A 72,089-nucleotide genomic window follows, 5' to 3' on the forward strand; every position below is an offset into this window, starting at 1 on the left:
TCATTTTCATAATGATTTCTCGTAAATGGTTCGCGGCGTAAATCCTTTCGTATTTATTCTTTACGTTTTGAACTATCGTTCTTGGATATAAATCTGTAAGGTTTTAAATTCGTAATTATATTGTGATTCCCGTAATCCTCGATGGTTCATAAATACGGTCATTTTTCAAAGTTCGTTTTCTTCGAAAACTAATAGCGTTTACATACACTCATTTGGTACGTATAATCATGTTATCAACTCCGAAACTCAATTTCTCATGCACAACATAGTGCGGGCTAAAAAAATTTCCTCGTCTGCCAGGGATACTATTCATTAAACGTTTTTACAAAATCTCAAAAATTTGAAAATATTGAAATAATATTCCTCAACTTATTTGTGTTTAAGAAATTTAAAGTAACCTTTAATAATTGGTCGAGTTTTAAATGAATAATCGTTGGAGAATACTTCTCCTATAGTAAATTAATAACCGAAATAATATTCGTTATTCAAGTAAAATATAGTTCAGGGAATACGATCTTTGGAAATCATTTTAATAAAAGTTTGAGGTATTTAATATTTCGCAAGTGGACATCAAGTCCCTTGGAATAAAATAAGTACGGACTTTTAATGGTCCAAAACATCTCCGGGATGATTCCCGAGTTTATACTTTATAAAAACTGACCGACTCTCGGTCTTATAACTTATATATCACGCTCTATTATAGCGTTTGTATTCTTAAATAAAACACCTTCGGAATACTTCCGGGTTTTCATAAAATTATACTGACCGATCCTCGGTCTAAAATATACTCCTCATATATACAACGCTTCTCTCTAGCGTTATCGATTGAAATTCGGTAATATTCATATACCAAAATCATTATCATATCGTATGATATTATATAATATAATTCATAAAACATCGTAAATATAGCATCATGTATATATCGACATTATTTGAAAACAAACACAACACAACAGTTTCAAAAAGGTAGGGTTTGAAAACTTGCCTCGAGTCCAAGACACATTTCCCGACTTCCTCTTGTTCCTGGTTTTCTAATCAACAAACATCAGAATCTTAATCAGTATTCCTACTCTCATCACCAACTTATATTTCTAATAAGTTCAATACTTCATAACTTTCATCATTCGACCGACTCGAAATAAGTATCACTCCTTGGTCGAAACGGACGGTCAAAGTGGTCTTATAGATTTGGCTTTACAGAATATTACTATTACGCGACTCGCACTCTATCATTTTTAATAAATCGTAAAATTAATATTTAATACGAAACCACCTCGAGGAACCTTTTGAGTGCTTTTAATATTTATCCTAAAAGTTTCATTTTGATAAAATGAATTTAATTAGGTGAAAGCATTTCAAAAGTTCGGTCAACTACAGAGTTTTACTATTCAAACCGCTTTCACTAAAACATTGATATCTCTCAAACCGTTAACTCAATTGATGCACCGTTTTCGCTTACGCGATCTAGAAAAAATTTAGAACACATCATTTACAAATGGTTTTCTGGTAACAGTGGTAAAAATCCCGAAGTGGTAGTTTCCTAACAGGGGGTTGTTTTTGACATTCGTACTCCGCACGACCTCAGCTCCGACATTTTTAAAAAATTGAACAATCAACATTTTTACTTGAAATTTTTATGACAGCTAATAAACTCTATTTATTACTCTCTATAAAAATTTCATGATTTTTAAATATTTTTAAGTTGATTATTTATATTTATAAATTTTGTAATTTGTAGCAGTTTTGTCGCGTAAATCCCTTTTACTAAAACGGTCGTAATCTTTGATCCGTAAATCGGAATCAAGCGATTCAAGCACCTAAACGATCCTCATAAAATTTTCTATCATAATCAAGTCTCACTTTTCAGGAAACTACAGTTTATACATTCGGGAACTTCTACAGAAACTTAAGTTGTGTTTTGTTCGTTTTAATGAGGTTACGATTACGATCCGAGTTTTGTTTACGTCTTAAATCATTATACCACCATCAAAAACCATCAAATCATCATCTCAACACTAACTCCTCTCAAGAACATCATGTTCTTGAGGCAACAATCATCAACCTTAAAACTAATTAACTAAACATCAAGATAACAAAGTTTGGATAAATGTTTATACATTCCTTGAAGCTTTTTAATACTTAATAAAGTCCTAAGATCCTTGATTAAGCCTTGGTATAGCTTTAGGAGCCTAAAACTTTCATGAAAAATCAAGAAAACAAGTTAGTGATTTTCGGAGTTACTATTCACCCTCAACTTCAAACATTTTTATAAAATTGAGAACTTCATGGATGGGAATGAAATTTGGTGCGTGACTTACCCATGATATTATAGAGTTTGGTAAAAATTTGGTAATTTTTGAATGAGTAGAACATGAGATATTAAATTTTCTCTCCATGGTGTTCTTGAAAATCAGTATGGTGTTTTGTGAGAGAGAGAGAGAGAGAGAGAGTTTGTTGCTTCTTGAATGCTTCTCGAATGCTTCTCTTGGAAGATTGTATTATGTGACTTGTATATCTTCTAGTATATATCCTAGGAATAGATAATGTTGGCAAATCTTTGGACAATTCTAGCTAGCATTCCTAGGTTACAAGCTAACTAGTTGGCCTTTTAGGCTTTAGCTCACTATTCTTAGCCTTGGATGATCATTCCTACATCTCTAGCTTACTATTTGATAAAGTAACCATGGTTAATTTTTTACCATGGTTGGTTAGCGTGATACGTTTATTTATTCGTTTACGCTTTGTTCGGTCGCTTAATCATTTTCGTAATGATTTCTCGTAAATGGTTCGCGGCGTAAATCCTTTCGTATTTATTCTTTATATTTTGAAGTATCATTCTTGGATTTAAATCCATAAGATTTTAAATTCGTAATTATATTGTGATTCTCATAATCCTCGATGGTTCGTAAATACGGTCATTTTTTAAAGTTTATTTTCTTTGATAACTAATAGCGTTTACATACAGTCATTTGGTACGTATAATCATGTTATCAACTCCGAAACCCAATTTTTCATGCACAACATAGTGTGGGCTAAAAAGTTTTCCCCGTCTGCCAGGGTTACTATTCATTAAACATTTTTACAAAGTCTCAAAAATTCAAGTTATTACAACAATGCAACAATTTTTACAAGTCACAACTGCTGATGACGACCAATGTATTCTGGAGATGGAAGTTGGTGCTAAAGCAAGTCAATATCTTGAAACTCTGAAAGTGAAAGGCAGAAAGATAACTCTATTTTACAAGGATCCAAAGATTCAAGCATTTGATTCTGAGGTGAGTAGTAGAATCTTTGAAAGAGAAAATCCTGGAGTTGATCTAGAACAGTTAAGACAAATGGAGGAAGACTTCAAGAATTCCATGAAGATAGTAAATACTGAAACTATTGTTATCTCTCAAGTACTTTATGAAGATGATCCTTCTAACAGACCAACCAAAGGTGTAATCATAAAGGAGGTAAGTCAAGAAGAGGATGAAAGATCTCTCAGATCTCGAGCTATCTTAACTGCTGACAGGAAGCTTAAAGGAAAGAGAAGATATGAGAGAAGTCAAAGCTTTCAAAAAAGAGAAGATATGAGAGAAGTCAAAGCTTTCAAAGCATAAAGCCAAAGTTGTTGCAAATAAGAAATCAGTATCTAAAGCAACTAAATCACAAATACCGATAGATCCAATCTATACAGTTGCTCAATCTTTTGATACTGATAAAATTACCGAAGAAGAAGAAATCAACCAAGCTCACCAAAGAAAAAAGATTTGTAGAGCTGACTGGGCTGATAAATTGAAATTAACCCCTGATATTGCTCAATTTAAAGAAGAAGCTGTTATTAAACCAATCTCAACCTCTGATTTTACTCATGTTGTTGATTTCTTAAACCCAATTCAAGCAAATTTATCAAATCTTGATTCTAAAGACATAATCTCTGATAAGCCAGAACTTACTTTTGAAGAAAAGAAGAAGCTATTATGGGGAAGTAAGAAACCAGCACCTAGAAGAGATTCTTCTGAAACATTAAAGAAGATTTATAGTGGAAGTTCTCAATCTAGAAAATATGGAATCACAAGTGGTCTTGGAAGATTAAATGTTGATGATCCATTTGTAAGAGATATTTTGACTTTAAGAAAGCATTCTAATTTGACAGAAATTGGAGACAATGTAATGCTTGAAGACTTACAGAAGATCATATCAGTGCAAATTGTTATTGATCGTGCTGAAGAGAAAATAATTTATTTTCTGGAGTCTGGGAGAAGCTTAAGGTTGAATCAAGAATAGTTAAGAGATAAACCATGACATGAATTGGAACTTATTGCTATAATTCTCAAGGTAACTAATTTTGTAACTGTCGGGCGGTCTGCATTCATAAAGAACCTGGTATAGTTAAAGCAGAAATGAATGCCTTATAAATTGAACTATATTTCAAAGTACATTGATCAAACTGAATATTCTTTTGATATGCCTATTGGAGGAGCCAAGATAGAAATGTGTCTAGGGACTAAAGTTTTAACCTTTAATCCTGATGGAAAGAAAATTGGGTTTCTGGAGCTAGATGATCTATCTCTTGGAAATTCAAAGTTACATAATCTCAGGGCTGCCATCTATCAGAATGATAAATCAACATATGAACTAACGGAACATAAACAGAGGATGTAATGGTATTTGGATGTAATAGAAGAAAATCTGCTGAGAAAGTTTCTTGAAGATTTTCCAGACTGTATTAGAGTTCAGAATGAAGAGTAAAGTCTGATATTCACTGAATTAAGAAAGAATCTGCTTACTTGATTTTTGCATTTAGATAGTTTTGACATCATCAATTGGAACTTGTAAATATTACCATAATGCACAAGTTAGGGGAGATTGTTAGATATAATTGATGATATCAGCAGAAACTATCAGAAGTTCATATCAAGACTTATATCAGCATTTACTGAAGAGTGACGTTATCAGTACTTGATGATCAGCTAATGATGTCATCAAGATTTGTCACTTCAGTAGATATTCGATATGGAAAAGGAAAGAAGGAATTCAAAGCGATGAAAGACTTTATCTCAGAAGCAATCATACATGGATAGGTTTCCTTATTGTAGTATAATAGGATTCCTTATTTAATTGTGTAGATGTGCTCTATATAAGGCACATGTTAGGTTCATGCTATATGTATTGTGAACATTGTTATATAATTTGCATAACCTAGTAGCTCTCAAGGATATTTGTTCATCCTTTTGATTGAGTACGTTTGTAATCAGTTTTTATCTGTTAATATAAAAACTGTTGATTCTGTTGAAACTTTGTCGAATTGATTGTATAAACTATATCCACCCACCTCTACAGTTGATTACGGGCCTAACATATACTTATGGCTCAAGTTCAAACAATTTGATTACCAATCATAGAAATGATAAAATTAACATATTTTCTTACAAAATAAATCATGTATTTAACAACCACAGTGTGAATTTTATCATAAATTTTTTATATTAAGATCATTTGTTAACAAATAATCAACTGCATATCTAACTCGAGCCTCCAAGCTCATTATTATTTGTAGTAGAAGATGATAGAAAATGTAGCTAGTCATTCTAACAGGAAGTTGCTCTGTATCTTAACAACACAAAATAAATAACCATTCATTACACTATCTAGCAAATTCTACCCATTAACAACAGAACAATTACCAACAACTTATTTTTTACATTTTCAGAAGCTAATTCAATAATAAAACCTACAGCTAGGTTTTAAGGATCTTGGAAATACACTTATATATATAATATTAAAATTTGTTGTGCGGTGCGGTTTGAACTGCATTTCTGAAAATTAAAACCGCAATTCGCACCACATCGTGCGCTTTGTCAAAATTTCAGACTGCAACCGCACCTCGAAAATTAAAAACTATGTTTTGCGATGAAGAATGGTGCGGTGCGGGTGGTTTTTGCGGTTTGTGCGATTTTTTGCTCACCCCTAATATCTATACTAATATTAAAATAGCAACAACGGACATCATCAATTAACGCGTGTTAAATTCTCCATTTAATTGCTGACATCATCTTCTACTAACTCATTTTACTAATTTAATTTGCTTTCTCTATTAATTACAATCCTCCATTAATTTTCTCTCATTCTCATTTCTGATCATATCTTTCTTAATCTCTTCAATTAGAATCTCCACTAATTTTTTTAATCATCATTTCTCAATCTTACTTTGTATAATTTTATTTTCATAATGCTTATCAATTTACTTTACATTTAAAATTAAATAAATTATAATATCATAAATATCAAAATTTTAAAATTAGCATTCGTTAATTTTTCATTAATTTTTATTGAAAATTGTAATCGTACTTATATATGTTGTTAGGTCCAATTAGCACATATAGAGGGGTGAATGTGTGTTCTTCATTTTTAATCGACTACCACAACAGAATATATATAAAACGATTTAACACACACAATTCGAGGTAAATATTATTTTATTAAAAAGGATAAATACCCGAAGGATTTTGCTTACAACAAAGAATACATTATCCAATGTTTCCCATCACTCTAAGAAGATAAAACTCTTATCAAAGATAATCAATATAAGCTATAAGTGCTAGATTTAATGAGTGTTTACAAGAATGTAAGACTTTATGGTGTAACTAAAAATGGGCAGCACTTCTCTTCATTAAAATCAACAAATTGAATCAAACTATTCTCCAAGAATTGAATTCTACAAAGTTTAGTTAAGCTTGTGAAAATAAGTGGTTGCTTAGCTTCTTGATTTGATTATTATGTAAACCGTAGATCTGAGTAGTAGCTTGGAGGAAGAGGCATGTGATGGGGCACAATATAGTCCATGCATTTGAATTGCCAAGAGTTGTTAGAAGTTATATGTTGACCAAGAGGGTGACATCACTCTAGATGTCGACAAACCATGTCTACACATTGTTTTGTCTTAAATATAATAGCCATATGTCGACTAAAATATTTCTTGATAGCCTTGGGAGTCTACATGTCGACCAGGACATTGGGAGAGTCACATGTCAACTGAAATCAAGCTCTAAGATACCATATATCTTCAGATATCGACATGAAACTTTTTTGGAAGCTTAAATGTCGACCTTAATGACGTATGTTTTTTATGATCATACTTTCTCTTTATTTTTAGTCTATTTTGCATGTAATTGAATTGTTATTTTATTAGTTTTTATATTTTATTGTAGAAAAAAGGGAATCTTTATTATAGAAGGATTGTGGCAAAAATTAACAAAATTTGAAGTTATTTCTAGCAAAATTCAGATTTTCGGGACAACTTGTGCGGTGTTACCGTTTTGGCTATAACCGGAGCTCCCGATATCGAAATGAGGCGATTCAGGTGTCGTTGGAAAGATTACGAGAAGAAATATATTTCAAGTATGGTCTCAGGTTTTATTGACATTTTAAACTTCCCAAAAAGGCCAGAAGCATTCGGTTCAGATTTTTAATTTAAGAATTTTACTTTATGTAGGATACTTATTTGTATTGTTTGTAAATAATTAAAATACTATAATATTTAGATGTAGTGTAGTTAGTTTAGCATATATATACATCTTATAAATATTAAACACGTACATCTTGGGTAAAGAACAGTTACACATAACAGGAAAAAGAACGCACCCGAGGAAGAAAGAAGACAAGGGGAAAAACCATTGAATTGGAGAGAGGAATAATTCTAGAGTTTTATCTTCTCTTCTTTACTTTTATTTATAGTAAACTTGGTACTATGTCTTCCTTATTATATTCAATATTCTCTTTTGTGATTTTTAACTAAACTCTTTCTGGCCTTTGATGGATATTTGTGTTGATATATAAAATCACTTCAAGTTCTCTATTTTGGTATTTGTTACAATTTTTTATAGTATTTTATGTTCATTTATTTATAAGAAGTAATTAATCTTGAAATTGATTTGGTAATTTAGGTACACTTGGGAAAGGAAGCCTAAATCAAGACCTATTCACTATAAACTTGAGATTGGTGTTATGCTAACTAGTGGTTAGGATATGGATATACCTAAATACCCTAGGTAGTTATTATAAGGAAGTACTTATTACTTTTCAGATACTTAAATTATTCATAGGAATACGGGAATTTGTTAATGAATTAGTATCACTTGAGATTCGAAAGATCCTCGTGATGATTTAAAATCCTTAAACTAGTAACTGGAACACTTGAGTAGAGTATGTAAGAGTGACTTATCGAAAACACAAGTTGAAGTTAAAGGCCTAGTCTTATTTAAATTTAAAATTTAATTATGTAAGTTTATTCTTCGGTGGTATACATTTTATCTTTTGTATTGACTTGAATTTGAGGAATAATAATGTTGGGTAATTTACAGCTTAAAATTAGTCTATATGGGAACAAATTATTTATTCTACTTGTTACGACGTGTGCACTTGCATTGAGTTATAAAATCGCTAACAAGTTTTTGGCACCGCTGCCGGGGAATACTTTTAAGTATTTATTTGTTAATATCATTACATTGTTTAGTATTTTAAGCTCAATTTAGTTTATGTTCTTTTGTTCTATTTTGTAGGAGTTTAATGTTGAATGCGTAGACTTGGATCATCTTCACTTTTTCCACTTGATTTGGAGATTGAGAAAACTGCAAGAAGGATGTTAGGTCCCGTAAGAGGGCTATTTTAAGCTAGAAGGGGGTTGAATGGCTTAATTAACAATTTAAAATTTTTTATGGCGTTTTAAAATAATTTATCCCTTTTTAAAACTTTACCGAGTGGTTATGCAGTTTATATGTGCGGAAAAATAAAGTGCAAGAAAAGAAAATACCACACGGTGATTTTATCCTGGTTCGCGATGGCGCAACCTCTAATAGATTCGCTCACCCCTACTCCAGTCCCCGAGCTCCTCTCCCGGACTCGGGATTTTCCCTTATAATAAACTCGCTCCTTTAGTAGGCGGAGAAGCCTTTACACCCTTATAAGTATTTATCTTGGTGCATAACACAAGGGTCACCACCTCAAAATAAATATAATACCTACACAACTTATCTTAGACAATAACTCTCCGTTATTTCTTCAAAGTTGTTGTAGAGCCTTTGTGTGGACTTGGCTTCCTTAGCTTTTGTCGGTCTTGGATCTTAGTGATCCGGTCTTGGGTCTTTCCTCTTCTTCATGGTGCGAAGACTACTAACTCCTTGTTAGTACGTCTAGGACTTGGGTCTTAGAACGAGAATCACCTCACGTCACTTCACCTCACTACAAAACTAATAAGACAATCCATGAAACAAAACAAGTAGAGAAAGGTTGGTTTTGAACTAGTTTGTTACTGTACTAGCCCACAAGTAGTATAATATCCAAATAAGAATACTAAAACTAATTAGTTATACTTGACTTAGAATAATACAAGATGGTCAAGTATATTTATAATTACTCCTTTATAGATTTAATAAAGTTGTGGAGTAATATGAGAATTCTTTTTATTTTAAGCTCTTACGGCTTATGACTTCTTTAATATTCTTCTTCTTTCGATTAAGTGTTTATAGATCGAAGAATACTTTAATTACAACCTCGGAGTTGTAATTTACCTTTAAGTATATCAACTTAAGGTTTTAAGGTATACTTGTATATTGACTATTATAAGGTTAAAGTATACTATTTTAAATTCAAGCACGTTTATAAGATTTATGAGTCTTAGCCAAGATCCAAATAAGTTAAGTGCAAGTAATTGGCTTAAGATTGTGCTTTCGAAGTTTGGACGAATAATTACGAGTATTTTATAGATATCGTAGTATAACCCCACGGAATACTGAAAGATGTTAGAAGGGGCTTATACGATATGACTCGTAATTGTTTATATACATGATATACATGATATGTGTTACCCAATATCCAATTAAATAGCGTGAAATTAATTGGCTAACTCGTGGATTTGATTCGTCCTTAATTTTAACGGATGATTACGAAGTGTTTATTGATCGAGTTATAATCCCCCGGAACACTAAAGATGTTAGAAGGGATTAAAACTATGCTTCATAATAATTTATGTGCATGAAATATGTTAGCCAATATCCAATTAAATAAAGTGCAAGTAATTGGCTAACTCGTGAACTTAATTCGTTTTGATATTTGACAAATTACAAAGTGTTTATAGATCGAGTTATAATCCCCCGGAATACTAAAGATGTTAGAAGGGATTAAAACTTTACTTCATAATATTTTATGTGCACGAATAATGTTAGCCAAGATCCAATAATAAAAATAATTGGCTAAGTCATGAACTTGGGTCAAATATAATCTCCCCTTTGGAGATAAAGTACTTTTGTTTATAGATCTTCTTTTTGAGATGATTTATCTGAAGATCAAGTACTTATTTGAATTCCGAGTTCGAATCTTAGTTCTCTTGAGAACTTTGTTTATAAGAGATCTTGTATTAGAGCTTAAGATGAAGTAGAGAAATTAAGTACAAATCTCAAATAAAAAAGAACTCAAATAAGAAGCTAAAAGTTACCACTTTTGAAGAACGGTCGGAAAAGTTCGCCGGAGGTTTGGCCGGATTTTGGCACCTTGGTCGAACTTGGGCAGCCCTTTGGGAGGCCGGAAAGTGGTAGTGGATGAGCTCACTTGGTGGGATAAAGCTTGGTTGGGTGAAGCTAAGCTTGGGTTTCAAAAACCTTGTATATATGTAAGTATATAGAAGAGAGAGAAGGTTTTTGAGAAGAAGTGTGTGGATAGAATTTGAAAGAGATGAAGAGAAGAACTTCTTGAAAAAATCCCAGAAACTTTGTGACTCTTTAGCTTGAAGAAAATGGGTTGGGGTGGGAGTTTATTTATAGGAGGAGTTTGGTGGATTGAATGGTGAAGATTTGAGGAAAATGGATGGTGGATGGTGTATGTCACATGGATTGATGACTTGGCAAGTAGGTTGTATTTCTTTGACATAGCCATATAGACAAACAACTTTATGGGTTCAAAATCTCAACTGAGATATTTGAATATATATATATATATTTCCCTTTTCTTTTAATCATTGTTTAATCACTTAATTAAGGATTAAACACCATTAATTATGACCACCTTAAAAACTCCTAAATAAATACCATAAAAAAATATGATAATTACTTAAATAATATAAAATGATGTCCTGCAAGTTTTGGTCAACTGTGGGACCAACTGCCTCGATTTTTGTGCCCGGACAAAAATTCTCTAAATGCTACGAAATTTTTACCATACTTAGAAAATACCATTTAAATGATCCATACCAAATTTTAGGTCATTCTAGAATGTTGAAGTATTTTATCTAAAAATTAAACTGTTCTGTTAGCTTTTCTTCCGAGTAAAAATATCATTGGTCTTGAAATGAAGGAGATGGATCTTTTGACCAAAGTTTTGACTTGGATAAATACTTAAAATATATTTCCTAATATATAAAATATATTTGGATGATAGGAAATGTGTATTAGTATTTTTGAATAATTTTCTCCGAGAAATGCTGATTTTACGAACCGGAAGAAAATTACTATAAGTATACAGAAATGATTTGCGGAACTAGATATTAATATTCCAAACATAAATAATTTGAATAAAAACTCTTTTGATATATGTAGAGATATATTTTGGAGCGAAGGGTTAAATAATTTTGATATAGCACGAGATCTCTAAAGAATATTTCTGATATATTCCTTATTCGGGCTTGTTGTCATATTCCTGTTGCAACACAGATCTAAGAAATATCATATCTTGATGTTTCTTCTTTAATCACATTTCCTTAGAGATATTTTCCATAAAGATATAGTTTTGATATTTTGCAAGAATGGAATACCTCTTTTATCTGTTTAAAAGACATGATTTTGCTAATTTGACTTTATGACTTTGATTTGGATCAATTAAATTCATGTCCTAATGGAGAGGATCTATGTGTTCTTAATTTTATATTTAATCATACAAATACCAAAATAAATAATATATCGAAGATATTCTTTCAAAGGAATAGAAAGAAAGCTAAGGAATCAAAGAATTAGTCATCCACAATGGCTGCAAATACAAATAATCCTCTGGATCCTAATGGTGGAAGGCGACGGGTAAAGGAGTACATCATGCCTTAATTCGATGACATTTATTCTAGTATTACAAGGTCACCAACTACAATAAATAATTTTCATGTTGGCTCAGTAACAGTGGAAGCTATTAGGGAAAACATGTTAAATAGGCTTTCAGCTGAAGATCCTAATGCTCATTTGAGGAATTTTCTTGAGATCGTTGATAATTTCAAGGTAAATAGTGTTTCTGAAGAAGCCATCAGAATGAAGATCTTTTCTTCAATATATGCAGAAAACTGATGCTTTGATTCAGAGTCAAAGTGCATCCATGAAAGCTTTAGAGATGCAGGTAGGTCAATTGGCTAGTGCTATCAATAACCGTCCTCAAGATTCACTACCTAGTGACACGAAGCCAAATCCCAAAAATGACAAAAGGGAGCATTGCAAGGAAATCGCTTTAAGGAGTGGAAAAGAAATTGAAGGAAATATGAAAAAAATTGATGATGAGGTAACTAAAGAAGCTCATTTTAATGAAGATCCTAAGGAAGTGAATGAAGAATCTATTGCACTCTCAAATCCTCAAGTCGTTGCATCACCACCAAAGAACTCATTATATCTTCCACCTTCATTCCCTCAACATTTACAAAAGCAGAAGCAAGACAAGCAATTTCAGAAGTTTATGGAAGTTTTCAAGAAATTGCCCATTAATATCCTCTATCTGAAGCCTAGGAGCAAATGCCAAGTTATGTCAAGTTCATGAAGGACATTCTATCAAGGAAGAGAAGATTGGAATAATTTGAAATTATGGTTTAACCGAGGAGTGTAGTGCAATTCTACAGAAAAAGATCCCTCTAAAACTTAAAAATTTGAGAAGTTTCACTATTCTTTTCACTATTGGGACGCAATATTTTGGCAAAGCTTTATGATTTGGGGGCTGATATGACTTTGATGCCACTTTTAAATTTTTACAAAGTTGGGAGTTGGTAAAGTGAAGCCTACATCTATGAGATTGTAAATGGCAGATAGGTTTTTGGCATATCCAAGAGGTATTGTTGAAGATGTTCTTGTGAAGGTGGATAAATTTATTTTCAAGCCGACTTCATTGTGCTTGATATGAAAGTGGATTCAGAAATTCCTTTACTTCTTGGTAGACCATTTTTAGCCATGGGAAGGACTCTCATTGATGTTCAGAAAAGAGAGTTAACTATATATATGCAGAATGGACATGTGACATTTAATGTTTTTTCTGCCATGAAGCTTTTTAATGATGAGGAAAGTTGTTTTTCTTTGAGTGCTATTAAAGGTGATGATGATATGCAATTGATGAAGCATCATAATATGGATGATTTAGAGTTGTCTTTACAAGAATATGGTGATGGAAGTAGTAAAGAAATTGATGAATGTATTAAGGAACTTAATGTATTAAGGTCTACTTATAGAAGACCTTTTCAAAATTTTAATTCTTTTGAGATTCTTGAAAAATTTAAGGCACCTAAACCTTCTATTGAAAACCATCCTAAACTAGATGTAATAAACCAAATTTTAGGACTTTTTAAAATAATGAATGAACAGTAATCCCGACGATTGGGGGAAAACTTTTTAGCCCACACTATGTTATACATGAAAAATTTAGTTTTCGAATCAATATTTTGATAATACGTACCAAATAAATGTAAAAGCCATTAGTTTTCGAAAAAAACGAACTTTGTAAAATGACCTTATCATACTAACTATCAAAGAATACGGGAATCATATTATAACCACGAATCTATAATTCTATAAATTAAAACCCAAGTACAAGATTTCAAAGCATAAAAGACTTATAAGAAAAGGATTTACCCCACGAATCGTTTACGAAGATTTATCACGAAAATGAATAAGCGACCAAGTGAATACGTAAACGAATAAATAAATGTATCAATCCCATGCAACTTCCCATCATGAAAGCTATGAAAACTAATTAGTAAGAATGCAACAAAGAATTAGTAATCAAATAGTGATCAACCGAGGAGCATAGTAACCTAGCTAAGGTGAATAGTAACCAAGCATGTAGTTATAGTACTTAGCTATAGTTTAGGCTTTGAAAATTAGCCATGCTAAAAGATATATACTAATATTTGCATATCTAAGATTATATACACAAACAAACCAACATTTAAACACGAAGTAACCAAGCAAGCAAGCAACATTGCTCTCTTCTCTCTCCCTTGAAGCCATTCAGCTATTTTGAAGAAAAACAAGAAACCAAAACTCAAATTTCAACTTCTAGCCATGGATAAATGCTATAATTAATTCTCAATCTTCCTCAATATTAAACTAAGGTAAGATAAATTTTTTATTACATTTCATTAAGGTTTGGATGGTTGAATAAATTCATGAAAGTGATGATGAATAGTGCCAAACAGTGACTTTTCTTGATTTCTTGATTTTCATGGAAATGTATAAGATTTTTAAGCACATCCAAGCCTCACCAAGAATCATCCATCAAGGATAGAACCTAAAAAGCTACAAATAAAGTTATAAATCTTTACCCAAACTTTTTTTAAGGTTTAAGTTTCAAGAAAAGTATGGATCTTGGTTATAAACATAGTTTTGATGGTAGTTATGTTGGTTTCTTGAATGTTAGTTACTTAGATGCTAAGGTTGATGTTATGGCCTCAAGAAATTGATATTATTGAGAGTATTAAGTAGTGATATGATGGTATGATGATTATTAGTTAGTGATTAGTAGTTTAGAGCAAAAACAAAACTTAAATCGCGAGCGTAACATCGATAGAACGGTCGAATTATAACTTTAAGTTTTATGCAAAAGTACAGAAAATATAATTATTTATTAAAAAAATAGACTTGAAAATGGTAGATCTTATTTTAAGGATCATTTAGGCGCTTGGATCGCTTGATTTCGATTTACGGTTCAAAAGTTAGGGTCGTTTTAGTGAAAAAGATTTACGCGATAAAAAATGCTACAAATTACGAATTTTGGAAGTATAAATTATCGACTTAAAAGTATTCAAAAATTATGAAATTTTTACACAGAGTAATAAATAGAATATATTAATTTCCATAAAAATTTCAAGTGAAAACATGCATTTTTAAGTTTTATAAAAATGTCGGAGTCGGGGTCGCGCGAGTAGAAATCCTTAAGAATCGCGAGTGGAGCCGAGGGGCAAAAGTAAAAGAGATTTATGGACATGAAGGACCATGAAAAGAAAACTAAGATAACAAGTACTCGTACCTTATTAAAATGATGAGAGTAATGCGAGTCATGTAAATTGATTATAAGTATTGCGTATTTGTAGTACAAATGAATTTTAGCAATCAATTTCTAAAAATACGATTAGGCACCAGGTTTGTATCTTTCTCGATAGTTTTTTATTTCTTTCATTTTCCTTATTTTTGTTGAAAACTTTCCTCTTGTACGAACCCCGCCCCTTGATAAGTGGCATTTTATACCACTTAGAACGTCTTAAAATGGCTTAAATTGGTGTCTTGAAATCAAGTATTTTGTGTATTTGATGCGTTTTTCTAGTGTTTATGCATTTCAGGGTATTAGTTGCATTTTGGAGGAGGAATCATCAAGAATAAGCCTTGGCATGTGTTCACCATTGCGAGAGGAAAAGAACGGGCAGATTACGGCGAAGAAACGGAGCAAACCTGGATTTTTTCCAGTAGGGTCCTGCGCGGCCGCTCAGCATTGCTGAGCGGCCGCGCAGCAGCCTTGCGCGCCCGCGCAGAAATGCTGAGCGGCCGCGCAGGGTCGGGGAAAAGGATAAATTATTTTAGACTTCTACTTCTGTTTGGCTTCCAACTTCTATGTAATCTGAGTTTTATGGGACTATTATATAAGTAGATTTGAGACGTTTTCACAGAGAGAAAAAAGGAGATTATGTTTTAGATTGTGTTTTGTGCAAGAAGCGAAGGAGATAAGGAAGAAGACCGATTTAGCACACTGCAGCGAAGAGGAAGCATATTTTCTTGTGATTCTTGTTTCGTTGTAACGTTGGATGCTAGTTTTCTTGTTTTGACTTATTTACTCTTGTGACGTACTCTGTTTTAATATAATTAGTTTAGTTATTATTTTCTTGTGTTGTTTATTATGATTTCATATGAACCCATGATGGCGATAAGTTCTATTATGGGCTAATCGTGATCATGGGGTTGTAACGGATTTATTATGGAATTCTTTAGTTAATTGTTTAATACTTTAGTATGTGATGATTGCATGATATCTAGTATTGGTTGTGCGTATTCGTCTTATGTGCGTCGCGAACATATAAGATAGGGTGTTAATCTCTTGTGAAGCGACGGTGGATCTTGAGATTTAGAACTTGCCATGCTAGCATAGGTTCATGTACGTTGAGCATGATTAGTGGGTAATTCTAACAGTTTTATTTGCCCTATGTAATCAAAAGGAATAACTTGTGCTTAAATCGTTGTGTTGTCAATTTCTGTAGATATATAGGAACTCAACATAATTGATGACTATTCAACTTCTATCTTAATTGTGGATGTTTGGTAGAATGGTATTAGTACAATGAAAGTTGGCTTTTATCAGTTTCGTGTTATTCGATTAATGTCATCACTGTCACATGCTAAAGGTAATAACAATGGCTATAGAAGGAAGTAATAATGAAGTTGTGATCTCATGAGTGTTTTATTATTGATAAATTGAAGTGTTAGTTAAGTGGTTAATTAAGTAGTTAATTATAGTTAATATTTAATCAACAATTTTAAGTGTTATTATCTTAACATTGAGAAGTAGTCATACATTGGTGAGTGAGTTAAATTAGACAATAAATTAGTCTGAGTCTCTGAGGGAACGAACTAGAAAGTATTCTATATTACTTGTGAACGCGTATACTTGCGTGAATATTAGTGCGTGTTTTCGCCCTAACAAGTTTTTGGCGCCGCTGCCGGGAACTCGGCGTATTTGTTTAGTTTATGTACTTACCATCATTGGTCATTAGGACTCAGTGATTAGGACGTAGTAGTTAATTACTCTTTTCGGTTGTGTTTCAGGTACTTTAGCAAGCGTTTATGCAAACTCGTTCTCGTGCTCGCAAGAGGACCTTAGATACAGCTGAGGAGAAAGACGAAGTTCTTGATACTCCGGAGAAGTTAGATTTTGAGGATTCGGATTCAGAAACTGAGCAGAAAGAACCAGTAAACATGGGAGATCGTATTGTTCAAGCTGATCCAGCTCTTATGGATTTTTCTCGGCCTAAAATTGATGACATTCAGTCAAGCATCCTTCATCCGGCTATTCAAGCTAACACCTTTGAAATCAAGCCGGGCACTATTCAGATGGTGCAGAATTCTGTTTCTTTTGGAGGAGCGGCAACTGAAGACCCCAACATGCACATAAGGAATTTTGTCGAGATCTGCAGCACTTTTAAGTATAATGGCGTGACTGATGAGGCTATCAAGTTGAGGCTTTTCCCATTCTCACTGAGGGATAAGGCTAAAGACTGGTTACATTCTGAACCAGCTGGGTCCATCACTACGTGGCAAGATCTTGCGCAAAAGTTTCTGGTAAAGTTTTATCCAATGGCAAAGACTGCTGCTATGAGGAGTGCTCTTACTCAGTTTGCGCAGCAACCTACAGAATCTATGTGCGAGGCTTGGGAACGCTACAAGGAAATGTTGAGAAAATGTCCACATCATAGAATGCCGGATTGGATGGTAATCACTGGTTTTTATAATGGTTTGGGGGCCCAATCTCGGCCCATGCTCGATGCAGCAGCGGGAGGAGCCTTATGGGCTAAAAGCTATACTGAGGCGTATAATCTTATAGAGACAATGGCTGCAAACGAGCATCAAAACCCAACTCAGAGGATGACGTCAGGCAAGGTCGCAGGTATTCTGGAAGTTGATGCAGCCACCGCTATTGCAGCCCAGCTCCAAGCGCTATCAATGAAGGTTGATTCTCTGGCTACGTATGGAGTTAATCAAATAGCTATGGTTTGTGAGCTTTGTGCAGGTTCTCATGCTACGGATCAGTGTTCTCTTGTCAACGAATTTATTCAGTATGTGAATAATTATCAGTGACAACAGCAGCCTGTGCCAGCGACCTATCATCCTAACAACAGAAATCATCCAAATTTCAGCTGGGGAAATAATCAGAATGCTATTCAGCCACCATATCAGCAAGGAGTAAGTAAACAGTTTAACCCACCTGGATTCCAGCAACCACAGCAGTATGCTACAAGGCAATCATATCCTCAACAGGGAAGTGCAGCTGCACCTACTAGTGCTGATTTTGAGGAACTTAAGCTGGCTTGCAAGAGTCAGGCGGTTTCTATCAAGACCTTGGAAAATCAAATCGGTCAATTAGCCAATGCAGTGCTCAATCGTCAACCTGGCACTCTTCCCAGTGACACAGAAGTACCAGGCAGGAAGGAAGCTAAAGAGCAAGTCAAGGCTATTACCTTAAGGTCTGGAAAAGTAGCTTGATGCTGAAAAGGCAAAAGAAGTCGAAGCTGAAGTTAGAGATGAAGAATCTAAGCAAAAGGAGAAAGCGGCGGAACCAAGGAAGACTACTGTTGAACACACTCTGCCTGAGGCTAATACAGGGGAGAAACAGCTCTATCCTCCACCACCTTTTCCTAAGAGATTGCAGCAACAAAAGCTGGATAGACAGTTCGGGAAGTTTCTGGAGGTGTTCAAGAAACTTCACATCAATATACCTTTCGCTGAGGCTCTGGAACAAATGCCTAGTTATGTGAAGTTTATGAAGACTATTCTTTCAAGGAAGGTCAAACTGGATGACCTTGAAACCGTTGCTCTCACGGAAGAATGCAGCGCTGTTCTGCAGCAAAAGTTACCACCAAAACTAAAAGATCCAGGAAGCTTCACCATTCCTTGCACCATTGGCAATCTAACTTTTGACAAGTGCCTTTGTGATTTGGGAGCAAGCATTAATCTGATGCCGTTGTCGATCTTTAAAAAGCTGGATCTGCCTGATCCAAAACCCACATACATGTCGCTACAATTGGCTGACCGTTCCATTACTTACCCAAGGGGCATAGTTGAGGATGTGCTCGTCAAGATGGATAAGCTCTTCTTTCCTGCAGATTTTGTTATTCTGGATTTTGAGGAAGATAAGAAGATTCCCATAATCTTGGGGAGGCCTTTCTTGGCTACTGGCCGTACCTTGATAGATGTGCAAAAAGGGGAACTTACTATGCGGGTCCAAGTTCAGGATGTGACCTTCAACGTATTCAAGGCAATGAAATTCCCTACAGAAGATGAGGAGTGCTTAAAAGTGGATGTGATTGATTCTGCGGTTACTTCGGAACTCGATCACTTGCTAATGTCTGATGCATTGGAAAAGGCCTTAGTGGGGGATTTTGACAGCGATGATGAAGATAGCAACGAGCAATTACAATATCTGAACGCTTCTCCATGGAAGCGAAAGCTCGACATACCATTTGAATCTCTTGGTACTTCTGACCTTAAGAATGCTGAAGGGAAGCTCAAACCATCAATAGAGGAAGCACCTACCTTGGAGCTCAAACCATTACCTGAACACTTGAGGTATGCTTTTTTAGGTGATTCATCTACGTTACCTGTTATTATTTCAGCTGACCTTTCAAGTAGTGAGGAAGAAAAGCTCTTAAGGATTTTGAGAGAATTCAAATCGGCTATAGGATGGACCATAGCAGACATCAAGGGGATAAGTCCTTCATATTGTATGCATAAAATTCTGTTAGAGGAAGGTAGTAAGCCAACTGTGGAACAGCAGCGAAGACTGAACCTGATCATGAAGGAGGGGGTGAAGAAAGAAATTCTGAAATGGCTAGATGCAGGCATCATTTATCCTATTTCTGATAGCTCGTGGGTGAGCCCCGTGCAATGTGTACCTAAGAAAGGAGGTATCACTGTGGTCGCAAATGAAAAGAATGAGCTCATCCCTACTCGAACAGTTACAGGATGGAGAGTATGCATGGATTATAGAAAATTGAACAAAGCCACAAGGAAGGATCACTTCCCTCTCCCATTCATTGATCAAATGCTTGACAGATTGGCGGGACATGAGTATTTTTGTCTTCTGGATGGTTATTCTGGGTATAATCAGATTTGTATTGCACCAGAGGATCAGGAAAAGACTACCTTCACTTGTCCATTTGGCACATTTGCTTTTCGTAGAGTTTCGTTTGGGTTATGTGGCACCCCGGCCACCTTTCAGAGATGTATGATGGCTATATTCTCTGACATGATTGGAAATAACGTCGAAGTGTTCATGGATGACTTCTCCGTCTTTGGACACTCATATGATGAATGTTTGAATAATCTGCACGCCGTACTCAAAAGATGCGTGGAAACTAATTTGGTGCTTAATTGGGAGAAATGTCATTTTATGGTGCGTGAAGGCATTATCCTTGGGCATAAGGTCTCTAGCAAAGGTCTGGAGGTGGACAAGGCCAAGGTGGGAGTCATTGAAAATCTTCCCCCACCTAATTCGGTGAAAGGAATCCGTAGTTTTCTCGGTCATGCGGGTTTTTATCGGCGATTCATCAAGGACTTTTCAAAGATATCTAAGCCGTTGTGCAATTTACTTGAGAAAGATGTGCCTTTCAAATTTGATGATGAATGTTTGGCAGCATTCGAGACTCTCAAGGAGAGTTTGATCACGGCACCAGTTATTACAGCACCAGATTGGACAGAACCGTTTGAGATGATGTGTGATGCGAGTGACTATGCGGTAGGTGCAGTTCTGGGACAGCGCAAGAAAAATCTCTTCCATGTGGTCTACTATGCGAGTAAGACTTTAAATGGGGCCCAATTGAACTACACCACTACTGAGAAGGAGCTTTTGGCTATAGTCTTTGGCTTTGAGAAATTTCGATCTTATCTGCTTGGTACGAAAGTGACAGTATTCACTGATCATGCAGCTATTCGCTATCTGGTTTCTAAGAAGGATTCGAAGCCGAGACTCATTCGTTGGGTGCTTTTACTTCAAGAATTTGAGTTAGAGATCAAAGATAGAAAAGGTACTGAGAATCAAGTAGCTGACCATCTCTCTAGGTTGGAGAATCCCGATTCTACTTCACAAGATAGGACGTTAATCAATGAATCTTTTCCGGATGAGCAGTTGTTTGCAATTCAAGAGGAAGAACCATGGTTTGCAGATATTGTAAACTATCTTGTCAGCAATATAATGCCGCTTAATTTGACATCCGCTCAAAAGAAGAAGTTTCTGCATGAGGTGAAGTGGTATATGTGGGATGAACCATATTTGTTTAGACAGGGAGCTGACCAGATCATCAGGAGATGTATCCCGTTCTGTGAGACGGAGGGGATATTATGAGACTGCCATTCCACGGTTTATGGTGGACACTATGGAGGTGAGAAGACGGCAGCTCGTATTCTGTAAGCAGGTTTTTTCTGGCCTACTTTGTTCAAGGATGCTCATCAGTTTGTTTTAAGGTGTGATCGTTGCCAAAGAGTGGGAAATTTGTCAAGGAAGGATGAGATGCCATTAAATGTGATGCTTGAAGTCGAGGTCTTTGATGTATGGGGAATCGATTTCATGGGGCCTTTTATCTCGTCTTGCAATAATCAGTACATCTTGATGGCAGTCGATTATGTCTCAAAATGGGTCAAAGTTAAAGCTTTACCGACAAATGATGCAAAGGCAGTGCTAAATTTTCTTCATAAGCAAATTTTCATAAGGTTTGGAACGCCTCGGGTAATCATAAGTGATGAAGGATCGTATTTTTGCAACCGTAAGTTCACTTCTATGATGCAGCGTTATAATGTGAATCATCGAGTAGCTACTGCCTATCATCCGCAAATAAATGGTCAAGCGGAAGTGTCTAACAGAGAGATAAAGCGCATTCTAGAGAAGGTTGTTTGTCCGTCAAGGAAGGATTGGTCTTTAAAGCTCGATGAAGCTGTTTGGGCTTACAGAACAGCATACAAAACTCCACTTGGGATGTCACCGTTTCAGTTGGTGTACGGTAAGGGATGTCATCTACCGGCGGAGCTTGAGCATAAGGCCTACTGGGCATTGAAGAAATTGAACCTGGATTTAGATGCAGCTGGTAAGAAAAGAATGATTCAGCTTAATGAACTTGATGAATTTCGACTGCAAGCGTACGAGAATAACAAAATGTATAAGGAAAAGGTGAAGAGGTGGCACGATAGGAAGCTACATCCTAAGTTATTTGTGCCAGGGCAACAAGTTCTTTTATTCAACTCTCGGCTCCGACTTTTTCCTGGGAAGTTGAAATCAAGGTGGTCTGGACCTTTTATTGTCAAAACTGTGTTTCCACATGGAGCGGTGGAAATTTTTGAGAATGATTCGGACCAAGCATTCAAGGTTAACGGTCAGCGGTTGAAGCACTACTATGGGGACATGGCAAACCGAGAGGTGGTTAGTGCCATTTTGTTGACTACTTGAGAAAGGTACGGAACGTCAAGCTAATGACGAAAAAGAAGCGCTGCGTGGGAGGCAACCCATGAATTGTTGTTACAGGAACCCTTAGAAGTTAATAACCTATCCAAAAACACAAAAAAAATCAGAAAACAGGGGCTGAAAAAAATTTTCCAGAGACCCTCTGCGCGCCCGCGCAGAAATACTGAGCGGCCGCGCAGGGGTCGAGTTCCAGAAAATTTTTTGCAGTTCAGAAAAAAAAAAAAAAAAAAAAACAAAAACACAAAAAACCCATCACAGAACATAAACCAACGAATTCTTTTCCCATTACCCCATGATTTTATCCCTCAACACCACTCCTAATCTAATTTAACCTACTCCACACCCTATATATACATACACCTATCCTACATATCTCCCACAAACTTCCTACACTTAAACCCTCTCATAAACATCAAAAATCAGTTCTTACACACTTTTATTCACAAATCAATGGCACCCAAGAGAGCACGCACTATTGACAGCAGCAGCACAGTTCCTACTGCTGATTCATCAAGGGGTACTGCTGCAAGGCCTCGGTTAACTGACAGAGCTGCGGAGGAGGAGTACACTAGGCTGTTGGGGAAGCCGATTCTGAAGGAGAGGGGGTTTTTACCATCAGGGAGGGATGGTGAGTTGTTGCCCATGATTGCAGAGAAGGGGTGGATAGCTTTTTGTGAGTCACCCGAAGCAGTACCGATGAGTGTTGTTCGCGAGTTCTACGCGAACACGAAGGCTGAAAAGAATGGGTTTTCTGTAGTTCGTGGGCTGACGGTTGATTATCATCCTGCGGCGATTCGCCGTGTGATTGGACAGCGAGAGAGGAAGCCCGAGGAGGAGAACTGGAATGAAAAGACTGCTGAGGATTTTGACTTGGATTTGATTTGTGCGACTCTCTGTCGACCGGGCACAGTTTGGAACCGCAGTCCAGCCAATAATGAGTATCATCACTTTCCGGCGATCGTCATGAACAGGTATGCCCGTGCATGGAATGCATTTATATGTGCTGATATTTTGCCTTCTTCACATGCACACGAGGTCACAGTTGAGAGAGCACAGTTGTTGTGGGGAATTCTGAATGAGGAATACTATGTGGACCTTGGTGAGTTTATCTACCAAGGAATTCTGAAGTTTTTGAGGGGAGCAAAGCATATGAACATCCCTTATGCATCCACGGTTACGAAGCTATGCCGAGCAGTAGGAGTGAACTGGCCGGCTCATGAGCAGTTGCAGTTGCCAGCAGCTCCGATAGATTCTGGCACTCTGAATGGGATGCAGGAGTGGACCGGTGGTGAGCCTGAGGAGTATGGGCTGGGTTATCATCTTCCAGGAGGACGTCCAGCACGAGGTGCTACTATGGCTAGGCCAGGGCGTGGTGAGGCTGGTTCTTCGAGAGCTCAGGAGGGTGCTGGGATGGGTGATGCCCAGTATAGGAGGCTTTCACGGCGGATGGATGCCATGTATGAGACGCAGAGCAGGTTTGCTCAGGAGCTCACTCTTGCGTTAGGGACTGCTTTTCGAGGCCTTGGAGCTGATATCCAGTGGCCAGTTTTTGGTGAGGACTCTGCATACCTGCCGCCTGATACTCCACCCACTGAGGGTGATGATGATGATGACTCCGAGTAGGTATACCCTGTGTTCCTTTCTACTACCTTCACTGGGGACAGTGAAGATATTAAGTTTGGGGGTGGTAGTTAAGGAATATTTTGTGTGTGTCATATAGCTGCATATTCATGATAGTTAGTTCATATAGTTGCATAATTTTTGCCATATAGTTTTTTTTATATAGCTTTATTTGTTTGTCATATCATATAGCTCATGCATATACCATGATCCCTTTTGCAATGATTTATCGACTGAATTGTGATATTGATGCGAGTGTAGTGATAGCATTAAAGTGATATTAAGTTGTGTAGGTTGATATGCATGCTAGAAGCAGTTGTATTTTCACTAAGTCTTAGAGAATGCTTAAGGGCTAGATTGTTGTTATGATCTGATTATTTTCGAGGATAATCTATTTATTATGCTTAGAATTTGATAATAGGTTCTTAGTGGTAAAGGCATGAAAAAGAAAAAAAAAATAGAGTAAAAATGGAATTTATTGCTAGTTGTGGCTAGGCGTCAAATGGCTAGTAGCCGGCTCGCATGTTATGCGAGTAGTCTAGGGTTGAGCAAGATGGAGCGAAACGCACTTGCTCAGAGAAAAAAAAAAAAAATTTGCATAATTGATCAAGAGTGGGCTCTTTGGTATTCGAGTTATTAAGTTCTTAGGGGACTTTGTGCCTAGTGACCTAAGGCTTTTAGGGTCTGGGATCCACTAACCTAACGCTCGTTACATGGATACCATTGTATAAGTCTTTTATGAACCTCACTCATTGCACGGTCAAATAAGCATTTGAGTTGTAAATAAAAAGCACAATTCCGTAGTAAGCTCCAGAGTTCTTGTAGTGTTGTATATCACTTTGTGCCTAGAATTTTTATTCTTTGTATAATCGTAGGATTGCCTTGAAGATAGTCTAGTCATAGTAATTGGTCTAGTTCCGAAGCATATCTGTTAAGCATTTGCACACACCACGTTTCTGGCTGTATGTCCGTTTGCATGAGTTTATTGATCTTTAGTTGTCTAACTGCATTCGTTGAGATGTGACAATTTGGTTGGTTAATTATAGTAAGGGGGATCGTTGCATTTTCATATAGATTGCATTCATGCATAGTTTTATTTGTTTTGAGTCTGTGACGCTTGTGGACAAGCATCGATTTAAGTTTGGGGGTGTGATAAGTGGCATTTTATACCACTTAGAACGTCTTAAAATGGCTTAAATTGGTGTCTTGAAATCAAGTATTTTGTGTATTTGATGCGTTTTTCTAGTGTTTATGCATTTCAGGGTATTAATTGCATTTCGGAGGAGGAATCATCAAGAATAAGCCTTGGCATGTGTTCACCATTGTGAGAGGAAAAGAACGGGCAGATTACGGCGAAGAAACGGAGCAAACCTGGATTTTTTCCAGTAGGGTCCTGCGCGCCCGCGCAGCAATGCTGAGCGGCCGCGCAGCAATGCTGAGCGGCCGCGCAGCAGCCTTGCGCGCCCGCGCAGAAATGCTGAGCGGCCGCGCAGGGTCGGGGAAAAGGATAAATTATTTTAGACTTCTACTTCTGTTTGGCTTCCAACTTCTATGTAATCTGAGTTTTATGGGACTATTATATAAGTAGATTTGAGACGTTTTCACAGAGAGAAAAAAGGAGATTATGTTTTAGATTGTGTTTTGCGCAAGAAGCGAAGGAGATAAGGAAGAAGACCGATTTAGCACACTGCAGCGAAGAGGAAGCATATTTTCTTGTGATTCTTGTTTCGTTGTAACGTTGGATGCTAGTTTTCTTGTTTTGACTTATTTACTCTTGTGACGTACTCTGTTTTAATATAATTAGTTTAGTTATTATTTTCTTGTGTTGTTTATTATGATTTCATATGAACCCATGATGGCAATAAGTTCTATTATGGGCTAATCGTGATCATGGGGTTGCAACGGATTTATTATGGAATTCTTTAGTTAATTTTTTAATACTTTAGTGTGTGATGATTGCATGATATCTAGTATTGGTTGTGCGTATTCGTCTTATGTGCGTCGCGAACATATAAGATAGGGTGTTAATCTCTTGTGAAGCGACGGTGGATCTTGAGATTTAGAACTTGCCATGCTAGCATAGGTTCATGTACGTTGAGCATGATTAGTGGGTAATTCTAACAATTTTATTTGCCCTATGTAATCAAAAGGAATAACTTGTGCTTAAATCGTTGTGTTGTCAATTTCTGTAGACATATAGGAACTCAACATAATTGATGACTATTCAACTTCTATCTTAATTGTGGATGTTTGGTAGAATGGTATTAGTACAATGAAAGTTGGCTTTTATCAGTTTCGTGTTATTCGATTAATGTCATCACTGTCACATGCTAAAGGTAATAACAATGGCTATAGAAGGAAGTAATAATGAAGTTGTGATCTCATGAGTGTTTTATTATTGATAAATTGAAGTGTTAGTTAAGTGGTTAATTAAGTAGTTAATTATAGTTAATATTTAATCAACAATTTTAAGTGTTATTATCTTAACATTGAGAAGTAGTCATACATTGGTGAGTGAGTTAAATTAGACAATAAATTAGTCTGAGTCTGTGAGGGAACGAACTAGAAAGTATTCTATATTACTTGCGAACGCGTATACTTGCGTGAATATTAGTGCGTGTTTTCGCCCTAACACCCCTCCAACACACACACAAAATAATCGATTAATGACGAAATAATAAAGTTGCAATTTGTTATTTCAAGTACGAATATTATCATGATCACCATGATGTTTTGTTAATGATGTAATTGCTACTTTGATAAAATGCATAAGATAAATTTAAAGTTGTTTTTGTTAATTATGATTGCAAGTTGCATGCTAAGTTTTACATATGAAGTTGTATTAGGTTGATTGTGATTGCTTGTGAAGTTGAACCAATTAAAACCGGATCAATATAAAAAACACAAATGTTGTAACCTAAATCAACTTTATAAAAGATAAAATAAATGTCAGAGCAACTTCAACAGCTTAAGTATACAAGATCTTTACCTATAATTATAAGGATTCAATCAAAATTGGAACTCCAACATTCTAATAGTATCCTAAAAAGTTAAGATCCTTGAATTCTTTATTAAAGATAAGGGATACTTAGAGCAACTCCAACATTATCCTTGTGTGTTCCTTAAAAATAATATAAATTAATAGGATCTTACTTATTTAAGACATTATAAGGTAGCATACCTCCAACAACAATCTTTATTTTGATTCCTTACTATTATTATAATATTCAATTCAAATTCTATTCATATTTTTTAAAAAAAGAGTGAGAAAAAAGTGTGAAAAAGGAGAGAAATAAATATTTAATTAATAAAAGTAAGAGAGAGAATGCTTAAGAATCCTTATCTTTAAGGAATTAAATGAGGATCTTAATTTTTTTGGGAACTATTAGGATGCTGTTGGAGTTCCAATTTTGATTGAATACTTATAATTTTAGGCAAAAATCCTTTATAAGTAACCTGTTGGAGTTGCTCTTAATCATTCCCTATCTTATTTTTATTAATTAAATATCCATTTTCCTCCTTTTTTATACTTCTTCAAGGAACCAAAATAAGGATTGTTGTTAGAGTGTTACCATGAAGCGACTCCAATAGAGTGCTAGTTTATTCCTTATATTTAATATAAAATATTAGATTTTAGTAATTTACAACATTGATAAGGACTTTGAACTCTAACAATGTTCCTTATCTTGGTTCCTTATTTGATACTCCCTTCATTTCTTTTTAAGTGTCGTATTTTGACTGTGCACACTTATTACAAAGTGGAGTTATTAAGTTTACTATCATTAATTTATCTTTCATCTACATAATTTTTTTTAAGAGTTTCAATGACACCCTTTTCATTTTCATGTACATATAATTATATCACCATATACATCAACATTGAAATTTCATTCCCTCCAAATTTTCACAATGTACTAAACTTTTAAACTTTTAAATTTTTGGTTCACTCCCTCCAAATCAAATTCTATTTTGATTGATTCCCTCCAAAAAATGTCTATATAATGGAAGGTGTAGTCTAGATGAGTCTCCGCTGCCTAACTATGAATATATACACTTTTGATTTGAATGTTTCTTCTCATTGTGACAAAGAACCCACGTATGCACTTGGTGTACTCTTTCTTAGTTTTTCATTATATGTATAAATCAAACACTTTTTTTTGTTTATGTGAGTATATCAATAAAACATATCTTACTCATTTTTTATTTTATCATTTTGCATTTTTTAGGTGAAGATGACAATCAAAATGAGATATATGAAACATCTTACAAAAGTTATGCATGTATGGATTTAAATAGTACACCTTTATTCATTACTTTCTATTTTTATAGATTTAAGTTTAACATTTTCTAGAATTTTCAATCTTGTTATAAATTTTTAATATTTGTATTGTAGGTGATTTTAATTTTGTGAACATAAACATGTATGCTAATTTTTGAGATGATGAAAAAGGTTACTCCTTAATTTTTTCTTTTATAAGTACAAGTATATTTTTCTTAAATAATCTTGTATTCTAAATACATAAGGCTACATGTAGTATAAGTATCTCAGTAATATTCATTATAAATTTTATGTTCTACTTCAAAATTTTTGGTTTGTTATTTCTAATTCTTGTTTAATCATTAGGTGAAGATGGTGATTCAGATGATTTATCTCAAACATGACATCTAAGGAAAACTCTCCACCTTTGGATTTAAATATTAATTCTCTCTTTTAAATTTTTATGTGTTTGAAAGGTATAATATAGATTTTTAATTTTAATTTTAATTACTGTGCCATACGTGTTCTTGATTTTTTTACATGAATTTATAAATTAGGATGATCTTGGAGATGAACTATTTCTTTTAAAGTAAAGATTACTTGCACAATTTAAATCTTAGATCAAATATTTGTAAATTAATGTTTTAATGTGAGTATAGAATCAGTGTATTTTGTTTGTTAGTTATTATGTATTTTGTCATTTTTACAATTTATGTGCTTTATGTGCTTTTTGTTCATTTTATAAGAGTAATTATGCTGTAGGTAATTTTTTTTGCTCATTTTATTAATTATTTTGTAGTTGAGTTTCAATTTTCAGATGAAGAATACTTGCATCAATTTTCTACAAATGCAGATCTTTATACTTTAGACTTGAATAAATCTCCACCCCTGGACTTGAACGAGCCTCCCGAGTATGATGAGTGTGAGTCTTGTTAGGGCAGAAAACACGTGCTAATAATACACGCAACTATACGCGTTCGCAAGTAATATAGAATACTTTCTAGTTCATTCCCATAAAGACTCAGCCTAACTATGCTCAATTAACACTTACTCACCAATGTATGATTAGTTCTCAATGTTAAGACAATAACACATAAAATTAGTTATTAACTAGAATTAACTACGAGAATTAAACACTTAACATACACTTGAATTAACAATATTAAACACACATGAGATCATAACTTCATTACTACTTCCTTCAATAGTTATTGTTATTACCCTTAGCATGTAATGGTGATGATATTAATCGAACAACACTAAACTGATAAAAGTCAACTTTCGTTGTACCAATACCATTCTACCAAACATCCACAATTAAGATGGAAGTCAAATAGTCATCAATTATGTTGAGACCCTATATGTCTACAGAATTTGACAACATAATGATTTAAGCACAAGTTATTCCTTATGATTACACAGGGCAAGTAAAACGGTTAGAGTTACCCACTAATCATGCATACACATACATGAACCTATGCTAGCATGGCAAGTTCTAAATCTCAAGATCCACCATCGCTTCACAAGAGATTAACACCTTATCTTATATGTTCGCGACGCACATAAGACGAATAAGCAAAACCAATACTAGATATCATACAATCATCACACACTAAGGTATTAAACAACTAACTAAAGAATTCCATAGCAAATCCGTTATGACCCCATGATCACGATTAGCCCATGATTGAACTCATCGTCACCATGGGTTCATATGAAAACATTATAATAACACACGGCAATAATTAATAAAACTACTTATATTAAACCAGAGTACGTCACAAGAGTAAATAGGTTCACAGTAAAGAAAACTAGCATCCACTGTTACAACAAATAAAAGAATCATAAGAAAACTATGCTTCCTCTTCTTCGTTGCGATGTGCTAAAACGGTCTTCTTCCTTATCTCCTTGCTCGTCGATTGATACCATGATTCAACACCCGTGAAACGTCTCTGAAAACTACTTATATAGAAGCCCCACAATACCCAGCCATCCAAGAAGTCAGAAGTCCAGCAGAACAAGAACTCTAAAAATCATATTTTTAATTCGCGCCCCTGAGCGGCCGCCCAACAATCCTGAGCGGGCGCCCAGCTTCCTGAGCGGCCGCTCAGCCAGGCTGAGCGAGCGCCCAGAATCTTTCTGGAAAATTAATTATTTTGCTCTCGTTCTCTGCTGTATTATGCTCCTATCTTCCCACTCGCAATTCCAAACACATATTAAGGCTTATTCTTGATGAAATCTCCCCACTAATGCAAGTAATACCCTGAAATGCACAAACACTAGAAAAACGCATCAAATACACAAAATACTTGATTTCAAGACATCAATTCAAGCCATTATAAGACGTTCTAAGTGGTATAAAATGCCACTTATCACACCCCCAAACTTAAATCGATGTTTGTCCTCAAGCATCACAGACTCAAAAATAAAGCAAAAACATGCATGAATCCAGTCTATATGAAATGCAGTGATCCCCCTCACTATGACCAAACCAACCAACTTATGACATCTCAACAAATGCAATTAGGTGAATAAAGATCAATCAAATCATGCAAACTAACATACAACCAGAAACGTGGTGTGTGCTGATGCTTAACAGATATGCTTCGAAACTAGATCAATTATCATAACTCGACTATCCTCAAGGTAATCACATGATTATACGAAGAATAAATTCTAGGCACAAAATGACTTAAACACTTCAAGATTACTGGAGCTTATTACGGAATCATGCTTTTTATTCAACACAACAACAAATGCTTATTTGACCGTGCAATTAGTGAGGTCCACAAAAGACTTATACAATGGCATCCATTTAGCGAGCGTTAGGTTAGCGGATCCCAGACTATAAAAGCCTTAGGTCACTAGGCACAAAGTCCCCTAAGAACTTAATAACTCGAATACCAAAGAGCCCACTCGTGATCAATTATGGATTAACTCTTTTTTTCTTTCTTTTCTATTCTTTTTTCTCTTTCTTTTTTTTTTATTTTTTTTTTCAAATTTCTGAGCAAGTGTGTTTCGCTCCATCTTGCTCAACCCTAGACTACTCGCATAAAAATACGAGCTGGCTACTAGCCATTTGACGCCTAGCCATAATTAGCAATGAATTCCAATTTTTACTCCAAATTTTTTCTTTTCATGTCTTTTATCTTTAAGAACCTATTATAAATTCTAAGCATAATCAATAGATTAACCTCAAAAACCATCAAACCATGACAACAATCTAGTCCTTAAGCATTCTCTAAGACTTAGTGAAATTACAAGTGTTTCTAGCATGCATGTCATCCTACAATACTCAACATCACTCTAACGCTATCACCACACTCGCATCAATATCACAAATCAATTGGTAAAGCAACGCAAAAGAGATCATGGTACATGCATGAGCTAAATGACATGATAAATAAAGCTATAAAATAAAATAAAAAAAACTATATGGCAAAAATATGCAATTATATAAACTAACTATCATGTATATGCAACTATATGACACACACACAAAAATATTCCTTAACTACCACCCCCAAACTTAAAATCTTCACTGTCCCCGGTGAAGGTAGTAGAAAAGAACACAGGGTATACCTACTCGGAAAAATCATCATGATCACCCTCAGAGGGTGGTGTATCAGGAGGCGGATAAGCATAGTCCTCACCAAAAACGGGCCACTGGATGTCAGCTCCAAGGCCTCTGAAAGCAGTCCCAAGTGCAAGGGTGAGCTCCTGAGCAAACCTACTCTGCGTTTCGTACATAACATCCATCCTCCTCGACAGCCTTTTATACTGGGAATCAGCCATCCCAACACCCTCCTGAGCTCTAGAAGAGCCTGCCCCATCATGCCCCGGCCTAGCCATGGTAGCACAAGCTGCTGGACGTCCTCCTGGAAGACGATAACCCAACCCATGCTCCTCGGGCTCTCCACCCGTCCACTCCTGCATCGCATTCAGAGTCGCTGAATCAATAGGAGCGGTCGGCATCTGCAACTGCTTGTGAGAAGGCCAATGAACTCCCACTGCTCGGCATAGCTTCGTGACAGTAGATGCATAAGGGATGTTCATGTGCTTTGCTCCCCTCAAAAACTTCAAAATTCCTTGGTAGATGAACTCACCAAGGTCCACATAATACTCCTCATTCAAAATACCCCATAACAACCTTGCTCGCTCAACTGTAACCTCATGTGCATGTGAAGTAGGCAGAATATTAGCATAAATAAAGGCATTCCATGCACGAGCATACCTATTCATCGCAATCGCCGGAAAAGAACGATACTCATTAGATCCCGTCTTGAACTTCCAAACCGTGCCCGGATGACAGAGAGTAGCACAAATCAAATCCAAATCAAACTCCTCGGAGGGCTTCTCATTCCAATTCTCCTCCGTGGGCTTCCTCTGTCTCTGCCCAATCACATGTCGAATCGCCTCAGGATGATAATCCACCGCTAGCCCACGCACAACAGAAAACCCATTCTTTTCAGCCTTTGCGTTCGCATAGAACTCGCGAACCACGCTCATCGGAACCGCCTCCGGCGACTCACAAAAAGAAATTCAACCCTTTTCAGCAATTATCGGCAACAACTCACCATCCCTCCCCATGGTAAGAATCCCCTCTCCTTCAAAATCGGCTTACCCAGAAGCCTAGTATACTCCTCCTCAGCAGCCCTATCAAACAAACGAGGTCTCGCAGCAGTACCCCTCGAAGAATCAGCAGTAGGAACAGTGTTGCTGCTATCAATAGTCCTGGATCTCTTGGGTGCCATTGAAACTGAGAAAAAGTGATTAAAATTTGTGTTTTGGAATATGGGAGAGAGTTTTAAGGTTGAAAGTGTATGGGGGAGTATATGGAATAGTTTTATGTATATATAGGGTAAAGATTAGAGCTAAAATTTGATTAGGAGTGGGGTTGAGGGTTAAAAACGTGGGTTTATAGGAAAAGGATTCGTGGGTACTGGGCTGTATTTTTATTTTTTTGTTTTCTGATTTTTTTTATAAGGCTAAAAAAAATTCAGGAATTCGGGAGCTGAGCGGCCAAGCAGCAAAGCTGCGCAGACGCCCAGCAAAGCTGCACGGACGCCCAGCAAAGCTGCGCGGACGCCCAGCATCCTGAGCAGCCACTCAGCAAAGCTGAGCGGGCGCCTAGATGGTGATTGGAATTTTTTTTTCTTGCCCTTCTTTTCCGGTTTTTTTTTGTGTTTTTGATAGGTTACTGATTTCTAAGGGTTCCTATAACAACAAATCTTGGGTTGCCTCCCAAAAAGCGCTTCTTTTACGTCATTAGCTTGACGTAGCGTACCTTGCTCAAGTTGACAATAAAACGGTACTAACCACTTCCTGGTTTGCCGTGTCCCCATAGTAATGCTTTAAACGCTGAACATTAACCTTGAATGCTTGTCCCGGATCATTCTCAAAAATCTCCACCGCTCCATGTGGAAACACAGTTTTGACAATAAAAGGTCCAAACCACCTTGATTTCAACTTTCCAGGAAAAAGTCGGAGACGAGAGTTGAATAAAAGAACTTGCTGCCCCGACACAATTGACTTAGGATATAGCTTCCTGTCGTGCCACCTTTTCACTTTTTCCTTGTACATTTTATTGTTCTCGTACGCTTGGAGTCGAAATTCATCAAGTTCATCTAACTGAAGCATTCGCTTCTTCCCAGCTGCATCTAGATCAAGATTCAACTTCTTCAACTCCCAATAAGCCTTATGCTCAAGCTCCGCAGGTAAATGACATCACTTACCATAAACAAGTTGAAACGGGGACATCCCTAGTGGAGTCTTGTATGCTGTTCTATAAGCCCAAACAACTTCATCGAGCTTTAAAGACCAATCCTTCCTTGACGGGCAAACAACTTTCTCTGGAATGTGCTTGATCTCTCTATTAGACACTTCCGCTTGACCATTCATTTTTGGATGATAGGCAGTAGCAACACGATGATTCACATTGTAGCGCTACATCATAGAAGTGAACTTACGGTTGCAGAAATGCGACCCCTCATCACTTATGATTACTCGTGGCGTTCCAAACCTTGTGAAAATTTGCTTATAAAAAAAATTCAACACTACCTTTGCATCATTCGTCGGTAGAGCCTTGACTCCACCCATTTTGAGACATAATCGACTGCCATCAAGATGTACTGATTATTACAGGATGAGACAAATGGTCCCATGAAATCGATTCCCCAAACATCAAAGACCTCAACTTCAAGCATCACATTTAACGGCATCTCATCCTTCCTCGTAAGATTCCCCACTCTTTGGCAAAGATCACACCTTAAAACGAACTGATGTGCATCCTTAAATAAAGTAGGCTAGAAAAAACCTGCTTGCAGAATACGAGCTCCTGTCTTTTCACCACCATAATGTCCACCATAAACTGTGGAGTGGCAGTCTTGTAATATCCCCTTCGTCTCACAGAATGGGATACATCTCCTGATGATCTGGTCAGCTTCTTGTCTAAACAAATACAGTTCATCTCACATGTACCACTTCACCTCATGCAGAAACTTCTTCTTTTGAGCTGTATTCATATTAGGAGGTATTATATTGCTGACAAGATAGTTCACAATATCTGCAAACCATGGTTCTTCCTCCTGAACTGCGAACAACTGCTCATCCGGAAAAGATTCGTTGATCAATGTCTTATCATGTGAAGTAGAATCGGGATTCTCCAATCTAGAGAGATGGTCAGCTACTTGATTCTCAGTACCTTTTCAATCCTTGATCTCTAACTCAAATTCTTGTAGCAAGAGCACCCAACGAATAAGTCTAGGCTTCGAATCCTTCTTGGTGACCAAATAGCGAATGGCAGCATGATCAGTGAATACTGTCACCTTTGTCCCAAGCAGATAAGATCGAAATTTTTCGAAACCAAAGACTATAGCCAAGAGCTCCTTCTCAGTAGTGGTGTAGTTCATTTGAGCTCCATTTAGAGTCTTACTAGCATAGTAGACCACATGAAAAAGATTATTCTTGCGCTGCCCAAGAACTGCTCCCACCGCATAATCACCCGCATCACACATCATCTCAAAAGGCTATGTCCAATCAAGTGCCTTAATAACTGGTGCAGTTATCAAACTCTTCTTGAGAGTCTCGAATGCCGCCAAGCATTCATCATCAAATTTGAAAGGCACATCCTTCTCGAGCAAGTTGCACAACGGCTTGGATATCTTCGAGAAATCCTTGATGAAATGCCGATAAAAACCCGCATGACCAAGAAAACTACGGATTCCTTTCACTGAAATAGGGGGTGGAAGATTTTCAATGACTCCCACCTTGGCTTTGTCCACCTCAAAACCCTTTCTAGAGACCTTATGCCCAAGAATAATGCCTTCACGCACCATAAAATGACATTTTTCCCAATTGAGGACTAAATTAGTTTCCACACACCTTTTGAGAACCGAACGAAGATTATTCAAACATTCATCATACGAATGTCCAAAGACTGAGAAGTCATCCATGAACACTTCGACATTATTCCCAATCATATCAGAGAATATAGCCATCATACATCTCTGAAAAGTGGCAGGTGCGCCACATAAGCCAAACGAAACTCTGTGAAAAGCGAATTTGCCAAATGGACAAGTGAAGGTAGTCTTTTCCTGATCTTCTGGTGCAATGCAAATCTGATTATACCCCGAATAGCCATCCAGAAGACAATAATACTCATGACCGGCCAACCTGTCAAGCATCTGATTAATAAATGGAAGAGGGAAGTGATCCTTTCTCGTGGCCTTGTTCAACTTTCTGTAATCCATGCATACCCTCCATCCTGTGACTGTTCGAGTGGGGATGAGCTCGTTCTTCTCATTTGCTACCACAGTAATACCCCATTTCTTAGGTACACATTGCACGGGGCTCACCCAAGAACTGTCAAAAATAGGATATATGATTCCTGCATCCAGCCACTTCAGAATCTCTTTCTTCACCACTTCTTTCATGATAGGATTAAGTCGTCACTGTTGCTCAACAGTTGGCTTACTACCTTCTTCTAGCAGAATTTTATGCATGCAATATGAAGGGCTGATCACCTTGATATCTGCTATAATCCATCCAATAGCCGATTTGAATTCTCTCAAAATCCTCAGGAGCTTGTCCTCCTCACTACCTGAAAGGTCAGATGCAATAATAACAGGTAAAGTAGATGCATCACCTAAAAATGTATACCTCAAGTGTTCAGGCAATGTTTAAGCTCCAAAGTAGGTGCTTCCTCAATAGATGGTTTGAGCTTTCCTTCAGCATTTTTGAGGTCAGAAGTACCAAAAGATTCAAATGGCATGTCTAGCTTTCGTCTCCAAGGAGAATCATTTAGATATTGTAGTTGCTCATTGTTATCCTCCTCATCACTGTCAAACTCCCCTACTAAGGCTTTTTCTAATGCGTCAGACATTAGCAAATGATCAAGTTCTGAAGTTACCGCAGACTCAATCAAATCCATCTTTAAGCACTCCTCGTCTTATGTAGGGAATTTCATCGCTTTGAATACATTGAATGTCACATCCTGATCCTGCACCCTCATAGTAAGTTCACCTTTCTGCACATCTATCAAGCTACGTCCTGTAGCCAGGAAAGGTCTTCCCAAGATTATGGGGATCTTCTTATCTTCCTCGAAATCCAAAATGACAAAGTCTGCAGGGAAGAAGAGCTTATCCACCTTTACTAACACGTCATCCACTATGCCTCGTGGATATGTAATAGAACGATCAACCAATTGTAAAGACATGTAGGTGGGCTTTGGATCAGGAAAATTCAACTTTTTGAAGATAGACAACGGCATCAGATTGATGCTTGCTCCCAAATCGTACATGCATTTATCAAAAGACAACTTGCCAATGGTGCAAGGAATGGTGAAGCTACCAGGATCCTTAAGCTTTGGAGGTAATTTCTGTTGCAGCACAACACTGCACTCTTCCGTTAGAGCAACGGTCTCAAGGTCATCCAGTTTCACCTTCCTTGAAAGAATACTCTTCATGAATTTCGCATAACTGGGCATTTGCTCCAAAGCCTCATCGAAAGGTATGTTGATGTGAAGTTTCTTGAACACCTCCAGAAACTTACCGAACTGCTTATCCAGTTTTTGTTGTTGCAATCTCTTAGGGAAAGGTGGTGGATGATAGAGATGTTTCTCCCCTATATTACCCTCAGGCAGAGTGTGTTCAACAGTAGTCTTCCTTGGTTCCTCCGCTTTCTCCTTTTGCTTCTCTTCATCACCAACTTCAGCTTCTCCGTCTTTTGCTTTTTCAGCATCAACAACTTTTCCAGACCTTAAGGTAATAGCCTTAACTTGCTCTTTAGCTTCCTTCCTGCCTGGCACTTCAGTATCACTGGGAAGTGTGCCAGGTTGACGATTGAGCACTGCACTGGCTATTTGTCCGATTTGATTTTCCAAGGTCTTGATAGAAATAGCCTGACTTTTGCACAACAACTTGAGTTCCTCGAAATCAGCACTAGAAGGTGGAGCAGCACCTCCTTGTTGAGGATATGATTGCCTTTGAGCATAATGTTGTGGTTGTTGGAATCTAGGTGGATTAAAATGTTTACTTACGCCTTGCTGATATGGTTGCTGAATAGCATTCTGAGTATTGCTCCAGCTGAAATTGGGATGATTTATGTTGTTAGGATGATAAGTAGCTGGCACAGGCTGTTGCGGTCGCTGATAATTGTTCACATACTGAACAGATTCATTAACAAGAGAACACCGATCCGTAGCATGAGAATCTGTATAAAGCTCACAGACCATAGCTATCTGATTGACTCCATAGGTGGCTAAAGAATCGACCTTCATAGACAGCGCTTGGAGCTGCGCTGCAATAGCTGTAGCTGCATCAACTTCCAGAATACCTGCTACCTTCCTAGGCATCATCCTTTGAGTTGAGTTTTGATGCTCATTTGCAGCCATAGTTTGAATAAGATTATAAGCCTCAGTATAGCTTTTGGCCCACAAAGCGCCTCCAGCTGCTGCATCGAGCATGGGCCGAGATTGGGCCCCCAAACCATTATAGAAACCAGTGATCACCATCCAGTCAGGCATACCATGATGTGGACACTTTCTCAACATCTCCCTGTAGCGTTCCCAAGCTTCGCACATAGATTCTGTTGGTTGCTGCGCAAACTGAGTAAGAGCACTCCTCATAGCTGCAGTCTTTGCCATTGGATAGAACTTTACAAGAAACTTTTGCGCAAGATCTTGCCAAGTAGTGATGGACCCAGCTGGTTCAGAATATAACCAGTCCTTAGCTTTATGCCTCAGAGAGAATGGGAAAAGCCTCATCTTGATAGCCTCATCAGTCACACCATTATATTTGAAAGTACTACAGATCTCGACAAAATTCCTGATGTGCATGTTGGGGTCTTCAGTTGCAGCACCTCTGAAAGAAACAAAATTCTGCACCATCTGAATAGTGCCTGGCTTGATTTCAAAAGTGTTAGCCTGAATAGTCGGATGAAGGATGCTTGACTGAATGTCATCAATTTTAGGCCGAGAAAAGTCCATAAGAGCTGGATTTGCCGGAACTTTACGATCACCCATGATTACCGGTTCTTTCTGCTCACTCTCTTTATCCGAATCTTCAAAATCTATCTTCTCCAAGATATCAAGAACTGAGTCTATTTCCTCAGTCGTATCTAAAGTCCTCTTGCGAGTACAAGAACGTGTTTGCATAAACACTCGCTAAAGTACCTGAAACACAACCGGAAACGATAAGTAACACGTCTTAATCAATGAGTCCTAATGACCACTGATGGTAAATGCATAAACTAAACAAATACGCCGAGTCCCCGGCAGCGGCGCCAAAAACATGTTAGGGCGGAAAATACGCGCTAATAATACACGCAAGTATACGCGTTCGCAAGTAATATATAATACTTTCTAGTTCGTTCCCACAGAGACTCAGACTAATTATGCTCAATTAACACTTACTCACCAATGTATGATTACTTCTCAATGTTAAGACAATAACACATAGAATTGATTAACTAATTATTAACTAGAATTAACTACGAGAATTAAACACTTAACATACACTTGAATTAACAATATTAAACACACATGAGATCATAACTTCATTACTACTTCCTTCAATAGTTATTGTTATTACCCTTAGCATGTAATGGTGATGATATTAATCGAACAACACTAAACTGATTAAAGCCAACTTTCATTGTACCAATACCATTCTACCAAACATCCACAATTAAGATAGAAGTCAAATAGTCATCAATTATATCGAGACCCTATATGTCTACAGAAATTGACAACATAACGATTTAAGCACAAGTTATTCCTTATGATTACACAGGGCAAGTAAAATGGTTAGAGTTACCCACTAATCATGCATACACATACATGAACCTATGCTAGCATGGCAAGTTCTAAATCTCAAGATCCACCGTCGCTTCACAAGGGATTAACACCCTATCTTATATGTTCGCGACGCACATAAGACGAATAAGCACAACCAATACTAGATATCATACAATCATCACACACTAAGGTATTAAACAACTAACTAAAGAATTCCATAGCAAATCCGTTACGACCCCATGATCACGATTAGCCCATAATTGAACTTATCGTCATCATGGGTTCATATGAAAACATTATAATAACACACGACAATAATTAATAAAACTACTTATATTAAACCAGAGTACGTCACAAGAGTAAATAGGTTCAAAGTAAAGAAAACTAGCATCCACTGTTACAACGAATAAAAGAATCACAAGAAAACTATGCTTCCTCTTCTTCGTTGCGATGTGCTAAAACAGTATTCTTCCTTATCTCCTTGCTCCTTGATTGATACCACGATTCAACACCCGTGAAACGTCTCTGAAAACTACTTATATAGAAGCCCCACAATACCCAGCCATCCAAGAAGTCAGAAGTCCAGCAAAACAAGAACTCTAAAAATCATATTTTTAATTCGCGCCCATGAGCGGCCGCCCAGCAATCCTGAGCGGGCGCCCAGCTTCCTGAGCGGCCGCTCAGCCAAGCTGAGCGGGCGCCAAGGACCTTTCTGGAAAATTAATTATTTTGCTCCCGTTCTCTGCTGCATTCTGCTCCTATCTTCCCACTCGCAATGCCAAACACGTACTAAGGCTTATTCTTGATGAAATCTCCCCACAAATGCAAGTAATACCCTGAAATGCACAAACACTAGAAAAACGCATCAAATACACAAAATACTTGATTTCAAGACATCAATTCAAGCCATTATAAGACGTTTTAAGTGGTATAAAATGCCACTTATCAAGTCTCATTTTAATGATTTTGAGCGTCCTCCAACTAAAAAGTAAATTTTACTTTTTATTTTAGTATTGTCACTCATGATTGTATTTAGTTTAGCATTTGTTGATCTTTTGATTTTTAATAAAGAAAAATCTGTAGGTGAAAGTGGGACGTATAACACCATTGCATGAAGGTTACAAATTTTATCAAATGACCAACGTCGTGCCATTTATCTTGCTCTATTGAAAAAAGTGCAAATGAAAGACTAAAATGGGGTACAACAAAGGCTGGTGCGGCAAGATTTTTTTGTAAATATACATTTTATTGAACGTATTTGGAAACGTGCAAAAGAGTCTTCAAGTCAGGGTCAAGTTGATGTGTCACATCGTAAGACAAAAAATTGTGGTCGGAATAGAGTACAATTTGATGTAGAAAAATTTCAAAATATACCTCTATCTCAACGGACAGCTCTCCAATATACTGCATATGCAATGGAACTTTCCACCACAACTTTGTTCACACACTTTAAAGATTATGAAACTATAAAGAGACACTCTAATTCCATCAAACCTCTTTTAACAGATAAAAATAAGAAAAGTCGAGTTGAATTTTTCTTGTCAATGTTGGACGGAGATAGTCCTCCAAATAATTCTCGCTTTGCTGCAATGGATGATATCATACATATTGATGAGAAATGGTTTTATTTGATAAAAAAATCTGAAAGCTATTATCTTCTAAAGGATGAAGAAGAGCCTCAACGTACTTGTAAAAGTAAAATTTTTGTTTTAAAAGTGATGTTTTTGGCTGCTATAGCACGGCCACGATTTGAACAAGGAAATGTTAGTTTTTCCGGAAAGATTGGGATATACCCTTTTGTAACCAAAGAGCCTGCTAAGAGAAGCAGTGCAAATCGATTGGCTGGAATACTAGAAACAAAGGTAATGACTTCAGACGGGAGACATGTTATAAGGTCTTTCTTGAATGAGAAAGTCTTTCCAGATATCCGAGCAAAATGGCCAGATGGAAATTCTAGTATCATTTGGATACAACAAGATAACGCAAGAACACATGTTAATCCAAATGACTTAGAATTTCGGTAAGCTGCCTTACAAGATGGGATTGATATTCACTTAATGTGTCAGCCAACAAATTCTCCAGATTTAAATATTTTGGATCTTGGCTTTTTTAATGCAATTCAATCCTTACGTTATAAGGAGTTTCCGAAAACCATAGATGATCTTATCTGTTGAAAGATCGTTTGAAGCTTTTTTTTGCCAAAATCATCAAATAGAATTTTTTGTACTTTGCAGCAGTGTATGGTGGAAATTCTCAAAGGGAGGGGTTCCAATAAGTATGATATACCCCGTATTAGAAAATCTATTTTAAAGAGACAAGGTAAACTTCCTCTTCAGTTTAATTGTGATGCAAGACTAGTAGAAGATGCAAAAAATTGGTTAAATTCTGGTTAGTGAATTTTGCTAGATTATGCACTTTTTGTATATGTTAGTGTAAACCTTTAATACTATTGTTCAAATTTTTTTCCTTAATTTTGCTTGTCAATGTATAATATATTTTTATATCTCTACTTTTTTTCAAAGAAAGAGTTTGTTCTAATTTTTTTAGTGGGTTTTAAAGTTGCAAAGTTGTTAAAGTTAAAAATTAAGGATAACTAATTTTAATCAAAACTAAGTTTGCTAGTTAGTTGTATATTTCTAATAACTTATTATTGATGTCTCATCTTAATAAAATTAATCAATAAAATTTTTGTCAATTCATCTTATTTGAAAACATGCTTTCAATTTTTTTTAAATACTTTGAGTACATACATTCAATCTTGAAGAAAAAGTTAGAAGTTAAGCATTCATCTTAATTTTATGTTATAAAAAAATTCTATCTCTAATTTTTTTATGTAAAGATCTCTAAATTAATTGTGAAAACACTTTGAGTAAAATAATTTTCATTTTAGTACAAATTTTATTCGATGTACAAAAATATTTTTAAATGCTTTTAAAATTGTTAAAGTAGGTTCAATTTAAATAACTAAATCTATGCTAATTAAATTTTAGTGAGTTAATAACAAAAGGCGTAGTAATATTTTGACAAACATTATAATAACTAAAATTTTTAAATGACATTAGAATAATAAAAAAAATTAACAGAATCAAGGCATGAACGACATTTTATAAAAAATATGATTGAGAATACATATTCAACATTTTTAAAATTTAAACTCATAAGGCAAAAAACAAACTCATAACATATCATGCTATTTTAATTTGAAATAAAAATATTCATAACATTCTAATCTTAAAATAAATAGAAACTTAAAAAGATTAATTCCTGAGACAACATATGAATTTGGGAAAATAAATTTTCCACATCATGTGAACAACCCGGTGACTAACATCTTGTGAGAAAGCCTCTTCTTGGTCATCTGGATATTCATTCAAATCAAAATCATGGTGAGTTTTACTGACATTGTTCATGACTAGTCGTTGTTTTTGGATTCATCAACTTCTTTTTTAACTTCATCCATCTCTTTGGCTGGAATTTTTTTTAATAGTAAAACAAATAAGTAAAATAAAATGAGTGAAATATGATGAAGATGAGTGATTTATGTATGTATGCTTAAATAGTGAAGATGAAAAAAATGAGTAGGTAAAATAAATAATAATATTACTTGAAAATAGAGTAAATTGAATGTTACATGTGGAAGGGGTCTTGAAAATATAAGCACGTGTCTTGAAAATAGAAAAACGACACTTAAAAATGGAATTCAAAGTTAGTCAAAATACGACACTTAAAAAGAAATGGAGCGAGTATTATATTATTAAGAGTTTGTCTAGTGTGGGCACATGCTAAGAAAGTGTAATTGTTGAGTTGTAAAAATTTTATTGGTGGAGATTTTTGTTCATGTAGGGGTCCATTATTATTAATGAACTCTCCACCAATATTTTGTGGACACCTCATCAAACACTAATTTTAGCATATGCCCATGAGTACACACGAGAAAAACTGTATTATTAAATGTATTTTTCATACACTACATAATATAGAGAGAAAAAAGTGCTCTAATATTATATTATTATATAAAAGTTAGAAATTGCTAAGAAGAAAGAATATGTTAGTTATTTATAGGCAATGGAAGAAGGATATTAGTGAAATAAAGACTCACTAAGATTCTGTTGGAGCACATTCTTTAACCTCATTCCTTAAATTACACCTTAGAAGTTAGAATAACAAATAGCGAATCTCTTGGAATTGCTCTCGGGGCATCTCCAAGGGCAATAGTTAAAATTGTAAGCTAAAACATGGTTAGGTAAAATTTTGTTGAACCGGTAAACAATTATACTCCGCTGGAATTAGTTATAATTATTAGCTATATTCAAAATCTCATTTTTTTATTAATTCTAAATATATATATATATATTAGAGAAACTAAAATAATATTATTTAATTAAAAGAAATTTAATAATAATGTTATAATATTTTTATATTTTATCAATATTTTAAACTAAAAATTATAAAAATATAAATAAATAATTTATATGATTAACGAAAAGTATGATAAGATATTTAAAAATAAATTAAATAAATAGATTAACAAACATTACTTACATATTAAATAAAATATATAACTAAAAACATAACTTATATTAGAATTTTTATAAAGTTAGTTAACAATAAAATAATATTTTTACACTTAACATTATATTAAACACTTTAAGTTAAATATTGGTAAAAAAATAATCTAATGCAATATGCTCATATTACAATTAAATAACATAATTACGAATGGGTTAAAATTAGGGTTATAGCTCACGGGATAATTATAGATGATGACAAATGATACAACAGATGTAGTGTGCATGTTTTTCGTTATCTAAAATTATACGTAACACGACTTAGCGTTAGAGTGATACACATTTTACATATCTATACTATATGCTATAATAACCGGAATGAGGTATAATTTGTAGTTTGGTTAACCCTCATTTTGGTTATCCCTTTCTATCACGACCGTCAGATATGTTTCATCAAATAATCAGAGTCGTTAGATTCAAATACTAAAAAAATACACTTCACAAGTTCTCATGTTCGAATCCCGTCAACAACAAACATTTATATTATTATTTATAAAGATACATATAAATTAAAGTTATAAAAAAATAAAAATAAAAATATATAAATATTAATCAAGATCCGTGCATCGCACGAGCCGTAAGCTAGTTAGGTATAATAGACTTAACACGTGGTTAGCGTGGTAGATGCTCTTATAATATTTTAAATAACTAGGATCTTATTAAATTTTTTTTATCTAATGGAACCCGCAGTGACTACCCTTCAGGTGTGCACATGACAAAACTCACGGGTTCACGCAATAGCCTGAAAATCATGTGAACCAAGATAAACCCGCATTTAAACGAGAAATCCGTAAGCTAGTTAGGTATAATAGACTTAACACGTGGTTAGCGTGGTAGATGCTCTTATAATATTTTAAATAACTAGGATCTTATTAATTTTTTTTTATCTAATGGAACCCGCAGTGACTACCATTCGGGTGTGCACATGACAAACCTCACGGGTTCACGCAATAGCCTGAAAATCATGTGAACGAAGATAAATCGCATTTAAATGACAAATTCTGGCTCAGGCTTAATCATAAATTCTCCTCCCGTGGGATTCGAACCTGTGATCAAGAAAATAGTTATCTTTTTAAGCAACTGAGCCAACCCTTACAGAACCTATTAATTTATATTAATTTTAAGGAACATAGAATGATACTGCAACTATACTCTAACATTTATTTTATATTTTATAAAGTTTATAAAATTGATTTAGATTACATTTTAGTTTATTAAGTAGTAGAGCATACTTCTAAAGATAAATTTTTTAAAAATCACAATTTTATAAATTATTTAAAAAGAACCATACATATATATTTTTTAAAATTATTGTGAAACAGGTATATTTTGAAAAAAAATCTTTAATTATAATTAATTTTTTACTTCTCCGGGGCTTAATAATTTAATTATAATTAAAATAAAATAGTTAAATAAAAAGTACAAAAACAGTAATAATAGTTCGTATGTGTGTAGAGAAATACAAAACAGAGGGAGTAATCAAGTGATAGATAGATACAGGAGGCATACAGGGGGGATAGATATATATGACGTAGCAATTTCAATTGGCGCCGCCGGACGACCTAAATACTCAAAAATACAGTGAAAGTAACAAGCGATTCACGCCGGAGATACAACAATCGTCACCTCAGGTACTATATATACATATATCTCCATACTCTCTTGTCTTATCGATCCATACCAACACTTAATTGCTCTCTCTCTCTCAGACTCAGATAATCTGAGTCTGAGAGATGCGTGTCTAAGAGAGATTGTGTGGGCGAGAGAGAGAGAGAGAGTGCGTGCTAATCATAGTTTAAATTTGTGTTTATTTGCAATTTGTTCTGATTTATATTAGGAGTTAACACAGAAGTAGAAAACAAGTTTTTGCTTTGTTTGCTTTTCGATATACTGAGCCGAGGGTTCGATTGAGTTTCTTTAAACACTTACAACTGGGGATTTGTGCTAGTTGATTAGACAATGTCGAATTACTAATCAAATCTTTGTAATGAACTTTTTTCCTATAGGTTATTTTTTCAAAAATGGCAGAGCCTTCGAAAGTCATCCATGTACGCAATGTGGGCCATGAGATTTCAGAGGTATATTTTCCAGTTTAGTTAAGTGTATCTTCTGTTTGTATTATAAATTTTACAAGTAGTTTGAAGTTACATTTTTTAAAGTTTGTATCTTTGTGTTTGCTGTTGAAAAATCGTTAAGAAAATTTTCTCAATTATGATTAAAGTGAATGTCTAGTACAGTAGTGGTTCATGTTCAGTCGACTTTGGGAGGTAAGTAACATGGTTATCACGGCACCAAGTTGAGCCTCGAGACGAGTACCTTCAAGAAGAATTGTCGTAAAAAGTCGATAAATTGTTACATCTACTTACTAATATTTAATATATAATATAACTAAACATATTAGTTTCAGAATTTAAATCAGAAGTACTACAATAATAAGTTCAAAATAAACATAGGTACCACATAATAACATCAATATTCAAATTATCAAATATATCCAAGCAAATAGAAACATAATTATGATGAATATCAAGCCAAGTCGTCTATTTTAATATCGTTTTCATCTCCATCTTTTTCTTGTGTACTGTCATTTGGTTCATGGTACAGCACAATTATGGTTATGAAGGCCCCAAGTTGGGCTTCGAGACTCTCGGAGAACCTTCACATCTACTAGTCGATGACAAGTTGGGCTTTGAGTCTCTTGGCGCCGGAGTACCTTCGCGTCGACTAGTTGCTGACTAGTCGTCGACTAGTCAATGGTCAGTAATTGTATGAAGTTTTTTTTTTGTCACCACTAATGTGTTGGATTTACCGATTTAGTAAAAGAATCGAGCGACAATCAAATCAAACTCCTTGGAGCTGTACCAACTCCTCTTCAACAAGTAGTATTCTAAGCGTTTTGACATCCGGCGATTGGAAGTATGATAAACAATCACATTTACATGTTACCATACAGTGTGTTTACCTGCATTTCCAGGATCATTTTAATACCTATAGTGGCGTGCCCATAGATATTTGGGACTTGCTCTTTCGATCCACCGTAAATTCCGTGTCTTATATTTTTCTTCTTCTTCTTCGTCTTCTCTCTGTTAATAAATACTCGTATCAGAATAAGAAAGAAGTTATATAATCACAGGGAGGTGGGTTTGCCGAAATTGGATTGGCTAGCAAAAAAGTGGCCTGAATGTGGCAATATTATCTCATGATTCCGTAGTATAATTTCTACTAATAAACAAAGATTTAATAACAAATAAGAGAGAGATACATAAATTTGGAGCATATTTGAACGTGTGATATACGTAAGCCTGCCATATAACGTAAGTATAATATTGTTTCTGACATAAGTTTTTTCTTCCTCAAACAAATGGCCAATTGAGTTGTTTTTCTTTATTGCGTTTCTTTTACTTGAAAAGAATAGCAACTTATAGTGGTAACTGCAGTGAAGAAAACTATAAGTCAACAAGTATCACTTTTTAGTTACTGAACAATATCGTAGACAGAAAGAAGATGGTACAGGCGGCACTTCCGTCTAAGTTGCTAAGTGTTGCGTGTTTGAGCTTAGTAGTGTTGAAGTGTTTTTTGTCGGACACTGTTATCCACTTAGTATGTTACATTGGTTTTGCAGAATGATTTGCTTCAGCTATTTCAGCCTTTTGGAGTTATTACCAAACTGGTGATGCTTCGTGCAAAAAATCAGGTATGTTCTCTGCTGCTATATGAAAGGAGCTTCATTTAACAAGGGCTAGGTAGGTTTTAGCAATGCACTTATCTACGAACTTGGTTGCAGGCTCTTCTCCAAATGCAGGATGTGACTACAGCCGTGAATGCATTACAGTTCTACACAAATGTTCAGCCAAGCATAAGGTATGATTTTATTTATATATGAATAAATTTTCGTAAAATAACACTTGCATTATCCACTTCGCATGCATATCTGTTATCTTACCATGTCTTTTTTCATTTGGAATCTCTTGAGTGGTTGCTCAATGTCTGACTGTTACATCCAGGGGAAGGAATGTTTACATTCAGTTTTCGTCACACCAAGAACTCACTACTGTCGAACAAAATGCACAAGGACGGGGAGATGAGGTTAGTATTCTGTATTGGCAGATGAGCCCTTTATATGCATGTATGTTGAAATAGCTCCTGGTTGAAGTATTTGATAGTGTTTTTGGTAATGACGCCTTACGAGAAGGATAAACAAAAACATACTTCTACTTGAATACTGTGTTTTGTGTCGTGAAATGTGTATATAAAACCTCAATTTTCCCTTGATCTGCCAAAAAATGTGTGATTTGTAGTTGGGCATTTAAGTTTTTAACCTAGTATATTACAAATTAATTTAAAGCTAGTTTATGGGAATAGTTAATTAATTAAGCATTTGTAGACTGCAATCTTTATCCACATTGCACCACTAATGATAACATCCATGTAGAACGATTGTCTCCAAAATTTGTGATCGGAAATTGTAGATCATTAGAAGTCCTTACTATTGTTATTATTTAAAAAAAATTACCGGTATATCTGCGATGTAAGTTTTCCTCTTGCCATAAACATAGGTTAGGTTTTTCCATATTAAACAGTTGTTGCCAGTGTCTCCACATGTATGTTCGTGGATGTGTAAATCCCTTGTTCAGTGTTGTTCCCTAAAGACCGTATATTCAGTCATCACCACATAGTTTCACCTCTATCCACGTGTTTATGCGTACAGCTAAGGATTGTGGGAGGTAGAATGTTGACAACCTAGTTTCGAATCCCATGTAAAGGAGTTGAATTATGCATGAAAAACAAATAAAACTACAATTTTAAATATTCGAGGACCATACCTTGATTCTACTAGATCAGACCTTCTACAAAGAGCAGTCAAACATAATTCACTTTTTTTAGTTGCTTTTAAAACTCTAAATTCGCTGGGCCTGAGTGCATTCTTTTAAACACTTGTTCACCCTGTTTGAAAGAATATTTTGATGGAGATAGTAGTTCATACTTGTTATATACTCAGACACTGTTTTGAAATATATTTACTTTGAAGTAGAAAGAAATTTTCTCTTTCCTTATCTACTACATTCCACAATAAAAATCCTAGTTTTTCCCCACACTTTGATGTGCATAAAGAGATGCTTGTAGAATCCCCCCCCCCCTTCATGTTTATGTTCTTTCATTAACAAAAAGGAAAAAAAATATTGTTTTAGGACGTTTATCATGAGAGGAAGGAAGTATTTTGTATTAAATCTTCAAGCAAGTAATTATATTTCAGAATCTGATGTGGAGGATCATAAATGGGATTGGCAATTATTTTCACCAAGTTTTCAGGCTATATAACATATTGACATGTTTGCTCCCACTTCTTGTGAAGTTGTCTTGATCTGGTTATTTGCCTTCTGTGCTAACCAATTGCAAGGATGCTTTAAGCTTTTGTTATGGACAAGGGAGGCGATCTCGTGTTTGCTTTTTTATGAATACGTTTTCTTGCCTTCTATAATAACGATAGTATAGCTATGTCTTGGATGATGTCTGAGATCTTTCGAAGCTCGACGTCCTACTGATTCCTCTTTTTTTAATGCTAAACCGAAGCAATTACAACAATACTGGATGATTACCAATTAAAGTACTTTTAGTGGCTCTTTTACTGTTACCATTTTTCCTATTCCTTGCTAAACTGAACTCGTTTTCCTCTTATAGATGGTTTTTAATGTTGAATGTACTGGTTTGTGAACATGAACATATTTACATTTGCCCATATATGCTTTTGCGACTAATCTTAATGCTATATGCACTTGTGGTCAAAGTACTTCCCATTTCTCTTAGTCATGAATGTAGTGTCGTATGTAATATGTTAGTTTATTTACATCAGTCTCCATTTCTATCTATTCTTCTCTATTCATTCTCCTCTCTTCTCTCTCTTCTCTCTATATGTTGGTATGCTGTCGGACGACTTGGGATACACAGCCTAATCGAATACTCTTAGTTACAATCCATCACATGCTATACCCTATAACCGTGGAAGTGCTGCATCAAGTGTTTTCTCCTCATGGATTTGTGGAGAAGATCGTCACTTTTCAGAAGTCAGCTGGTCAGCCTTCTTCAAGTTTTCTCCTTTTTTCGTCTCTCTTTCTCATAATTTCTTGTTCAAGTTGTTTAACATATAAAAAGCTGGATATGTCAACATTTATTTTTGTCAAGTAAAGTAAATAAAATTTACATCTATGTTTTGAGATGTGGAATGTCCATGTGTCCCTTAACCCATGATCATTTGTTGGAGCTGTTTCAATTTATGTCCAAAGAACTATTAACAACCTTATCAATGTGCTTCTACTAACATTTTTTTACTTAATCTGTCGCATAGGTTTTCAAGCTTTAATTCAGTTTCAACTGAAGCAGAGTGCTGTTACTGCTAGAAACTCTCTTCAAGTATGTAATTTGTGTTGTGTTTTATATACTATAATGAACGAGACTATGAAGTTCTATATTGCTCTTTAGAAGACATTTTGACACTTCTTTTCCTTCTTAGGGCCGTAATATATATGATGGTTGCTGTCAGCTGGACATCCAGTTCTCAAAGTAGGTTTCGAGCCTTTTAGCAATTATGTTTATGTGTGTGCATGCAGCATCTGTAGTCTATATGTTTATATATATATATCCATCTCGCTCATATTTTGATGTCATCATTTACAATTCATACATCTTATTGTCCCAGCCTTGATGAATTACAAGTGAACTATAATAATGAGAGATCAAGGTAAGTCTTTTGGCCTACTAATTTAAATTTCCGGGTGGGTTAATGTATCAAGTCATTGACATGCTGTTCTTCATATATGATCAGGGATTTTACAAATCCATCTCTTCCTTCAGAACAGAGAGGCAGATCCTCGCAAGTAAGTTTATTCCCTAATTCAGTATCATATATATTTGGGGGCCCCATTATGCACTAAACATTTGAATTCTTTTTTCTTTGCATTAGCCTGGTTATGGTGATGCAGGTGGTGTGTATGGCTTTCAACCTCCTGGAGTCAGGCCAGGTACTAAGTTTTCTGGTTGCACTGTTTTTGTTTCTCTTTTAATCTACTCTAGCTATGTTCTAACTTTTTTTATTTGCCTCTTGTCCCAGTTGGATTCCCGCAGGTGGGTATTGCTCGGATCATGTTTTAAGACCTTTGTGAGATGTTTATATCAGAGCCTGGGAGTTGCTGTTAGACTTAACTATACACTCTTTTTACTAGTACACAGTGCAGGACATTTGAAGAACACTATATAGAGGGGATATACACCTGATATATACTTCTTAACTGAGAATTGGTATAACCACAATAAATAGACAGATGTATTCTCAATATACCCGAAATACTTGAGTATATAAGTAAAAGTAATACCACTTGTTTAGGAGAAGAAGCTTAAAACTAAAAGAAGTATTTTTTAATAATGTGAAAACTACATTTACCCATTATTTACTTACAACTAGGCTCCTCCCACGAACAAGTGGAAAAAAAACTCGTGTAATTACTCTACTATGTAATCTAAAATATTTCTAATAATCTTTTCATCCATTATAGTCAAACTTGACAGGTAATATACAGTAGGTAATATACAGTGATCTTTATCTGTAAATGATTAACTTTTTATTTGAAGCAATGGAGTCATGATGATGAATGTAAGGCCTTGATCTTCCTTAAGTGGATAAGTAACATTCTTTCTTACGAAACATTCTTGAAACTTACTTCATACACATACAACTATACAAGCCTCCTGTAATTTAATTAGAACTTGCTTTGCAAGTTTATTTAGTATTTACCCAAGCTATGTTATGGTAACTGCTAAGTCGGACATAAGTCTAAGACTTCTTTCTTTTCCTTTCAGGTCATAATTTTCTTAGTTATATTTATATTTGCCAAGAATACGGCGTTTGTCAGGAAGGTCATATAAGCAGTAGTAGTATAAGTACTATTAGTATATGGCAGTAGTAGTATAAGTACTATTAGTAGAAGGGCATTTCAGTCTTTTACTCTTGTATTAGTATAAGCAGACTACTGCTAGTATAAATAGACTATCAAACTTTGTAATTGAGTATGTATGATCAAATATTCAGAAAATGGAAATCAATTTTCCACCAATCTCTTTCTCTCTCTAGAATTCTGTTATTCTCTCTCTCTGTCTAACTGTTTCTTTCTCTAGGTTACTTCTCTCTCTAGAAATCTCTCATTCTGTGCTTGTTTCACTGTTGTCTACCTTATAAACCCTAGAAAATCACAAAACATACAAAAACTAGAAAATTACTTGTCAAGGCATGACAAATTGGTATCAGAGCTGTTGTTTTCGATCCACTGTTGCTTTCACTGTGTTGTGCACATTCAGGCGACTTGTGCGAGCTTGAAACCACAACAATCGCATTTGTAATCTCAGAGATCTGCTCAGAATCAGTTCAGGTGCTCTGTTCTTATGTTTTCTCTTACATCTGTTGTTTTACTGCAATTAATAGTTAGTATTGAAGCTGTTTAAGTAGATCTGTGTTCGTCTGCTTGTTTTAAGAAGATTACGGTTGAGTTTATTGAGGAAACATACAAAAATAGAGATTAGAGTACTGTTTGATTGTTGTCTGTACTATATAATCTATTTGAGGTGTGTATACTGATTTGATTGGAGTAAAGGAGATACAGTGCTGGTAGTTATAGTGCTGTTGGTATATTGTTGATTCTATATAATCTATTTGAGGTGTGTATACTGATTTGATTGGAGAAAAGGAGATACAGTGCTGGTAGTTATAGTGCTGTTGGTATATTGTTGATTGTTTTGAAGTTTTGGTTGTGTGTGGTGAGTGGAGGAGTTGTAGAATTGATTTTGGAGTTGGTGTCTACTAGGTGTTTGACTAATTGTGGAGGAGAGATGAATTACTATTGGAGTGGTGAAATACCTCAGAGTTCTACCCAAGGAACTTTGGACATGTTTCAGCAAGAGTTTCAGAGTCAATTGGCTGGAACTGATGAGAAACTCAGTAGGCTGCAGGAGCAGTTTGAGAAATTAGTGGTAGGATTGAACATGAATAAAGGAAAAATGCATAGGGAAACTGTTTATACCAGTAATGAGGAGGATGACTGTAAGGAGAACATTGCTCCTAAGTCTCAGGGTAAAGGCTTGTTCAAGGATCCTGTCCATGTAGTTACTGAAAGACAGAGGCTGTTTCATGATAACTACAAGCTGGAGGATGAGTTGAAGATGACATGAGTGCATAGAGAGCATTATACTGATAATCAGAGTCTGAAGCATCTCAAGTTATCATTTCCAGTATATAAGGAGGGGTCTGACTCTATGGAATGGCTAAGAGACTGTGAGGAATACTTCAGCATCTATGAAGTGAGGAGAGCTGCCATAGCAGCAATGCATCTCTCAGGAGTACCTAGATCATGGTACAAGTCCTTTATGATAGGAAGAGATGGAGTGAGTTGGTTGGAATTCTTAGAAGCCTTTATCTCAAGATTTGAAGAGATTGACACTGACTTGGTGTTTGAGAAGTTCAAAAAGTTACAAAAAACCAAGTCTGTTGAAGAATATTATGATGAGTTTGAGAAATGCAGGGGTCAATTACTGAAGAAGATTCCTAGTTTGACTTCTGAATATTTCTTAAAGAACTTTGTTGGTGGACTGCAAGGAGATATTAAAGGTATGATAAGATTGTTGGAGCCCAATTCCCTACCTTAGGCACTTAAACTAGCAAGGTATTTAACTCTTAATGCTCAGCCAAAGAGGTATAACTACTCTGAAATTAGCTATAAACCTAGTACAGGGAATTATTTGGCTGGGAAAACAGGAGCTACCGTTGGTAGTGGAGGAAACAGTGGTCAAGCTCCATTGTTGATTCAAAACAAGACTCCAGAAGTAGTAGCTTCTAAACCAAAACCACTAACTTACACTCAAAGTGAGGAAAGAAGGCAGAAAGGATTATGTTAATACTGTGATGAGAAGTTCAGCAAGGGACATGAATGTAAAAAACCTCAGAACTTCTTCTTGATGGTGGCTGAAGGTAATGGGGAGAACATAGATTATACTGAGGAACCCAAATATGATGTGTATCCTGAAGATGAGGATGAAGCACTTCTGGAAGAGGTTGCTGTGTTGTCATCCCTGGTGATGAAGTCAAATATAAACCTCCCCTGCAGTTCAAAGGGATGTTTAAGGGAAGAACAGTTAAGTTGTTGGTAGACAGTGGAAGTACTTTCAACTTAATTAGTCAAAAGTCGAGTAGGGAGATGGAATTACAGGAACAAGAACAGAAGCCAATACACATGAATTTGCCAAATGGGGGAGTGTTGGAGTGTGTGAAGGGGTATGAAGGCTTTTGTTGGCAACTGAATTCAAGGGAGTTTAAGGCTGATGTGTTTATTATGGATTTGGCAGAATGGGATATTATCTTGGGAGTTCCATGGTTGTCTCAATTTGGAGATGTTATTTGTAACTTGGAGAAACAAGCCTTACAAATATGGATGGAAAATGAGCTAGTTGAGTTGTCAGCAGAATCTCAACTGCAATTGGAGGGAAGTTGTCACCAGTTTACAAGTATAGTACCTACCTGGAAGGAGCAGATCATAGATAGCTATACAGATGATAAGGAGGTACAAAACATCATTGCTACAACTACTGTTGACAGGACTGGTCCACAACAATACTACTTGGTTGAAGGTTTATGGCAATATCAAGGAAAGTGGGTAGTTGGAAGTCAGGGAAGCTTGAGGAAGCATATTTTTGGGGAACTCCATAGTAATGGCATTGGAGGCCATTCTGGCATTAAGGTTACTATTAGAAGAGTTGCACACTATTTCTATTGGGCCACTATTAAGTAAGATATTGGAAGATGGGTTAGAGAGTGTGCAGTATGCCAAGAAACTAAAGGAGAAAATTGAAAGAAACCAGGTCTGCTACAACCTCTGTCAATTCCCCAAGAGCCTTAGAAGGAGATTGCAATGGATTTCATTACAGGACTTCCTAAATCATAAGGGTTTGAAGTCATTTGGGTGGTAGTAGATAGGTTTAGTAGGTATCCTCACTTTGTGGCACTTCGATCTTAGAGGGACTAGGGGCAGTTTCTGCAACATCCTATTTCAGCTAAAAGCTTGGCTCAATCCTTCTTTGATAACATCTATAGGCTACATGGATTACCAGAGTCCATTGTAAGTGACAGAGATAGCTTATTCCTGAGTGATTGTTTAAAATTTGTGGGACTAGGTTGTGTATGAGCACTGCATACCACCCTCAGTCTGATGGCTGTACTGAGAGGGTAAATCAATGCTTAGAGCACTACTTAAGGGGAATGACTGGTCAGGTTCCAAAGAATTGGGCAGGATGGTTAACTGCTGCAGAGTGGTGGTACAACACCTTTCACAACACTTTACAAACCACACCTTTTCAGGTTGTCTATGGAGTTAAACCAAGGCATTTACCTGGCCTTAAAAGAATGCACACTAATATATCTTCCCTGGAAGCAATGTTGGCTGAAAAAAACAACAGTGGACATCATTAAGGGAAATTCTAGAGGCAGTTCAAAGCAGAATGAAGAATTTAGCTGACAAGCACAGGACAGACAGAGAATTTTCTGTAGGAGATTGGGTTTATCTCAAACTACAGCCTTACAGGCAAATTACAGTTGCTATTAGGAAAAACTTGAAATTGTCAGCAAAGTTTTTTGGGCCTTATGAGGTGCTAGAAAGGATTGGCAGTGTGGCTTACAAGCTAGCTCTACCTAACACATCCAGAGTGCATCAAGTTTTTCATGTGTCTCAGTTAAAAAGAGCTGTTGGTCAGGCTAGGGTGCATAGACAGTTGCCTCATGTTAATGCACAAGGAATCTTTGAGCTTAGCCCACTCAGGAAACTGGATAGCAGGAACATTATAAAGGATCATAAAGTGATTTATCAGGCATTAATTCAATGGAAAGGGTGCAGTGTAGATGAAGCAACTGGGGAGGATGAGGAGCTACTCAAGTTAAATGTTCCAGATTTTACTATTTCTCCATGAGGTCATGAAGAATTTGAAGGGGGAAGGATTGTCAGGAAGGTCATATAAGCAGTAGTAGTATAAGTACTATTAGTATATGGCAGTAGTAGTAGTAGTAGTATAAGTACTATTAGTAGAAGGGCATTTCAGTCTTTTACTCTTGTATTAGTATAAGCAGACTACTGCTAGTATAAATAGACTATCAAACTTTGTAATTGAGTATGTATGATCAAATATTCAGAAAATGGAAATCAGTTTTCCACCAATCTCTTTCTCTCTCTAGAATTCTGTTATTCTCTCTCTGTCTAACTGTTTCTCTCTCTAGGTTACTTCTCTCTTTGGAAATCTCTCATTTCTGTGCTTGTTTCTCATCTAATCTCTGCTATTCTAGCCTCTATCTCTCTGTTTTCTTACTTGTTTCACTGTTATCGACCTTATAAACCCTAGAAAATCACAAAAACTAGAAAATTACTTGTCAAGGCATGACAACGTTATTGCTTAGTAAAATAGAAAATTCATAATGAAAAGTGTTCCCTATATGATATCTCAGAGCCAGATACTTAGTATACTGGTGCTAGTTGACACACGTACTTGAAGGCATTGTTTGTTAACAAGTTTTTATCTAAAACACAGTCTATAGCTAATCATCTGTCTGCCTCTTACCCTACGATGGCGGACAAGAAGATTAATGGATTGGGGATGTGGGTGGTGGGGGGGATGGTAATTTTTTAATTCAATAATTATATGTATGTGTTTGTATGTATGTATATATATATTTTATGTATATGTTTATATATATTAAGTTAGTTGTAAAAAAAATATATCTGTTTTTATTGAACCAGAGGATTTTAATATAAAATTAAATATTATTTAAGAATTTAGCAAATAGAAAGAACTAATAACCAACAAGTGTAAAAATAAAAAATACAATAAATTTATACTAATAATGATAATGTTAAAGCAATTTAATTACAAAACTAAATTCCATAATGACTTATTAGTATTATGTGTGAAAAAAACAGTACATAAATTGATATAATTCATAACTAGGGAAAGTGTTATAAAATATAGGTAGATGGATTCACATAAATAATATATTTGGTCTGTGAAGTGTTTGCAATGTGCTTGCCCTGGGGTACATGTGTATTATGAATCAGGGATTGTCTAACTGAATATCTCTGGTTCATCCTACGTGTAGATGGATAATGCTGCTGCAATTGCAGCTGCCTTTGGAGGTGGTCTGCCCCCTGGTATAACTGGGACAAATGACAGGTGCACCATTCTGGCGTCTAATCTAAATACTGATGTAAGTTTTCTCCTCTACAAAGATTCATTTATCTATTTTTTTAAAGGTTTTCTGGTCTGAATTACCATTTTTGAAGGTTTATTCACAACATTAATCCCATTGACTTTTTGCTGATAGAAAATTGACGAGAACAAATTATTTAACTTGTTCTCACTTTATGGGAACATTGTGAGAATCAAACTTTTAAGGAATAAACCTGATCATGCATTAGTTCAGATGGGAGATGGATTTCAGGCTGAGTTAGCAGTGCATTTTTTGAAGGTATGATGCCTCTATATTCAACAGCTCCTTTAATGTAACGTAAAGTTATTATTAATGCTTAATTTACTGGAATGATTTCAGTACTTTGTAAAAAAGAGAATCGCACTTTGCACCCTTTAAATTTAGCTAAAACTCAATTTTGTATACCTACTTCCAGAAATTGCAGTTCGCATCCCCATACTTTGAAATCCAATTCAATATGCACCTTTTTTCCTTAATTATTTAGCCCGAAATGTTGTCTCCTACAATATTTCTTATCTTTTCTCTTCAAGAATAGATCAAATATGTTGTTGAAGACAAGAATTTGGGCTAAAAACTTGACAAAAATTGGTAAAAAGATGCAATTTGAATCATATTTCAAAGAAGGGGGATGCAAACTACAATATCTGAAAGTAGATATACAAAATTGATTTTTGGCCAAATTTAATGGGTGCAAAATGTAGTTCTCTCTTTTTAAAATCATATTTAGTTGTTGTTAAGCGTATGCTTGATCAATGATCATGTATGATGAAACTGCCCCCTTCTTTTTATTCTTTATTCTTGTGGCTATATTTTTGTATTCAAGCAAATTTCTCAATATGTAGGACATATTAGTCAGACTGACTGGGCGAAACTGAAAGATTTTCTATCATGAGTAGCTATTGATTATTGAAATTTGGCTTCTACATTTTGCTGAATTAAACCAATGGTTTTAATTGGTATACAATATCATATTTAATTATTTAATGATATATTGATTATGTTCAACAAATTTACAAATACTTCTATAATCTATTATTATCATCTGATTACTGGTCATTGAAACCTATAGTAAATTAGAATCCTTTAGCTTGTATCATCTCTGTCCCAAGTACAGATTTTTCTTTCCAGTGCAAATATAAAATTTTTTGGACTTTATCTTTCCTTTACATTCACGTGTTCTACCGACACAGTGTGATTGGGAAGATGGGAATTTACTTGAACTTCGTTGTGAATCGGAAGTGTTGTTTGTTCTTCATGATATGCTCATGACCACTCTAACGATTCAGTTTCAGTGATATGGCCATGAGAACTGATAGTAAAGGATGGGGGTGGGTAGCCTTTAGACTTTCTTATCTGACTTGTGGATATGCACTTGGGTCAAGCTAATGTCGAAACTAGACATGCACAATCCACAATGTTGCAAACCAATTACAAATTCAACACAATATAAGAATCTATCAGAATTTGTCCGCGACAGAATTTGTTTTAAAAAGAAAAAGGAAAATGAAGCTCAACATACATTTAGAAAGACCTGTTAGGTGGTGAGCCGGCATTTTTCAGGCTTTTGCAAGGATAGATTGAACGGGATTTTTGGGATAATGTTTTCTTGTGCATATCTAGTTGAAACTGCATGATGGGTGTTGGTTCACTTGGCTTTTGTACATGACTTAACATTGAGCAGTTCCTAGATTGTTGTGACAAATGCTCTTTAATCTGATTGTTACCTGATGACCTTTCTGCATAATAATGCAGGGAGCAACTCTATTTGAGAAACGTTTGGAGGTAAATTTTTCAAAGCATCCAAACATTACAACTAGTGCTGAGACACATGAATATTCTAATTCAAATCTCAATCGCTTTAACCGTAATGCTGCAAAGAATTACCGTTACTGCTGTTCACCAACTAAGATGATACATTTATCCACCCTTCCGCAAGATGTAACCGAGGAGGAGATTGTTACCCACCTAGAAGAGCACGGAACAATTGCTAACACTAAAGTCTTTGATATGAATGGAAAGAAACAGGCCCTTGTGATGTTCGAAACTGAGGAGCAAGCTACCGAGGCCCTAGTTTGCAAGCATGCTACATCCCTCGGTGGTCAAATGATCAGGATTTCTTTTTCGCAGTTGCAGAATATATGATGATGTGCCATGTGAAACACAGTTAGGTATTCTTATTGGCTATGAACTGAAGGCATTTTCCGGCACAAGGACATGTTCTTAAAAATTGTGTCTTTTGTTGTATCTTTAGCTCTACTGTGATGCTGTAGTGGATATCTTTGCTCCTGACTTTGTATGATGATTCCCCTCATCCTTCTAGGTTAGGAGTTGTTTGCTATACAGGGCATCCAAGTTTTTTAGGAACGAAAACAATTGGAAGTAGAGAGAGATGAAATGAGGTTATGTTACTTGCACCAACTCCTGAGTTTGTAATGACAAAATGAGAGGAAGAACAGAGATGGATGAAATCAAAATGATAAATAAAAAGTATTCTTTTCCTCCTACCTAAAACAAGCCATTATAGTGAAATTTACTTATTTTAACCTGTACCGTTTGCCCGTCTACCACCCTTCTCTTTTAAAATTAGGTCTGGGAACTGGATCTTCGCCATTGTATTTGTTTTGAGCAGACTTGGTTCAGGCATTTGCACTATTAACAAGTGTATATCTCTGTGTGTTTGCAAGATAATAGCTACTTAGAAGTGTAATATTTTGGAATGCTTTTCTTAAATTGGCTTTCTTTATAGAGTGTTACTATGTTTTTCAGTCACACTGGCCCTAAAATCCAAATCCCACTTTCCATGGCTAAAAATTTCTATATGCGGGGCATGGTGAATATAGGTAGAATCATATTTTTCGGGTTAAGAGGCTATTTTATGTGCCTGATAACTTTCATTACTATAAAAAAATCTTAAAAAATCTGAAAAATTTAAAAAATCTGGAAAAACTGAAAATGTTAAAATTAAAAATATTCGAAAAACCTGAAAACTAAAATATGACAAATTTAAATACTAAAATATAATATCAAAATTCACTAGTAAATGTAGCCATAATATTAAAATAAAAGCATTGTTAATATTTTATATAAGCTGAGATTGTATAATATTTAAATTTAATTAATTGAGATTATATACATTTTATATAAGTAAATAATGCATAATATTTCAAAATTGATAAAAATGTTGGAGTATAATAACTTTACTTAATTCAATGTATTTGATAAATTCAAATCCTACTAGAATTTTGGTATCATAATGATTCGAATTCATTAGATTTTCAAAATTTTGAAACTTTTTAATGTATAAAAAATGATAACTAACTTTTTTTATAGATTTTTGGATAGACAGTTTGAAAGTTTATTAATTTGTTAATGATAGTTTAAAAACTTTTTTACTCACTAGACTATTTGAAAATTATTCATAATTATTCATAGCTACACTCAGTTTGTAAACTATATAATATTATTGTTTTTTGTTGTTATTCTCACAAAATTATTCACAACTATATTCCAACAAAATTTCCTTTTAACTGGCTTCACCTGGAAAGAAATAAAAATTCCATGACATTTCTGAAGGACATGACTAAAAGGAGGAAGGAATAAGCATTCATTTTTAAAATTAAAATTATAATAATATTTTATATTAATTAAGTTTAATAATTTGAAAATACTTAAATAAAGTATATTTGTTTCACTATTCAACCAAACACACCCCATTCCATTAAACATACAAGATATATACATATCACCAAAACCCAATTTCTTATTCTAATTTCGTACCGGTTTATAAACCAAAAGACCCTTAGATATTATAGGTTTGCAATAAGAAATCCTTAGGACATATTGAATTGGATTTTGGTAGGGTGTTAGAATAGTTTGTTTTAATATTTAAATAAACATATTTGTGAAATAAATTTGTTAAGTTAATATTTCTTATTTAAAATTTTGTAAGTATATATTCTTGATATTTTCAATATTTTTATAAATGTAATTATCTTTTAATAAAAGATAATACTCATATCATACGTCAAATGAATAAATAAATTTATTATTAATGAGAATAAATTTGTGTTTAAATTAGTAAGTATAAGAATTATATTTCTACATTTTTTAAGGCAAGCAATGAAATATATATATATATATATAATTCTAGTTAAGAGAGAATTTTTTAGGGATTTTTTGAAAATTACCTAAGTGTAAAAGTATTTTTGCAAAAATACTGTTATTTTTTTTAAAAATTTTGCAAAAATACTTTTTAATTTGCAAAAATACTATTTTTCAAAAACATTTGAAAAAATACGATTTTTTGGCAACTGAAATCAACTGCATACAACCTTTGACGAGTTTCACTCAAATCAACAAAAAAACTTTATTCAACTAGTTGCATATCTGGTTGATATTGGTTTATTCCGTATTTTTGCAAAAACATACGGAAAATAGCAAAATCGCAAAAAAATTTAGAAAAGTTAATATTATTGGTAAATTTTCAATTTTTTATATAGAGAACTAGAGATAACCATAATATGAACCATCCATTTATTTGTCCTTTTTTTAAAGGTCATGATTATATTGAATCTACCAGTGGTATTATTATAAGGGTTTTTTAATGTGTGCCCTAGGCACAAAATAAGTAATAACTCCCATGAGTTCGGCGCATTTTGATTGGTCCTCTAATCATAACAAGAATTCCATGAATCAAAATGCACTAAACTCATAAAATTTAGTGCTTATTGTGTGCCCGGTAAAGACCGTTATTATAATTAAAATCAAAATTAAGTCCTTTTACACAACGCACGCGGGCATTCTAAAAAAGAGCTTAACGACTACACACAGAAAGTACACAAACATGTACTGCGGAGAGAGAGATCCGCTGGAGAGAGAGAGCGAGAGAGAAATCGAGCTAAAAACATCATCAAATCGGCAATTACAGTTTCAGAATTGAAGATTTCATGTTTAAAAGGTTCAAAATCTTCGTTATTCAGTCAAGTTTGATCTCATTACGCTTTAATTCGTATATTTGGATTTTGAGATGAAAAATTATACGTCTTAATAAGATCTAGATTCGTTTTACTATGTAATTCATTTTTTCAGGTCAACTTCAAATTCATATTGCATGAGCATGATGTTCCGCGAAATCGGTATGAAATACTTTTGTGTTTTATAGTATATTTTAAGATTCTATAGTAGAATGTTAATTTAATACTTGCCAAATCGCGTTTGTTCTTTTTCATAGCTCCACAGTATAATTTTTTATACTCTGTAATGGTCCTATAAAAGAAAATATCTAATTTTGTGCATTTTTTATGTGTTCTATATTCTATAGTATAATTAATATTTTTTTTATGTTTATGGTATTTTTTGTTGCATGTTCTACAGTAGAAGCATAATTTATAAGTTGTGATAGGGTATAAGAGACCCGACTAGAACTCAACCTGGACCTAAAGGATACCAGGCTCGATCGATGGGCCGAGGCCCCCCTCTCTCCCAGAATAATCAAATGGAGAGATCACGCCCGGGTCCATCCCATGACCCGGATCCATCTACATACCCGGATCCGGATCAGGGCTAAAACCACCATGAGGGGGGTCCCAGCAAACACATTCACATCCCACAACCCGCCAAGTAAGGGTACATGGGCACGTGACTATGACAGCTATCAACAACCAACACACCAGACAAGCACGGCGCGTGTCAGAGGCTGTTAGGACACTCTGAAGGTGGTCCTCCCCTGGACACGTGTAAGCAATCCACCCAAGTCAGGCGTCCTCTGGTCCCAAGATTCAACGACCCAGATTTAGAGGTAACTACCCCTAAACCCTACCTTTGGGCTATATATACCCCCAAGGCTGAAGGGTTTAGGGGTTGAAAAATATTCACACTCACACACTCTCATACATTCAAAAACACACAGCAGCCATCACATATACACATCCATACACACACACACACAACAGCCATCACATATACACATCCATACACACACACAGCAGCCTTTACATTACTTACATACACCTTCATCTTCTCCAAAGCCTGTTCTTATTCTTACACCGGAGGCGCCGTGGGAGCCAAACCCCCCTTCCGGTGTTGTTTTGCAGGCGCCCAACCAGCAGCTACACCTCATCCATGCACAGAAGGTCCAGGAACGCCGTCGGACGGAGCCGCCCGCTCACCGGAGTTATCATTTGGCGCTAGAAGGAGGGGCGCTCCATCCTTGGGTCTCGGTGCCCCTGGATTCATCTTCATCAGCAAACTCTTGAGAGAGTCCACTTTTAAAACTGTAAGAACATAAACAACCAAACCCTTTCTTGAATATGAATTTTCATTGTAGCCACGTTTGTGTGAGCTTGTTACTTTAGGCCACGTTTGTGTGAGCCCACTCTTGTTTCTTAAGTTTTGGTTGTTTAGGGTTCGATAATCTTGATAGTTTTGAAGCCTGAGGTTTGATAGTATTGATAATTTTAAAACCCAGAACTGTTTTAACTTGCATATTTTCTTTTGTGTTCAAGAGCCTGTTGTTCTTGTCTAGTATTATTGTTAGCAAAACCCAGAAAGTTTGCTTGCTGTTATTCTGGAAATTTTTTGTAATCCTCAAAAAAGCAACCTCAGATCCACATTTGTAGCCTCAAATCTTGGTCAGTTGTTTGTACATTTGTGGTAATGGCAAGAGCAGGAAAAAGTACAGCTGGTAGGCCCTCCGCCAGTACCCACATTCAGGATCAAGACCCCTCTCAAGCCCAAGAACTTGGAGGAGACAGAGAGATCTTCCAGGAGCAACCACTGACGCAGCATACCCCGGTAAGGGATGCCAGAAATGTCAAAGAGCTCAATCAGTACAAGTACACCAATGTTCCAGGTGCAGAGGAGCATATGGCTAACTTAACAAGCCACGAACTTGCTGAAGCAAGCAGGCTCTACAGAGATGAACAAGCCCGAGCTCAGATGGAATTTGAACAAGATGATGAGCAAGAAGAGTCTGGGGACTCTCAGCAATCCAGGAGATCTGTCTTCGACCGAATTGGGGCCAAGGCAAAGAAGAATCAAAAGGAGCCTAGTAAGAAAGAGACAGAAGCAACCAGAAGGAAAAAGTTAGAAGAAATCAGAGAAAAGATAAGAAAGGAAGAGGAGGAAAAGCTGGAGCAAAAAATTCAGAAAAGAATGCAGCTGGAGGAGGAGAGGCTCTTAGCTAAAACAAGAGGCAAAAGAACTCGGAGGGACCCTACCCCCGAACTCATTTCTGATGACGAAGAGGAGGGTCAGAAAGATCTCAAAGACATGATTTACGAGCTCCAGAGAAAAATGGAGAAAGATTCCGGGTTGGAAGTTGGGGAGACCCTCACGCCCTTCAGTCACTCCTTAGAAGCCATCCCTCGACAGAAAAATCTCAAACACTACAACTTCGAATCTTTCGATGGATTGGGGGATCCGGAAGAACACCTCAACTACTTCGAACAAATAGCTCAGATATATTATTACAATGATTTGACGAAATCCAGATTCTTCGCCTCGAACCTCAAAGGGGGGCCTCAAAGATGGTTCAGCGGAATCCCATCAAGAAGCATCCACTCCTGGAAAGAATTCAGAGGAGCCTTCCTTAGAAGATTCAGAGCCAATAAAACACATGAAATGCACATGTACCACCTGGAGACAATCCACCAGTATGATAACGAAGCACTCTCAGCCTATATGCGGAGGTTCCAGGAAGCCATCAACAAAGTTTCGAATCTCGATGAAAGGGAGGCTCTAAGCATATTTCGAAGAAACCTGGATCCAGAAAACAACGAGAGGTATATTGTGGAGTTGATAAACAAAGAGCCCCAAAGCCTGGCCGCGGCTTATTCCATGGCAGCCCGGTTCATAAAAGAAACAGATGTTCTCCAGGCGATGAGAATGACTCGGAATGGAGGAAACAGGAACAAATCTTCTGATGACCGACCGAAAGGGGGTTAGCATCAGGAGAAAAAGTTCAAACAAAGCAACCAAACCCAGCAAACAAATGTTGTACAAAACACACCAATATTCCAAAGATTGGGCCCTAAAATAGAATCCAAAAGTGATCCCGGTCCACCTAGGCAGGCAAGGGAGCCTAGGCAAGAGCCAGAGTGGACACCACTAAATAGGACCCGGGAAGAGATACTGAAGGAAATCAATGGAAAACCATTCTACTATCCCCCAAAGCCAATGCAGACTTCGCCAGAGAGCAGGCCTTACAACAGGTAGTGCGACTACCATGAAACCCATGGACACAAGACTGAAAATTGTCTCTCTTTAAAATACTTCATTGAAGATCAAGTCAAGAAAGGCAACCTGAATCAATACATCTCAAGGGAGAAAAATCAGAGAGAAGAAAGGCAAAGAAAAGGTAAGAATGTGGTAAATGTGGTCCTGGAAGGCTCACACTCTCCCCCTAGGAGCCCGAGCTCAGGAGATGAAGTGTTCTCCATTCAATCCTACCCGGAGATGATCATCTCATTTAGCAGCAAGGATTATGAAGGGGTCAACCCGAATCACAACGAAGCCTTGGTGGTAACACTTGATATTTTTGACAACGAAGTAAGAAGGATGCTGATTGATAACGGATCTTCAGTGAACATACTCTTCAAACATACTGTGGACAGGATGAAGCTTGGGAGCGTACGCTCCAATGAATGCCAAGAGGACCCTCTGTACGGGTTCGGAAATAACTTGGTCCCGATCCAAGGAACTTTATACTTACCAGTTATATTTGGATCGGGCTCAAACCAAGTTACCCATGTGATAAAGTTCTACGTGATCAATACTCCTTCATCCTACAACGGCATAATCGGGCGCTCAGCCTTGACTAGGATCCAAGCAATCACCTCCATATCACACTTGAAAATCAAATTCCTAACTCCTACCGGAGTAGGAGAAATCAAGGGAGACTATGAGGTAGCTGAAAGATGTTATAGCCAGGCTCTGGTAATGGCTGAAACTCATCAAGACAACAAGAGAAAGGCTGTGGTGCTCCGGAAACAGCAAAGTATTAAGAAACATCGCCCACACTCGAGGGATGATGCGAGAAAAGAAGTTCAGATCATAGAGTCCCTCTCAGACCCAAAAGCAACCAAACAAAGCTCAGACGAGCAAAAAAGCAACCAAGTCACAGAAGAGATTGAATTGGGCCTAGGCCTTGGCCAAACCAACCCTACTGTGCAAGCAACCAACCCATAAATGATTGAAGAAAGAAACAATAAAGAGATGACAGCCCAGGCTCAGATTTATATGAAGAAGAATACAGAGGCTCGGATACAGCAGATGGTATCAAACATGGATCAATCAAAGATAGAGGCAGCCGTTGAAACGGAAACAATTCTGATCAATAAAAGCGATCCTTCCAAAAAGATAAAGATAGGATCCGGGCTCGAGGCTAATTTCAGAAATGACCTGGTATCACTACTCCAAGGGTACTCTGACATATTTGCGTGGACACCAAGAGACATGCCCGGGTTGGATGAATCCATAGCGATGCATTGCTTGGACGTCAACCCCGAGAGGAAGCCAGTCAAGCAAAAGAGAAGAAATTTTGCCCCAGAAAGGCAGAAAGCAATCGATGAAGAAATCGAGAAACTACTCAAAGCCGGAATAATATGCGAAGTCAAGTACCCGGAATGGCTGGCAAATGTAGTAATGGTGAAAAAAGCAAACGGAAAGTGGAGAATGTGTATCGACTACACAGACCTGAACAGTGCATGCCCCAAAGACCCCTACCCCTTGCCAAACATTGATCAATTGATCGATGCAACTTCTGGGCACGTGATGCTAAGTTTCATGGACGCCTACTCGGGGTACAACCAGATCAAGATGAATCCCAGAGACATTCTAAAGACAACCTTCATCACCCACATGGCGGTCTATGCCTATGTGATGCTGCCGTTCGGATTGACTAATGCGGGAACAATATATCAAAGGGCAATGAATAAAATCTTCAAGGACCAAATTGGAAGGAACCTGGAATCCTATGTAGACGACATGATTGCAAAGTCCACAAGCATCCCCGGGCACATAGGAGACCTGCGAGAATGCTTCGACAACTTGAGAAAATACTCACTCAGGTTCAATCCAGAAAAATGTACATTCGGAGTAGGGGCAGGAAAATTCCTTGGATTCATGATAAGCAACCGAGGGATTGAGGCCAACCCAGAAAAGATAAAAGCAATCCAAGAGATGAAGGCCCCCGGAACACAAAAAGATGTGCAGAAGCTAGCAGGGTCACTGTGTTAGGAATATGTGTATTAGTTTGATGATAAGTTAAACAAAACACTTAAGTAGAAATCTAGTGTTTGTAGCCTCAACGGATAAGACCATCTTGGCTATCCGTTGAAGGAGTAGCTTTACTTAGCAATAAGTTTAGTATTGTAGCACATTTCATTCTCTGGATTCAAGTTGTAATTCTTAAATGTTGTAGGAAATTATCAGTCATGTTGACTACTAATGGATATGCAAATAGGAGGGCTAATTGTATATATTTCATGCCTTGTAATTTTGTATAAGTGAAGAAGTATCAACGGATATTGAAGACCTTCAACGGATAAGAAACAAAGCTTCAACGGATGTCTCTAATGCTTTAACGGATAATATCCATCAACGGATAAGTGCTTCAATGGATAAAGACTTCAACTGATAATGCATCAACGGATAAAGCTTCAACGGATAAAGCCTCAACGGATAAGGCATCAACGGATGAAAGCTTCAACGGATGCTTAGTTCACTAGCAGTTGATAGTGACAATTCACAAGCTGACAGAGGCACATGGGTTGACAGAGACAAACTGGAATGTGGAAGCCTCTAGGAGGAATCAAGAAAATGCAGCATTTCCATTCTGATGCAAACAAGGAAGTATTCAAAGATTCACAGATTATCCCAGATTGCATTGGATAGAGAAATGAAGAAGAAACATGTGAAGAATCTTTTTAATTGTATTTTACAGTCTTGTCTTCACTTGTAAACTTGGCGATATATAAACCAAGTAGCAGCTAGTAATTAGATAAGAATTTTCCTGAGCTGTTTAGAAATATCCAGAGAGAAAATCATCTAGTTTGTACTAGGAAGCAGCTGTGATTTATTTCTTTGAATCACAGATTTTCTGAAATAACACATCTCTGGTGGAACAACAAATCCACCAGAAAAGTTTTTAAGTTCTTTGTGTTCTTTACATTTGTGTTTGAATATATATCTGTCTGTATTAGCTTCAAGCAATTCACACACTTGTTCTCAAAAACACTTAGCCTTAGAAACTGCTCAAAACTTGAAAAAGTTTTGAGATTTACATTCAACCCCCCTTCTGTAAATCTCATTGTTAGTCCACTGGGAATAACAATTGGTATCAGAGCTAGCTCTTAACATACAAAGAGTTTAAAGATCCATTCTGCTAACATCATGAGTAAAAAGGATATTGGTGTAAAGATTCCAATCCTGGAAAGAGATAACTATCATCACTGGAAGGTGAAGATGCATTTACATCTTCTCTCTCAAGATGAAAGCTACATCAACTGCATTGAAAATGGTCTTCACATCCCACACATGGTGGCCACAGCTGCTACTGCAACAGTTGCTGTTGGACAGTCTATTCCCAAGACAAAGGCTGAATGTACTGTTGAAGATATTGAAGAGGTCCACAAGGACAAGAAAGCCATGAACATTCTGTTTAATGGCCTGGATCAAGATATGTTTGACAATGTCATCAACAGCCAAACTGCTAAGGAAATTTGGGATACTGTGCAGCTTATCTGTGAAGGCACTGAGCAAGTCAGAGAGAACAAAATGCAGCTTCTCATTCAATAGTATGAGTATTTTTACTTTGAAGAAGGAGAATCATTGAATGATACCTTCAACAGATTTCAGAAACTGTTGAATGGATTGAAGCTGTATGGGAGAGTGTACCAAGTCAAGGACTCCAACTTAAAATTTCTAAGGTCTCTACCAAAGGAATGGAAGCCTATGACTGTTTCTCTAAGAAATTCTCAAGATTATAAGGACTTCACACTTGAAAGATTATATGGAATTTTGAAGACTTATGAACTTGGGATGGAGCAAGATGAGCTGTTGGAAAAGGGAAAGAGAAAAGGAGGATCAGTTGCACTTGTAGCTGACAGTGAAAAAGTTGAAGCCAGGAATGAGGAAAAGACAATTCCAAGTCTCAAAATTGGCACAAGCAAATCAGAATCAAGCAAGGGTAAAGAGCAAGTTGCTGAGGATGAAGACAATTCCAGTCAGGATGACTCTGATGATATTGATGAACATCTGGCCTTTCTGTCCAGGAGGTTTGCAAAGATGAAGTTCAGGAAAAATATAAAATTCACTAAGCCAAACAAAAACATGGTGGACAAATCAAAGTTCAAATGTTACAACTGTGGCATTAGTGGACACTTTGCACGTGAGTGTAGGAAGCCAACTTCTGATAAAAAGAAATTTGAGCAAGTTGATTACAAAAAGAAGTATTTTGATTTGCTCAAACAAAAGGAAAGGGCTTTTCTCACTCAAGATGATTGGGCAGCAGATGGGGTCAATGAAGATGATGATGTGGAATATGTCAACCTAGCCCTGATGGCTAATTCTGATGAAAATGAAACTAGTTCATCAAGCAACCAGGTAATTACTACTGATCTCTCTCGGCTTTCTAAACATGAATGCAATGAAGCCATAAATGATATGTCCAATGAATTATATCATTTACGGGTTTCCCTTAAATCACTAGCTAAAGAAAACACTAGGATCAAAGAGAATAATGTGTTTTTAAGTGATAGGAATGCTGTGTTAGAGAATCAGGTAATTGAGCTTGAAAAGATTAAACTTAAATGCTTGACTGTTGAGAGTGAACTAGAAGAAGCTGTTAAGAAAGTAAAAATTCTTTCTAAATAGTTAGAAAGTGAGCAAGAGGTAATCAAGGCCTGGAAAACATCTAGGGATGTTAGTGTTCAAATTGCCAAGGTTCAGGGAATTGAATCATTCTGTGAGGATGCCTGGAAGAAAAACAAAAAGGAGTTAGAATTAATTGATGGATTGTCAACGGATGTGGAATCAACGGATGATGAAAGTTATCCGTTGAAGGAAGAAAAGGAGCATCCGTTGAAGGCTCATCAATTAAAACAGGCAAGTAATTTTAAAAATAAAAACCTTAATAAGAAGAATGATTCTACTCTCAAGAACTTTGTCAAAGAAGGAGCTAGCACATCCAAAGATGCCAGTAAGGTGAATATAGGACACATGACTTTGGATCAGCTGAAAAATAGGCTTAAGTTAGTTGATGATAAGAAGGAAATTAAAAGAAAATCTAAAAGAAATGGGAAGGTAGGGATTAACAAACATAACAATTACACACCTGATAGGTATGCTCCTAGAAAAAGCTGTGTGCATTGTAAAAGTGTTAATCACCTATCTGATAATTGCAAATCTATTAAAAATGCTCCCATGCCTTCAAATCCCTCCATGCCTAACATGTCTATGTCAACTCTGCATGCTATGCCTGTTATATCTCATCAGAATTCTCATGCACATTTTACAAACATGCCATATATTAATAATCCTTATTTTACTGCATTTAGTATGCCTCACATGCCATATAATATGCCTATATGGAATAACATGTTTGCACAATCTATGCCTTATCAATCAAATGTGCTAAATGATTCTGTGACTAACCCTACACTTCAACCAACCACATCTGAGATCAAGGTTGACCCAAAGTTACCTAAGTCAAAAGATGCAGGAGGAATGAAGTCTAGGAAAAAGACTAACAAGGCTGGACCCAAGGAAACTTGGGTACCAAAATCAACTTGATTGATTTTGTTGTGTGCAGGGACAAAGAAGGAATCTATGGTACTTGGACAGTGGCTGTTCAAGACACATGACAGGAGATTTCACCCTGCTCACAGAGTTTAAGGAGAGAGCTGGCCCTAGCATAACCTTTGGAGATGACAGCAAAGGATTCACTATGGGATATGGCTTGATTTCAAAAGGAAATGTCATCATTGATGAAGTTGCATTGGTTGATGGTCTCAAACACAACTTATTGAGCATCAGTCAACTATGTGACAGAGGGAATACTGTTTCCTTCAATTCTGAAGCCTGTATTGTCACAAGTAAAAAGGACAATAAAGTGGTTCTAACTGGAGTTAGAAAAGGGAATGTGTACTTAGCTGACTTCAACTCTACAGATGCAGAATCCATTACTTGTCTTTTCAGCAAAGCAAGTGCAATTGAAAGTTGGCTATGGCACAAGAAGCTGTCCCATTTGAATTTCAAGACAATGAATGATCTAGTCAAAAAGGACTTGGTTAGAGGAATGCCTCCAGTGGAATTCACAAGGGATGGACTGTGTGATGCTTGTCAGAAAGGAAAGCAAAAGAAAGTATCATTCAGTAAGAAGCTTGGATCTGCAATTGATGAACCATTGCAACTGCTACACATGGATCTTTTTGGACCAGTCAATGTATTGTCAATTTCAAGGAAAAGATATTGCCTAGTGATTGTTGATGATTTCTCTAAGTTTTCATGGGTCTATTTTCTTGGATCAAAGGATGAAGCTAGTGAAATCATTATCAATCATATCAAGCAAGTCAACAATCATCCTGATTTCAAAGTAAGGAATATTAGGAGTGACAATGGAACTGAGTTCAAGAATTC

The 72,089-nt window shown here is 36.0% G+C and overlaps 2 protein-coding genes and 1 non-coding gene across 3 annotated transcripts; 2 read left to right on the forward strand and 1 right to left on the reverse strand.

The window, feature by feature from the left end:
• Nucleotides 1-17,567: 17,567 nt before the first annotated feature.
• Nucleotides 17,568-17,674, reverse strand: LOC141715786 (small nucleolar RNA R71). Its single transcript, XR_012572536.1, has one exon. It is a non-coding gene; the product is annotated as a small nucleolar RNA R71 (small nucleolar RNA).
• A 23,340-nt stretch (nt 17,675-41,014) lies between these two features.
• Nucleotides 41,015-41,623, forward strand: LOC141714716 (uncharacterized). The gene has a single exon (XM_074518217.1). It carries the CDS (start codon nt 41,015-41,017, stop codon nt 41,621-41,623), a length of 609 nt encoding a protein of 202 aa, XP_074374318.1.
• A 4,011-nt stretch (nt 41,624-45,634) lies between these two features.
• LOC141712934 (polypyrimidine tract-binding protein homolog 3) lies at nt 45,635-59,956 on the forward strand. The gene is made up of 15 exons (XM_074516065.1): nt 45,635-45,798; nt 46,174-46,245; nt 47,790-47,861; nt 47,952-48,028; nt 48,172-48,253; nt 50,114-50,237; nt 50,511-50,575; nt 50,676-50,725; nt 50,862-50,903; nt 50,988-51,039; nt 51,126-51,183; nt 51,273-51,286; nt 57,342-57,449; nt 57,567-57,710; nt 59,205-59,956. Exons 2-15 carry the CDS (start codon nt 46,189-46,191, stop codon nt 59,592-59,594), a joined length of 1,335 nt encoding a protein of 444 aa, XP_074372166.1. The 5' UTR covers nt 45,635-45,798; nt 46,174-46,188; the 3' UTR covers nt 59,595-59,956.
• Nucleotides 59,957-72,089: the final 12,133 nt, after the last annotated feature.

This window comes from Apium graveolens, chromosome 3 (genome assembly GCF_009905375.1).
Source record: "Apium graveolens cultivar Ventura chromosome 3, ASM990537v1, whole genome shotgun sequence".
NCBI lineage: Eukaryota > Viridiplantae > Streptophyta > Magnoliopsida > Apiales > Apiaceae > Apium > Apium graveolens.

Excerpts from the sequence above, each read along its gene's own strand:
- LOC141714716 (XM_074518217.1), top strand. The coding sequence starts at position 41,015 with ATGGAACTTTCCACCACAACTTTGTTCACACACTTTAAAGATTATGAA.
- LOC141712934 (XM_074516065.1), top strand. The coding sequence starts at position 46,189 with ATGGCAGAGCCTTCGAAAGTCATCCATGTACGCAATGTGGGCCATGAG. Across the intron at positions 48,029-48,171 it reads AATGTTCAGCCAAGCATAAG|GGGAAGGAATGTTTACATTC; the intron begins GTATGATTTTAT and ends TGTTACATCCAG. Across the intron at positions 48,254-50,113 it reads CACAAGGACGGGGAGATGAG|CCTAATCGAATACTCTTAGT; the intron begins GTTAGTATTCTG and ends TGGGATACACAG.